The sequence below is a fragment of the Nymphaea colorata genome, chromosome 2, assembly GCF_008831285.2.
Source record: "Nymphaea colorata isolate Beijing-Zhang1983 chromosome 2, ASM883128v2, whole genome shotgun sequence".
NCBI classification, from domain to species: Eukaryota; Viridiplantae; Streptophyta; class Magnoliopsida; order Nymphaeales; family Nymphaeaceae; genus Nymphaea; species Nymphaea colorata.
Genome location: NC_045139.1, coordinates 35,307,047 through 35,364,693, shown reverse-complemented (window position 1 = coordinate 35,364,693; position 57,647 = coordinate 35,307,047). Strand labels below are relative to the sequence as shown.

At 37.9% G+C, this 57,647-nt stretch overlaps 3 protein-coding genes and 1 long non-coding RNA gene across 13 annotated transcripts; 2 read left to right on the top strand and 2 right to left on the bottom strand.

Annotated features, from left to right (window-relative positions):
- Positions 1-5,642: 5,642 nt before the first annotated feature.
- Positions 5,643-7,090, top strand: LOC116248488 (CASP-like protein 1F1). Its single transcript, XM_031621296.2, has 3 exons — positions 5,643-5,927; positions 6,111-6,228; positions 6,603-7,090. Exons 1-3 carry the CDS (start codon positions 5,728-5,730, stop codon positions 6,831-6,833), a joined length of 549 nt encoding a protein of 182 aa, XP_031477156.1. The 5' UTR covers positions 5,643-5,727; the 3' UTR covers positions 6,834-7,090.
- A 5,715-nt stretch (positions 7,091-12,805) lies between these two features.
- Positions 12,806-22,525, bottom strand: LOC116247105 (uncharacterized). 3 transcript variants are annotated; one of them, XM_050075789.1, is made up of 12 exons: positions 22,379-22,525; positions 21,584-21,862; positions 21,322-21,396; positions 18,991-19,049; positions 18,233-18,368; positions 17,762-17,858; positions 17,566-17,632; positions 16,845-16,943; positions 16,242-16,331; positions 15,912-16,066; positions 15,709-15,810; positions 12,806-13,158 (listed from the first exon to the last, which is right to left on the bottom strand). In XM_050075789.1, the coding sequence occupies exons 2-12, from the start codon at positions 21,825-21,827 to the stop codon at positions 12,972-12,974; spliced, it is 1,311 nt and encodes a 436-aa protein (XP_049931746.1). In that variant the 5' UTR covers positions 21,828-21,862; positions 22,379-22,525; the 3' UTR covers positions 12,806-12,971. The 3 variants fall into 3 exon arrangements, with proteins under 3 accessions (XP_049931746.1, XP_031474927.1, XP_031474925.1); XM_031619067.2 differs by having other exon boundaries at positions 22,295-22,385; XM_031619065.2 differs by lacking the exon at positions 22,379-22,525 and adding an exon at positions 22,185-22,275.
- An 8,388-nt stretch (positions 22,526-30,913) lies between these two features.
- On the bottom strand, positions 30,914-36,067 carry LOC116249338 (zinc finger protein CONSTANS-LIKE 14-like). The gene is made up of 5 exons (XM_031622587.2): positions 34,979-36,067; positions 34,526-34,831; positions 33,561-33,791; positions 31,606-31,877; positions 30,914-31,395 (listed from the first exon to the last, which is right to left on the bottom strand). Exons 1-5 carry the CDS (start codon positions 35,474-35,476, stop codon positions 31,272-31,274), a joined length of 1,431 nt encoding a protein of 476 aa, XP_031478447.1. The 5' UTR covers positions 35,477-36,067; the 3' UTR covers positions 30,914-31,271.
- Positions 36,068-45,636: 9,569 nt separating this feature from the next.
- LOC126409848 (uncharacterized) lies at positions 45,637-52,164 on the top strand. Of its 8 annotated transcripts, none has more exons than XR_007572673.1 (5): positions 45,637-45,953; positions 50,672-50,741; positions 51,052-51,298; positions 51,378-51,609; positions 51,692-52,164. It is a non-coding gene; the product is annotated as an uncharacterized LOC126409848 (long non-coding RNA). The 8 variants fall into 8 exon arrangements; XR_007572671.1 differs by lacking the exon at positions 50,672-50,741 and having other exon boundaries at positions 45,639-45,953; positions 51,692-51,855; positions 51,951-52,164; XR_007572676.1 differs by lacking the exons at positions 45,637-45,953; positions 50,672-50,741 and adding exons at positions 46,491-48,368; positions 48,454-48,539.
- The last annotated feature ends 5,483 nt before the right edge of the window (positions 52,165-57,647 follow it).

Below are 57,647 nucleotides of genomic sequence, written 5' to 3'. Positions count from 1 at the left end.
AGTTGAGCTCAAACCTCTTCTATGGAGCTCGATTCAAGTTCAAGCCGAGCCCAACTCGAGCACGAGCTTTTGAGTCATACTTTTGCCCCTCTAATTGATTCTAAGAGGTCTGTTATTGTTGGATAAAGCTAATAAGGATTTTTTTTTAGTTCTTATAAGAGTGTGATATTTTAGAATCTCTTGAGATGGATAAGGAAATAGTAAGTTAAAGATCCATCAAATTAGAACTTTTAGAAATATGATTAGAGTAACTGTCTTCAGTGAGCAGAATGAGTATTTCTACTTACCACCCAACAAAAGAGCTAAATTCTCTACCCTTCCCCTCATTCCCAGAGCTGTTTTTGTGCTTTGGGAACTGTCTTCGGTGAGGCGGAGGAGTATTTCTACTTACCACCCAACAAAAGAGCCAAAGCCTCCATATTTCCCCCCTTTCTTTTGGGTAGCATATCTTCTTTCCCTGTCTCGGCATGATGTCCTTGCTATGCTTCATATTCATATTGGTGCTCCTTGTCAGAGGAAGTTGACACTTCATGTGCTCGAAATATAGACATACCACCTACCAGTCCCTACCCGATCAATTGCACCAACTTTCTTGGAGATGCAGAGTAATTGCGTATCATGATAAGGTAAACAAATTTTTTATGTAATTGTTATTTGACAAAGATGAAAGCAGAAAGCTGTTCATATATGTGACTTGGAGATTAAGCAAATGGACGCCGTAAACATCACAATGGCAACAAATTCTAATTGGCACCGTTATGGGGCAGAGGGACAGGAGAGGGATGGGCTCTCAAGGGCCAAATTGTTAGGGGTTTGGATGACATACAAAACCAGGGTAGTTTGAGTGTCAAATCAAATTCAAAAAGCTGGTTTAATGGATTAAACTAAACGTTGAAGAAATGCCCGTTTTTTATGAGAACAGGATTTCGAAAACCAACTTCTTGTTTACATGTTATATAAATGTTTATGAAATATGTAAATTTATTCAATATTAAGGCTGCATAAATTTATTACGAATTGTCTCGACAAAGTAATTAACCATTCATAATATAAATGATCTTTTCAAATTGTGACTCAAAACTAGCAAAAGTAATCTTAAACGAGCAAAATAATTAATGGGTGTGTGTAATATATATATATATAATCATCTGTCCATGCAGATGTTTCACATGCAGCTCGATGCAAATACATTACATTGTGTATGTAAGACATGCAGAAGCATTGGGCAGCATGTGTCAGAGATAGATGAATAGCCTGATAGTTGTTTTTTTCACTTTATCAAAACTCAAGTACAAGAGATGTCGGCCTCATTTTTAAAATAGTGTATAAGGCAACACCACAAAATGATAAAAATTACAATAATATCTTTGCAAATTTTCGCAGAAATTATGAAAGCCCATTAAGTTGGGATCAGGCTCCACACTCCAACAGTAAAATGACCAATGTAGATGCATAAAAAAACTTATCAAAGACGAGGCCTATTAAACTGGGATTAATCTCCACACTCTAACAGTAAAAATGACACAATATAGATGCACAAAAAACTTTTCAAAGACGAATATAACATGACAGCGGTCAATTTACCAAATCCGCATGAGCAAAAAAGTTGTAGAAAACCAATACATGAGGACCGGTCTAAGAACAAAATAGCAAATTTTTACTGTTTCATGAACCTGCTTTAAAAAACTTGGGCTATATTCACAAAACACTGTATTGGATTGGTGCATAAATCTACCACAACTTTCATGTATGTTTATGGGACAATAACAATTTGTTATAGTTGTCAAACAACCCCTCAAAGATGAAAAAAATCAATGTTATATATATATAAAAAAAAAAGATCAAAAGTTCAGACTGGCTTTTAACAAATTCTTTTTTCATTCATACATATTTGGACAATCCAACATCATCTACAAGATTAAATTTGCATGAACACCGTGTTGGTGGTACATACATGTGCAGAATGTGCTACATTGAAAGTTATACATTTAAAAATTAAAAATCTATTGCTAAAAGCACCATGAACTGTCCCCTGCATTATAAGCTGTCACTAGTTACTGTGTTGCAATTGTCCACTGTGATGAATTTAGTAATGAATATGTAAATTTTAGCCTTTGGGTCCGGCAGAATTGAAGAATTGCCCATTTTTCTCAACAGGTGGGTAGTTGAGAAGGGTCCATGCTTTGAATCAAGAGAAAAAAAAAACTCCAGACAGCCTAATTGCCTCAAAAATGAGCCCAAACGTAAGAAGGAATTGAAATGAAGAGGAAGAAAAATCTGGCCGGTGGCTTAACCAGAAAAGCAAAGTAGGGTTTGGGCGGCACAGCCCGCAAGTAACAACATCAATCCGGTCATCCCTGACAAGCGGCTTTTAGTGGGGAAGTCCACCACCGGCAGTGGCCCAGGCGCCCCCGGATTTCCATCTAAACTAGGTTCTGGCGTTCCCAGATACCAGAACGGTGCAGTTTTCCCATGTCAGCCAAACAGCCACCTGAGTTTCTGTCCCCCATCGGCGCTCAGTCATGTCCTATCGGTCAATTTTGTTCGGCATCCGCCAGGGCATAAGAAATGTGCCGTAGAGTGCATAATCCTGATAAATGCAAACGAACAACGAAGTGCATGTTTTTTTCTTTCTTGATTTCTTGACAGGTACCCCAAGCTGCCCCCCATGGGACGCATGCGATGCCAAATCAATCTTCCCCATGCTCCAATGAAATGCTGATCACTCATGTATTTGATCTCTAGTTCTCTTCTCTACCACCTCCTTCTAACTAAACCACACGCAACGAAATCTCAATGAAAATTATCACGCAAAGTAATCTCAATGAAACTTATCTTTATTCAGTACCATTAGAACTATTTCAGTTTTTTGTTTTTTTTTAGGACGAATGAAAGAGACCTTCTGCCTTCCCCTTATCTTTAGTGTTAGGGTTCACAGCATGTTTCAAAACCCTTAAATAGCTCAATAGAAAACAAACACATTGGAACGTGACAATAACCACGAGTATTTTAACCTATACCCCTTTAACGAGTATTTTAACCTATACCCCTTTAAATGGACTGTCTTACTTGGTAGTATGCCATCCTTCCTGGGACCTTAGAACTAGGACCTTAGAACTATTTCATTCATGGACCCAATGAAAGTTAAGATTGGTTTTTTGAAACAAGTGGACCATATAAAATCGGCAAAAACGTGCCTAAAGTTTCATCTTTCTTTGCATACACATAGTACGTGCTTTTTCTATACTTTAAGCAAGGTAATATATAATTACAAATAATTTTTAAAAGGCGACTTTAATTTACCACCTTCTAAGCCCTAGTTAAGCATGAGAAATGGTAAGGAAACATATACTTATACTTAAAGTTCATCCAACTCTTTCAGGTGAACAGGAGGGAGCCTACTACTTGAGTAAGAGGCCAATGCCTCACTCCTTTCTTGTACCCCTAAGGTTCTGAGTTGTTTTGGGACCGGAGTGGTCTTATAATATGCCTTTCAACTCGAGTGTTAGTATACATTATTTGTAAAATAATCAGAAGTTGATGACATTTTGTATGGATTTTCAATGAAATTTGACAAAGATCAACAACTTGAAGTGTGATTTTCTGTTTTTTTAACTTCCACTCACCAAATTTTGACATTTTTAAAGTGGCGATCTTTAAAACCTTACAAAATTCTATTACGGTCTGCCTAGTTGGATTATATAAAAATACTCCCTACCTAACTTATCATGAGCACATTCTGTCCCAAATTATACGTCCCCATAGCAGTCATACACCATAACTGTCAAACAGCGGGAAAAATACTCTTACGTTCTAGTCTCTATTATCCATTAAGTGTCCGCTCAACCAACATAACCAGTCGGTTAGGTTAGGGGCATGTGAAGGATGTGTCCTTGATTTAATGTAAGTTTTTAGTTTAATTTTTGTGGGCGCTATGCTTCTGTGTCTTAAGTGGTAGATCATGGTACCTAAGTTCAAAAATACATCATTACCATTGTTGACGTCAACATAGCCCATAATTCGGCTATAATTCTCGAGGTAAGGTGAACTTGTTTTTGGAAAGGAGGGGAGGAGAGAGGTGCATTTAAGCTTTCTACCGTGCAGTGGGTTATCAGCTTTTTTGTCCACTCATCCACTCTCAACCAATGGCAGAGCCACACATAGGCTGCTGTGGCCGGTTGCCCACACCAGCTTCTCAATTTTCTTTTACTTTTACATTAAGATCTTTAATATTTACTTTATTATACATGTAAGTGCCCTTTCAAGTATGAAAACACATGAATCAGTGCCCCTCCAAAAAAATTTTTTGGCTCCGCTAGTGCTCTCAAGCACGCGCATTTTGGATTGCCCAACCCAGCCAAGTGTTTTACGCTCAAACATCGGACATGTTATTTTTTATGTTTTATCAAAGAAAAGTAGGCAAACTATGTGGACGATCCAAGCCAGCTCGAGCTTGCCTAAGCTCAAAAAACTCGAGCTCGAGCTTGGCTCAAACTCGACTCAAGCTCCTTATAGCAAGCTCGAGCTCGGCTGGACTACACAAAATTGAGTTTGAACTCGACTCGTTCACCCATTTAACTCGTTTAGGCGTTAACTCGTTTACATTAACTCGTGTAAATGTTAACTCGTTTAACTCATGCGACTTGTAAAACCGGTTTTGACAATATTATATAGAGTACGGTTTTCGAGTCGAGTTCCTGAAAGTCGAACTCGACTCGTTTATCGTTTCGAATATCTTTGTAAGCTCGAACACGACTTGTTTATAAATGAGTCAAGCGTGAGCTGAGTTTTTTTGAGCGAATTCCAATCGAGCCCAAGTTGGCTCGGCTCGTTGTGCAGCCCTAACAGCCAAGTCAAATGCACGACTATCCCTGAATGTTGACTCTAAATCTTTTTTATAGTTCATGGGATATCAAATCTGCTTCCCTTCTGTGCCGACAAGATGAGAGAGAGAGGGAGAGAGAGAGAGAGAAAAGGAGGAAGAGGGAAGACTCAACACCCTATTCCTTAAACCACATTAATTTAAATACCTCTCAAGCCAATACTAACATCTCTCATGGCGTTAGTATAGCAGTGCCTCTGTGAATAGAATGGGGCGTGTGCCCATTTCATGCCGCCGGGCTGACTAATTGCGCTGCCTATCATTTGGAGAGAGGGAAAGAAAATCAGTAGGGATAAGGATATGGGTGAGACTTATAGTGGCATCTATGCTCTAAACCCTAAACCCTAATCCAATGAGAAGTAAACCAAGTTTGTCTGGATTAAGAAACACTTGGATTAAGAAACAAGAGTATAGATTTTGAATTCAGTTGACAAATTAGGCCTACTTTACAGCCGCAATGGTTTGGTTTCCCATCTAGACTTGGACCTCAGGAAAAAAGTGTACATGAACTCACCTAATTATCGCTTGCCACTCTGTCTTTTCCTTCACCCAGTTAGCCTAATAATACTCGGATTCCGGAGGTATCGAACAAAATTTGATTGCTTTTCCTTTTTTACTCCGAGACAAAAAAAAAAAAAAAATCGATATTAAAAAAGGAGAGGAAAAGTTGACACCTGCTTTTTGAATTTGGTAAGTTAGATGGCGTGCTTCCCCGTTTCCCCCTATAAATACGGCCATGGCGATGCCCTCACAGCACACCAACCACCACCACTCGCCCTCTCTCTCTCTCTCTCTCTCTCTCTCTCGTTATTTCTCATATTTCCGATCTTCTAGCTGCTCAGAAAATGGCAGTGAACGAAGCCAAAACCATCCAAGTAGAGGAATACCAAGCATCCAGAAACTTCCTTCTCTTTCAAATCTTGCTGAGACTTCTGGCAGGAGGTGCTGCACTTGCTGCTGTTATCATCATGGTCTCAAACAGGCAAATCAGCTATGTCTTTGGCATAGCTGTTGAGGCCAAATTCAGCTACTCTGAGTCGTTCAAGTACATAAAATCTGCTACCCAGATCACCATTTCTTATTTAGCACTTGTATTTTCTTGAGAATCATGTTGTTTCTTGACCAAAGTTCCCTTGCCAAAAGCTCTTTCAATCTTGAATCATGCATGCCATTGATTTGGTGGGTTTCAGCAAGAATGGTCTTCCTAACATTGCCTAATCCATGTCAGGTTCTTCGTGGCTGCGAATTCGCTCGCATTCGTGTACTCTCTCGTCTCTGTTTTCTTCATGGCGAGGTCTTCAAGCTCCAAATACAAGATTCTTTTTGCGTTATCTGTCTTGGACCTGGTAAGTTTTTTCATCTGTTTTTCTCTTTTGAAGATACTTTATTTTTAATTGCAGAGTAACGTAGGAACCACATTATCCGTTCACGAATCACGATCCCCATGTCATTTTACTTGAGCATTTTCCTTGGATATATATCAGTTCTTATGGGACTGTTCTGTTTTTTTCAAAAGCTTTATATGCATATATCAATTTATTACAATTGTAAATGTCCAGCTTATATATCTGTTCCTGAACATTTCTTCATAGAACTTCTTTAGTGATCCAAAAGTTTAAATTAACCACTTAATGTTCTGATTCCTTCACTGCCTCTGTTTTCGGTTCCCATTATTTGAGCTGATTACATATATGTGTATATATATATATGATTAATGCAGGCAACGACGGCTTTGCTTGCTTCGGGATGTTCAGCAGCAACTGCAGTTGCGTATATTGCGAAAAATGGCAACCAACATGCTGGTTGGCTTGCGATCTGCGACTACATGGACTCGTATTGCTCCAGAGGTGGCATTTCTTTGGCCTGTTCCTACGCTGCTTTCGTCGTCTTCTTCCTGCTTGCTGCCACTACCATGAAGGGCCCTAGGCAAACAACCGCGGCTTCTTACTAGCCAGCTTTCGACTTTCTCTTCCTCATGGCAGTAACGTTCATGATATAGTTCTAGCCGTCATCTGCTCTGTAATTCTCGCGTCTATAGTTCTATAGATACACTACCAACTTTAAGTTATTGGGTAGGAAGGCTTTTCGAGAGACCAGTTAAGAATTATCAGTTCAAAATCACCTCCTCTCCGTCCTTTTGTTGGTCAATATGTAGATGGAACACTTTCCTGTAAGTGGGCATTATAATGATTCTGGAATTAAATTTTTTGTTGCTGTTCTCTTGAAAGAACATGATCTGCCGCAACTGATTCTTGTGCATAGTGTTTCTAGAGAGAGAGAGAGAGAGAGAGAGAGAGAGAGAAGAGGGAGATGATGGCATCTCTGTTGTTACTGCCTGAGTGATGCGCTGAAGGATGCAATAACTCTGCAATTGATTGAGTGGGTCCTCGTTCAAACGCATGCTTTCAGCAGTCAGTATAATTGAGAGTACTGATCCGTTTGTTATTATCATGAGAAATCATAGGCTGAAGAATCGGAATACGATTCTTCATCCGGAGATATGATTTTCAAAAACTTGTCATTGTTGGTCAGAGATGTCCCACCTGTGATCGTCATCCAGATTCAAAACTTTAACTGTTTTGCGAGAAGATCGATCAAATTTCAACTGTTGATCACCAACCGGACGTTGGCTGTTCGCCATATTTTCGATATTCGACTTTTGCCCTTGATAGATGGAGGACCGAATCCCGATTGAAGAGCGAGAGATTAGGCTTTTCAATAAATTCAAAGATTAGACTGGTTGACCCCAAAGCTGTCCCGAATCTACTGATGAGCTGTGAATTTTGAAGATCACTATCAACCTGCCGTTTTCAACAGCAATCAGGCACCTGATCTTCTTTTCCCAGGAACTTTTCTTCAAAAATTCTCTTGGCTGCTATTCGTTTGTTTATTATAGACTCCCTCTTTCTTCCCAGGTAGATAAAGAGTTGCTCAACTAAAGCTGGTGTACCGCATGGATTAGGTCATCCCTATATTAACTGTTGGTCAAAGGAAGATTAATATAATTCTTTTAGGCCCCGTATTTTCTTTGCAAAGAAACAAAACAGAGAAAAAATTGCTCAATTAATATGGCAAGGATGCATCGTTACCATCACTGATGCCGACATAGCGTAAGACTCGAGAGGTAGGGGATTTTGTTTTTTTTGGGAGAGGGGGCCTTCGAGCTCTTTTTTTTGGCAGTGGTTGAAACATTTACGTAGGACCAGAGTTGCAGGAGATTTGTTTTTTTTGGGGGAAGGGAGGAACCTTTGAGCTCTCTTTCTGGTGGTGGGTCGTGAGCCTCTCACTCCTTGAAACATGGCAGGTGCAAGAATTTCTAGTGCCATCGAATAAATAAGAATCCTGAATCACATTTCTTTTCTTTCCATCTGATAGATTTTCTAGCGTCATCAAGCTAGATGCAAATGGTGAATTAAAGAGGAAGTGAGGAAAATGCATGCTTTCCTGTCTATTCAAGAGAGCGAGCAGAGATGTGTACCGGCTTAGACATGAAAATCGCGTAATCGGCCTTATTATTTTTTAAGATGAATCAGTTTCGTATCCGCTTGTTTTTGGAAGATGGTTGCACTATAACCACTAATTGTCTAATTTCTGTCTGTCATTCATCTATATAAGCTAGAAACTCGCTAATTGGATGTGATCACAGAATTGGAGAAGCGGATCAAGTTAATAGATGAAAGAAATGAATGTTAAAAAGTTTTGCTTAAACTTAGAAGAACTGTTTGGACGGCAAAAATGTTAGCATGAAAACTATATCTAGTGATGATAGTCCTTTGTAAAACACTTAATTTAAATTTAAAAAAAAAAAAATCTATCGGAATTGTATATCCTATTCATAAATATTTTGGGACTCAAGAGGTGAACACTTAAAAGTACCTCAAATTGGAAGGGGCATTTGCAGCTAATTGTTTCAGCATCAATCGTGCAGTTGCAGAGAAACATGGGGACTGGTGTGGGCGAACTTTGCTCTCACCAATTTATCAAAAGTTTCATTGGAAAATTTGAAAATGATACTTTGAAGACTTAAAAATTACATAAACTGCCCACTTCAAAGTAACTCGAGTGCCCTTCAGCCAAAATATATTCTGGCTCTCCTACTGCATTCATGTATATATTTAATCATGGTAACCCAGGCACTTTCTTTTAATATTTTTTGGAAAATCTTTAATGATTTAAAAATGAATTCCAAAGCACTAGAAATCTTTCCTAAACATTCCAAAAAAAATCATTAAAAAAATTAATATTTGATTAATAAATCAGATTGAAGTCGGATTTGATAAATGACATCTGATAGGATTCGGATTCGATATAAATATGCGATCGGATTTGGATTCGATATAACTATGCGATCGGATTCGGATTTGGGTCAATGCTCTTTCACTTTGAAAATCCGCCAGATTCTGTTCAAAATTCTCAAAATCATATTTAGATTCGGATTCAGATATGACTTTTTTTGTTTGTATTCAAATGTTCAATATCCAAAAAAGCATATATGATTAAGGGTATATCTAATTTGAATCTGAGCCGTTGACATCTACTAGGATGGCGATGGCCGGCTTCCTATTTAGCAATTAGAACTAATCCTGCCTTGATGCTTTCCATGTTAGGAATCAAGAACATCCTGTCTTTTAGAAAGTTAGGGGGCGGTAGGTTGCCACCACAAACAAACACCTGCGCCCCCACAACAACTTTCCATTGAACTCTGACACACAATTTATTTGCTAGCTCAGCTATTTCTGTAAATTAATCGATCAAAACTGAAAGCCCTTTCTTAACTTTTGAACAATTTTTGCATCAAAATAAAACATTTTCCTCCTTATAGAAAGTCTGAAGTTTGAAGCTTTTGTTACAGAAACTCAGAAACAAGTAATACACAGCGTGAACATTATACTCCCAAACCATAGGTGGATGAAATGGGTGGTCTGTTTCCTATCAGCGCCTCTTCAAAGGGGGGTGTACCTTAGGAACTACAAGGCTTGTCGTAGCCCTAAAGAGAGCTATAACACGTACTGATTGAAAGCTCATACCATAAAAAGAATTACAATAACGTAATCAACTTTTATGGAGGTAGTAGAGACATGCTTTGCTTTGAATTCCTTTCAATATTTGACCGCCTGAGTTACATGCCAAAAAGATGCCAAGTGAAGGAAACTCAAAATGAATCATAAATTTGTTCTTTTCTTCTTTAGCTGACGTTTGATTTCTTCGTATTAGAAATCTATGAATTTCATGTGGATCTGATGTGATATGTTTTTATTGGTGTGGAAAAGATCTAGGTAAAGTCCATAATTCATCAAACTAACGGTCTTAATTCAGTCTTTGAAACCCTCATTTTGGCTTTTTAGATCGATTTAAAGATCTAAATCTCGAGAATTTTAGATAAGGGCAATGAAACACCCCAGAGAAGAAGTTTCTCTTTTTTGCTTTCAAATTTTTTTAGTAGTGGGGAGACTTTAGGTGTAAACTTGTAACTTATGAGCTTTAATTTAGATCAAATACTCTCTCTCTCTCTCTCTCTCTTGATTCAACTTTTCTCTCAGGTGAAACATACTGGCTACATATTATTGAGGGGCTCCACCTTCTGCGGGCTGTCAAGGAGGAAGGGTGGTTGAAACTGGAGACTTGGGGCCCCAATCCACCGACTCAGGATGTTTCCATCTTACTAGCTCTTGTTCTACACATGCCCTTACACAGAGAAATGTTGGATTCTTCTTAGAATACAATCATTGATCGTTTATTTAGTAAGAGGCCGTGGGCCTAATCACACAAGGAATTGTTACGAACAAATTATTGGTGTTCCTTTATTGCGAAGTTTTTAAACCACGCACCTGGCGTTTGATTGCCTCTCACCTAGGCTGCATTTGTGTTTCAAAATCAGAAATCCATGAAATTAGAAGCAGACCTTCCTTCTCTGAACATCTCTTGCAAGAATAAACTGATGATCAATGTGGTTAGGGAACATAAGCGTCGTCAATATTAATGTCAATCTTTTACTATATCAACAAAGCATATCATGCCAGAACCGTGGATTTAAGAATCATAGATTTAAGATATGAAGTAACCAAACCCTCTATTAAAGCTTTTTTTTTTTTTTTCATGTTTGCTTGTGACAAACTATCTTCGGCTGCTTAAAACCCCCAAGGCTATACCCTCGTGCATCCCCCAAGGTTTTGATTTGCTTGATGGTCTGCAGTACATCATTGTGACAACGACTGTGAGATTTGAACCTTGAACTCTTTGAGTGTTAGCCACTTTGCTGCCCAACTATGCTTCTTTGAAATTATTATTAATGCATTAGTTAAGATTTAGGGGCCTAAGTGGGGGGCAATGAAATGAATGACCAAAATAGCCACTATATGTAGTCCAATTTTCATCATCATCAATTTTTTTAGCCAGTTTAACAACGGTCCTACATTTTTATCTCTATCAAATTTTAGGGATGTCAATATATCTCACTGAATCTTCCATCCAACCCATTAAAAAAAAATCAGATATGAAAAAAAATTAATAATCATTTAAGAAATCGGATCATATTCAGATTCAAGAAATGACATCTGATTGAATTCAAATTCAGATATAAATATACATAATCTTTGATCAGATTTAGATTTAGATCGGATTTAATTTTAAATAAGTATCTTAGGTCAATGCTCTTAAATTTTGAAATCAGCCAGATTCGATTCAAAAATCAGATTTGAATTGCAATATGAAAGTAAAAATCAGATTTCAGATTCAGATATGCCTTTTTTTTCATATTCCAACGTCCAAAAAAGCAGGTTAAAGGTATACCTAACTCAAATCAAATCCATTGACATCCTTACAAAATTTTGTTGACATCCCTACAAAGTTTAGTTGCTTTCTTTTCTTTTATTCATACCATGATTTGTCAATGAGATCTATGAGATCTTTTTATCAGTGTCAAAACGAACATTGGGCAAGCCAAATCCCGCGCCTAATAGGTCGGTCAGTCCTCTCCAAGTAGGAACAGAAAACCGACAAATAGTAAGAACAAACATTGTGGTCAACTCATCTCGCTTTTCTTTTTTAAAAAATGAATGCATTTTCTTATGTATTGCTGAGGTTAGGCAATATTTCGAATCATCGAAGCGTCAACTCTTTGTGCTGTAAAAAGGATGTCACTAACAAAAGCATGTCATGCACTTTAAAGAGTTGAGAGGTTAGGTGAAAGCTTCTACTTTAGGATAGATTAAGACTAATTTAAGAGTTTCTGCAACTATGGAGGCCATGTACTATTATACCATGACAACACAACCATTAATCATAAAATGCCAGCACACGTTTACTCAAAATATCGTGAGAAATTTGAGCAATTTATTCTTTTCAAGTTTTAGTCGGCAATAGATGGCAAAGTATTCGTTAAAAGACAAAGATAAATGAAATCTGACAACGAAAAATAACAATGCAAATTGAGTTTGGATTTTTGCCCCTCGATATTTGTCGGCGAGCATGCCTTATGATGATTTTCCAGTACCTTTTCGAAAATAAACTACAGAAATCACCTCGAAATATATAAAATATTAGACCAAAAAATCACGAACTTTTCAATGTCTAAATTGAACTTCGCTAACTGAAAAAGCTGAACATCATTCAGAAGCTTCATAATGTTCGTTCTACATCATTTTTATGATCTTTCTAAATTTTATAGTTTAAAACAACTCTGTCTTCATCCAGATAGTTGGATGTTTGAAAAGAAAAAGTTTAAAAATGGTTAAGGAAAAAAGTGACTCTTAACTACAGCTGAAGTAAAGGGCGCTTTCCAAAAACAAGCGATGCAAGACAAACCATTTAGGGGTGCTTCATCTCCAGCTTTTAACAGAGTCCATATATATATATATATATATATATATATATATATATATGTGCCACAATGATTACACCCATCAATGTCCTTCCGAGAGCAAGTTCATTAATTTTCGCACGACGAGAACAGCCATAAGTTCATTTGAAAACTGAATTCTACAGGAACAGTGCAGTCATAAGCAACAATTAACAAGTTACAGGTAAGCACAACACTCACCCATAATCGGCCTATCAATCAACAACACTGTACTGAAAGGATTCCTGTGATTTACACATCCTCCCGGGGAAATTCCATCTCCATCTCGTCCTCCGAATCCTTGAGGTGCTGTTTCAGTGTATGGACCCGAAGTTCGCATTTCTCATTTTCCCAAACGGGATCTGTTGTGGGAAGTTCATACTCATCCGGCTTCAGTGAGAGCTCAAACTCAGGTAGATCAGGCAGCTCTCGACTACTCCTGCGTCTCATGGAAACGAGTTTCAGATGAACCATAGGTCCATAATCGTTGACACAATAATCTATTGCAAGCATGGACATTGGACAGTGAAATAGATCAAATCTGAAACCCAATGCCCTAATTTAGAGAAACTTGAGCCTTTGGTCTGGCAAGAAAATAAATAAGCAGATCCAATCATTTTTCTTTTTTTCAAACTCACCTGAATTTCAATTGCTTCAAACGGCGTAGCATAGCTGATCCAACTGATGGACCAATAAAAGTTCAGTCACTATTCCTGTGGGCACTATTATTTTAGACTGCAAATGGTGAATGTGTGACACTATAGTTAACAGGTGTCTCATTCCTCACCTAAGTTTCGAAACAGTCATTAACCCCAAAAAGCAAGGTAAAAGATGAAGGGCTTTGGCTTCTTCATATTAACAATGAGAGTGATTATTCCCAATCTAGATCCGATAAAAACAAAGCACCAACAACGTGTTTGCAATACAAAGTTAGGGCAACATTAAATAGCAAGATGGAACCTCTAGAATGAAAATGTGATTTTTTTTTGGGACAACGATGGCCTCACCAAAAAAGGACTTTCTTTTTCCTCTGGTTTTTATTGAACAGTGGAGGGAAAAAAAGAACAAAGAAACGCTTCTCCTTCGTCCACCGAAGGCACACATGTATGTTGGCCTTCAGCTAGTCAACTGATCGTATTCCCCCAGCAGAACTGAGTGATCTAGGCCCATGGCCCACGAAGCAGAGAAGCTCAATTTACTGTCAGATTTTTCATATGCAAAACTAAAGACCATACTTTGTAGAGGAAAAAGATACCAAAGCCCGTCTCTTTTTCTTTTCACCCTCACCCTCAGAGTCCATAACTACCATGGAACTTGGGTGGGGAGCAGAACACCTGTCAACTAAAGTGTTGTACATTCACCATTTACAATCCAAAAAAATAGCACCTACAAAAATCAAATGACGACCAGACTTTCACCAACCCACCAATTTGACCAAGACCACGCCAATAAAATATTACTTTAAAATATTAAAAGAATCTTCTAAACTTTAGCCCCTTTAATATTAATTGCAAAAACATTGAAAAAGACAAAAACGGAGATAGCATAACACGTAGCACCCTTACTTTGAACTGGCCAATGCATATTGATTATTGATTTTCACAACAGTCTTCAGGACATTTGATGGCATAAGAATGGTTTGAAGAAAACAATTGTCACGTGATATCCAAAAGTTGTTGGACCAAATACAAGTTAAAGATTAAAACTTTGTAGCCGTGACCAGATTTTTGCACCTATACGACTGAACTTACTAGATTCTCTAAGGCCCACCATGCAAGGCAAATTTTGGGCGTGGAATGCAAACAAAGTGGGCATTCACCGCATGAATTTTATGAAATCCAGTTTTCCACCCCTATTTGGGACGAAGACCCTCCCATGCATTTCCATGTCCTTCGACTGTGCATGCAAAACATACTACAAGTACAGCCAGAGCTCTATTTCTGGCATTGCAGGAACAGCAATTTAACACTCACACTTTGTAGTTTGTTGGTTTCCATCCAAGGCACCAAAAGTAGGAACCGGGGAAATGTGGGTGCTTGGGCTTTCAATGGGATGGTTGGATGACATACTCTTCATGTTCAACCAGAACACTGTATCATTTTGTCATTACGACAAGGGTAGCCCCCATGGTCACCTTAATAAATCATCAAGGCCCATTATGCCCTCAGACTTCAGTTCATATATAGAACCCTTGAAATACCCACTAAGGGTGGACATAAAGAGCGCCCACATTTTAATAGGGTGCAAGTGGAGCTTATATGCTTAAAATGTCTACCTTATGAGCTCAAACACAAACAATCAAAGGCCCGATGAAGATCCATGAGTATCTATTCTAATATTTATGTGTAAATAAATGGTGGAGATACCCCAAAAAGGCTGAAGCCATCCCTCTTTCTCCCTGCCTTGGTGGTCAAGGGTTGCTTTGGGACCTAGGTGGAGAGCAAAATACTCATCAATTAGAATCATGCACATCCACTATTTGCAATCCAGCGGGATAGCACCTATAGGAATCAAACTGACGATCGGACTTCCATCAGCCTTCCAGTCCAACCAAATACGTTACACCCTCCTCTCTCCCCTCTTCCCACCCCATCCCAACCCACCCCCCAACCCCAAAAAAAAAAGCAATGTAAAACAAAAATAGTGTTAACCATGTCTTGGTCAGCTTATGTTTAAGTGTAACCACACACTGAAGCGTCCCACCCTAAGTGCATGTTGTATAAACCACTAGGTGGTCTAATCTTGTTTCAGTATTTATCCTTACCCTGATGCATTACCAAGTTTGAACCTTGAGTCTTGACTCTTGAGAATTTTCCTGTGGGTTATAGGCATTCTTAACTATCCAATGAACTTGGTAATACTTCTAGGTCGCCCTTACCAGATGGCCTGTGCCTTTGTGGCCATAAAGCCTCCTTTACAGGCAAAACGGCACTGGAAGATCAAAAGCTCCATTATAGCTCAAATAAAGGCTCAGATGGAGGAGGCTTACCCGTCAAAATCAAGGAGGTAGCCATACATCTGGGACTTTTTGAAGAGAGTTTCCGGAATTTTCAGCTGCAAATGTTTCATTGCACCCCATGCAGGAGGAACCCTGCAGAGAATACAGCGAATGAGAAAATGTAACCTTTATGATATGCATCCACAAAGCCACGGCCTTAAAGAATCTTTAGATAAACAGAGCAAAGGTGTAACCTCGTGACAGGCTTGGCAAGACAGAAAGTTAAGCATATTCTCTTGCAATCAGCAAGTAGTTCATCTGCAGCTAGAAGGCAACTGAGTGCATTCACGTGATCGATGTCAGCAGTACCTTTGTCAAGTAGCAGACCGTGGTAGTAATATGCTGCAGCCTATAGGCAGTAGTGTGTGCATGATTAGTATTTGCAATTTGCATAATCAAGAGTCTGGGGGCACCTAAGGTTATGTAAAATGAATGTCTACAAAACAAGCAAGCAAATAACTAGCTGAGTAATAGTTAAAATACATAGATGGGCATGTAGATAAAGAACCAATTTATGGCCATACCTTCGCTTCAAGATATTTCCATTTGACAAACAAAAGGTGCTTTTTTAAGCGCTGTTCACAATCACCATAACTTGACAAGCATAAATAAGCCTGTACAAAGACAATATTTATCAAAAAAAGAAACAAAAAAACAAGTTTGGTAAAGGAATGGAAATAATGCACTAATATGCAAAAGGAACTTTTAATTTATGGCTCACTGTCAACCAAGTCATGCTTCTCTAAGTTTGTCCTTGGCACGGTAAGCAAACATATAAAAGGGCATACAGCAGTTTTGAACTGAAGAATATGACATACTGACATCCGTGAAAAGCACAATCTGAAATCAATACACAGGACATTCACAAGGTACTGCTCTGAAACAGATTCGAAATACATGAACCTTTCACTTTAGCATAATCCAGGAGAATACCATGAACTGATGAAAGTTAATCTGAGCATTCAAGCAATTTATTAACATAATTCAATCACTGAAGGTTACTGGCTTGTGAAGGACAAATGAAAAGTGCCCCATCAAGAAATGAAGAGGAACCGTGTATCATGAAGAAGTATGTTTCAGAGGGTTCAAAAGCAAGTCAACCAGAAGAACTTTTATAGAGAAATAACCTGAGCGAAGTATGTCAGTTGTTCACATGCAAGCCTCCTCATTACTGACAGTGTTGCCTTTTCACTTTCAACAGCCAAACTAAGCTGAATCTCAATTGCCTGCAGTTAGACATGATTATAGTGGTCAGAGACTACCAATATCTGGTTTTGTTTCGTCAGATATTCTCCACATGCATGCATTTAGGTGGGCATATGTTTGTGTCTTCACACACACACACACACAGAGACAGAGAGAGAGAGAGAGAAAAGCACCAACCAAATAAGCATAAGAGAAAAGAGGACAGCCCATGGAGTCTAATAAGTTATACATAATAAAAGTACAAAAGCAGGTTTTCTAATCTTATCTGAGAGAAAAATGGGTACTTGTCACCAGTGTTCAAGCTTTCGGCTATATATTGCTTTAGAAAGTGTCCAACATAGCCACCTATTTACATATAACCATCTAAGTATCTAACCCTTTATATTCTGCACGTGCTTGCATGACACATCTTAAACTGCCACAAACACCTCCCTGGAGCACAGGCTTGAAATTTATAATCTTCAGTACATTATGAAATATGATCAGCAGAACTCTGTTCTATATGGAAACAATTCGAGTGATTTATACATCCTTTGTCTCCGTAACTTACTCATGCTTTTTGTTCAGTGTTTTGCTTCAAATATGTACCCAATAAATGCATAAGCTAAAAACACATGAAGATCATGTACAAGCTTGAATTACCTGGCCTAGTGCTTGGTGGGAGATGGCCTCCAACATGGTCTCTTCCAAGTCCTTGGGAAGCATTCTTCTATGAGATAGACATTGCAGATTGATAGAATTAAAAAAGAAAGAATGCCAAAGATGAAAACAATAACAAATTCAATGTAAAATTTCCAAAACAAGACGAACTAAATTCAGCTTCATAACATGTACATACTTGGCATCAGGTGTCAGATTAACCAATGCATGATGAACACCATATTCTAAATATCCAGCTGCTTTCAGCAGTAACTCAATAGCAGTCTTCATGCAATCTGAATACATGTATCAAACATTATGCAGTTAGTACTCAACATATAACTTTAGGGCATGTTTTGATTGGCCAAAAAACATTCAGGCTGCCTTAATCATGAAATGTTTTTCAGAATGTTCGGTACAACCACTTTACATACAGTTTATGAAGTAGACTGGAGAAGTTATCCAGAACTTCAATTTTGGTATTTGATTGAGTTTTGTATGGCCCAGAGATTATCTTCCTCTTGAATAACCTCTCCAGGCAATCAAGCATGTTGTCAGAAACAAAGTAGACTATGAATAAAAAGGTTGATGACATGGAAAATAATTGTCTACCATAGTTTCTTTTGCATGTGGCATACAGACAAACAAATTTACAGTCAACCAAACACACCTTCTGATACCTTCCTTCCATACGCATCACCTTGATCTTTTGGAATAAGCATCCGGTTTGCAGCTGACAATGATACCATCGCCATGATATGTAGAACTGACAACAACTCGTACCACGAATTTGCTATAGGTAGTCCCTTCACATGTGAAAGTCATGCTGTCAGAAACACACCCACACATGCACAGAGACAAAAACAAACACAGGTACAGACATATAAATATACATATATACCGCCACAAATATTTCCTTCTTTGGGGGGGGGGGGGGAAATGAGAAAGAAACATGATATTCAAAAAAATTAAAATGAAAGTATCATGCTTGTATTTGAAAAAAAATTGCATTAAAAATGGGTAATAAGCAAAAACGATAATTTTGTTATAATTTGAAAAAAAAAATGCCAAACTGAAAATATTGCACTTTTCCATGTTCCCAAGAAAAAGAATATATTTTAAATTTTGAGGTTTCTTTTAACATTATAATAACTATTTTTTATTTTTGTCAAATTTTCATAGGAAAATTGGTAGACACTTCACATTTTCATGAATTTTTTCATTATTTTTATACTTTTTTTTTTTTTTATTCCTGAGATCTTCTTGAGGAAAACAATCTCCTGATAAATGCCCGAGAAAAACTCCCTGATAAGAACCTGACAACACGACTTTTGTGACAATGGGGTGTGTGTGTGTGTGTATAAAATAAGCCAAAGGAAAAATAAATCTTGCCAAGTAGTGCTAAACTCAATCTCATGGTTCATTTACCATTCCACCCTCTTCTGGATTTCCCCAATCAAACTCCACCACGTCTTGAAGATGGTAATCTGAAAAGAAATTGACTAATTTTATGAACCAGAAAATGTTGCACACAAGTTCAGAAAAAAAAATAGGTCATCTAAAGCATTGACAATGCACTGTTAGGCCAGCTATAGTACTCCAAAGTCCAAATAACAAAAAAGTCGAAAAGAGAAAGAATAAAAAAACTAAACTAAATCGTTAGCTATGAGCTAGAACTTGTTGATCAAATTTAACTTTGTATTGCATTTATAACTGGAACAGTTACTAATTTTCCTACTCCAGGTCTTTGGCACCCTAAGCATCCTTCAATTTGCTACCTGCAAGTACAGACTGAAAATAGTGGATGGGCTTCCCTCGGTTTGTGTGGGAAAAATAATGTTGTCATGCAGAGAGATTATTGACCTGTATGAGTTTGGGGAAGGATTGAGGAGTACTAGGCTAATTTTTGTTTGGTTTAGAAAGTTTTGGGCCACTGTGTGCAAGTTTGCCAGTTTCTGCTTGACTATTAGATGTTCTGCATGTTCCTCTTTTGTTTCTTTTCTATCTAAGTTACATGGATACTGTGTGGGTATGAACATGGCTATTTCAAAATTTATGGACACAGCGTTACGGCAAAGTGTGTGTGTGCAAAATTCCACAAACAATATATAAAATTAATATAAAACAGGTGAGAAAATGCAAAACAGGTGAAAATTGAAAAATACATTTTGGATAATTATATGAAAAGGTAATATAAAAAAAAATAAATTAATATGAAAAATGCGAAAATAATATGTTTTCCTTAAGTTGTGTCCAAGTGTATCACCGTACCATGTCTGCATGTCGGCATGTTGACACAGGTACAGTGGCAACGTTGCCGCATCTGTGCCACTTAATTTTCTGTTCTTTCTGTAGATATCGATTTCTTTTGCAATAAAGCAAGGGAGCCTTCTCCCAACAATTTTCTTGAAATGTTTAACTGGGAGATCACAACCAAGAAGTAGTTTGAGCCGAGCAAAAATGAATTTTGCCAGTTGACTGGAACCTGTCATGGCCTTGGATTAGAGAAAGAATGAAGCTAAACTTGGGATGAGAAAACCAACCACTCCACTGATGTGTCTCGATTGAATGTCATCGACCTTGATGGGAACTTGCTTAGCTAAATTCAGAAGATGCTTAAAAGAAAAGATTTTATTTCTTTCCACTTGCTATGAGAACAACAGAGGAACAAGTTGGAAATCAGTGTGAAGTCTTAGTGGCTCAGTTAATTACTCATCACCACCTACAACAACATGTGGTTTATTAATTTTTTAAAATTATGGGTATACATTGTCAATTAATATCTGCATGCATAATGTTAAAAATGCATTCCATTGTTAAGAATTTATTCATTTCTAAAAGAATGTGATTTGATCAGATTCCTCGATGTTTTAGGAAAATCTTTTTGGAAGGCATCCTTCTGTTTGACATGATGTACCTTCTTGATCTCTTAATGTGGTCATACCTCAAAAGGCAGGTTCATGACAATGAAAGTCAGTTATGAGAAGTGCATTCACACACACCTAAAAACACACACACACACACACATATATATATATACCCATGACTATATGTGCAGCGGCTAAGAGCCTAGGACTAAAGTGAACTTCACCATGTCTACAGCCTCGTATGTAGTTTACAGATCTGAAAAATAAAATGGATCGTCGGATGTGAATGAATGAGAAATCGTATATTTACTATGTGATCCACTATTTTTTATAGTTCATATATATAATGAAGAGGAGTGGTCTCTCTAGCCAGAATACATGTATTCAGCACACGAGAGATGCCTTGGAAAATAAAATATTTTCATGATTTTTAAGCAACCTTTCATAGATATTCCACATTCAAGTATGAAATACAACTAGCTGCAAATTTTTCACTTAATATCATAGACTGCAGTAATTGGTAATGAACTTCCATTTCACTTCAGTTTTACAGATACGGCTACCATAGATTGATGCAGGGGTTTGCCCCCCTTAAATGCATGAACTGTTGGATCCATGCAAATATGCATGTTAATGCATCCCCCACAATTTATTTCATGTGGAAGCTTGTGTGCATGTCCACGAGTCAGAATATATTTGTTGCGAAGATTGTCAACAGTTAGCACATGGTGATCAGGAAAAGAGAAAAGGAGACCAAAAATTGCAAATACATCTAATCTTAGCAGCCAGAGGGCATTTAATCTACGAAACTAACAGCAAGGTGAATTTTTAGTTTGTGAAATTAAGAGGAGGTTCAGAATTTATTGCAACAAGGGAAACTTCCGGCCCTCACCTTTTTTAGTTAAGCCCGTAAGTACAGGCAAGTATTCTTCGAGAGCATCCTGAAGGCCCGTAATAGAAGACACATCTGTTTTTTACAAAGTAAGGACAACATAATTTAGCAAAATGCTAGAAAAAATGTTTTAGCAACATCAACTATAACCATTCAATCGTTGATGTGTTATCTGCATTGCCGAGTAGCATAGGAGGAGAAGCAATGCAAACGGACCAAGAATGAAGTTGGGATTTAACGAAGAGGAAGAAAGGAAACCGACCATCTTCGGTTGCAATATTCCCGGTAGGCGTTGAACAATTGAGGGACCATTTCTCTGACAGGGCAACAACCTTGGCTCGAAGTGCTGCTAATCTTTCGAGGAGGCCTTCTGACAAGGACCCTCTTAGTGGCCTTCTGAGATCAATTTCTTTAGGAACTCTTGTTGATGGCACAAAAACCACAATTTCACGTATAGGCACAGGTTTCTTCTTTCCAGTTGCATACCGGGAAGTAGTACACCCCATCTCTTGCAACAAACATGCGTTGCAAGAAAAGCATTCTGCCATAAGAAAATCATATCAATAATGAATTAGTGAGAAATTTAAGAAATAGACCAAAAATTCCCATCATCAATGAAACCAAACGAGGTGAGGCCACTCAACGATGACCAACAAGGAGCCAAACATGAAGCCCATGAAAGAGAGAAGTGATCGTGGAAGGTCATAACGTGAGTATCAAAAAGTATTCAGGTAGCAAGCATCTGTAGAAAGAGCAAATCCATAAGATGAACCAATCTTCAACTAGCCAATTCTTCCAGTTACAATTGTTACTCGAATCCAGCTATGTAACACGATGAAAATCAAGGAAAACACTGAACCAACCATCATTCAACTCGCAGGAAGACCCCAAACCAACAAAACCCATCAAAAACCGAAGTCAATCAGTAGATCAGCCAAGAAAAAAGCGCGAAAAGACTTCACAAAACACTTACAAGAGGACAAGAACTCAAATTTAAGCACCGAAATCCTTAAAAATATCAGCAACGGTAAACTATCAAAGGAAAGGGAGGGCTCACCGCGACGCGACGCTCCGGGAGAGACAAAGAGCGAAGGCTCCGAAGGCCATTAATGGCTGAGAGGGAGAGGGAGCAGAGGAGGGGGACAGCACGTGCCGAGAGGATGGCCGGCACGTGCGGTTGCATCGCCCAGGAAGATCGTCCGAGTTGCAGGATCTCTTCAAATTTTTTACATATTTTTTCGCGCGGAGTTCTCCCCTCGTTCACATGCAAAGCGGGAAAGACGAACTTACGTTATTACCCTCACGTATGGTGGCAAATTTACAGCCGAAGCGCAATCAAAACACCAAGTCATTACGGGGTCACCCTAAAATCAAGCCGATGATTTCTGGTCGACAAGATAAAAGAATTAACTCTCCAGAATTTTCAGAAATGTGGAAGCGAGGAAAGCCGTAGAGCCTTTTTCTTTTAATGCAACAAGGAGTCGTGCAATGTTTGATTGGTTGGGATGAGACGGATGACGTCATTCGAAAGAGATTAAATACGGGATGGAAAGGGTATAGGATATGTTGCCAGGGAAAAAGTCAAGTCAAGACAGTGGACGGGTCGAAGGGCGCGCCTGGACCCATGGATTGAGGCGCCCAATTGATGTGCGCCTGAGTCCAAGATTAGTTACTTAGCTATTTTATCGGTGATTTTAGGCCTCTACCACATGGCTGGGCATCGGGCTGGGCCGACGTTGAGTACTTGGTACCTGACCCAACTTAGTTTTCGATCAGGGTCTGTACGCATTCGGGCCGGGTAATTATAATAAATACACATATATATTTTAATAAATAAAATTATGAATAAATTATCTGGTCAAGTTTGATCAGTTGAGCCAGTCAAGCAGCCGATTTTGAGGCTTGGTTCGGGTTGAGTACCCGACAATCCATGGCCCGCTGCCCAGCCTTATTACACGTTACATTAGATTTTTGGGCTAAAAGCGTATTATTATAAAGTTCAATTGGTATCTATATGCAACTTTTGTAAAGTTATCCTTTAGGCGATATGACAGCTCACAGTGGTCTTTATGAGTTGTGCTTCTTCATTTTCAAATCTGATATAGACTTAAAACTATTTTCCTCTTATTAATATCAATTTAGGCTTTTTATTGATACCATGTTCTCCTCAACATTGTATCAATGAGAAACCTCAAGACATATATATACATGAAAGCTTTAAAATTTGTCTATATTCCAACATTACTTTTCAAATGAATTTTCTTAAATAAAATGTCAAAACGGAACACTTATTTTTATATTGATACCTCAGAGCAATTTTTTTCATTTACATATTAATGCATCTTAAAATTTTTAAATTTATTACTAGTGCCCCATAGCCAACATTTTTTTTGCTTCACCCCTTCTCACACAAGTAGCAACATCCTTTTCTTAGTGCAATGAATAAAAATGCAAGTGCTTGTTTTGGGTATCTATGATTCTATCTTGCGTGTTTAAAGCTACAATTTTTCACTGAGAAGCAACCATTTAAAAAAAATGATGGAATAAGAGGCATCAATATGTAAATAAATAAAATGATGGGAAAAAAAGGCTGTCATATTAGTGCATCTATTTGATACCCCTCCAACAAAGGTTGTCTGAGACAAAGCCCCACAAGAAATAACGTTCATATTTTTTGGATGCATGGTCTATAGGAATGCCGATAAACCCAATTCAGATCCAATATCCGACCGATTAATTGCTTTAAAAAAATCGAATTATGGAATAAAAAAATTCTGTATCCCTTAAGAAATTGGATGAATTCGAGAATTGCCATTCGTTTGGATTTGCATTCCATTTTATGCAAATATCATATCAGATTCAGATAAAATATAATTTTACATAAGAATTTTATATCAGTGTCTATAGCGCCATGTGAATTTGGCTTAAAAGCCGGATTCAGATTTGGATGTTAATATAAAAATGGGACTTAGTGTGTGAATTTGTATTCAGGTTTGGATGTAGTATAGATTTTTCTTCATTTATATTCTAATCTGAATTTAAGTCCGAATATATGACCATAAAAAAAAAAGGGATATGATAAAAAGTATATTCGATTTGCTGACAACCCCGATAGCCTAATTGATTCTAGTGCAGAAACAATATTTGAGAAAAAGAGCAAAAGATGCATTTTTATATACTTGGAAAGGGTTGATCATAAGGCCACGATGCAATTTTTGATGAAAGTTGCTATTGAAAGAGTTGACTAGACAAATTGCAGGTTATTCATGGTTTTCAAGATGAAGGGCGTCAATTCCAATTTCTCCTCTTTTTGTAAGACCTTGAGGAGTTCCCTTAAGAAAGAACTCGCAACTTGAAAAATGGAAAACGAGGTTGCTCACATTGAGGAAGGGTTTATCAAAAGTCCATGGCTTTTGTGCTGCAGGATTCTTAATGAACACCATGGTGACATTAATAACCCGGCCTCTTAAAAAGCTATGACCTTTATAGTGAATTTTATCACAGACCAACTTTTGCTTTTAAGCTGTGTTTGAATCCTCACATCTCCTTCTTTTAGTGAATTTTATCACAGACCAACTTTTGCTTTTAAGCTGTGTTTGAATCCCCACATCTCCTTCTTTTAATCCGACCTTAAATATGTGGTCTTTTAACATGTAGCATTGAGATGTATAAAATGAGGAAGAATCCTCACATCTCATTCTTTCAATCCGATCTTAAATCTTTGGTCTTTAACATGTAGCGTTGAGATGCTTAGTTTGTATAAAATGAGGGTCTCCCAAAGCACACCTTTTTACGCAATCTCCAACTCCAATATAAGACCTGAGGCTATCAAACATGACCTTATGGTTGTATAATCATTGAATTATGCAGTAGTGTCACAAAAAATGAATTTTTTTCAAAAAAAAAAGCCAAAAAATGCAATAAATTAAATTGTCATTTAAAACTAAAAAAGATGCGTTTAAAAAAACATTAAAAACAAAAAAAATGTGTTTTTTCATGTTTTTTTCACTTTTTCATTTTTTTTAATGCTAAACAGTTTTTTTTTATTTTTTTATCTTTTATTTGTTGCAAATCTACTTATCTTTTGATGTTTGTGTTATTAATTTTCCACTTATTTTATTTTTCTCCTATTTTTAGTTTTTAAAATTTTTTAAAAATTTGCCATATTTTTCTTGTTTTTTCAAGGTCGCCGCATTATAACCAAGAAAAACCTCGCCCTTTAAAACTCTGAAACATTATTTGTGACTAGTTATGAAGGAATGTGCAAAACAATGACGGAAATGTATCATGGACGTGACCTTATGCTCCATGCCCCTTCCCTCTTGAGTTCACAAAGCACATTTTGAGACCTTTTTGCGGTCCAAAAGAATAGTATACTGAGTCGTGACAATGATCATGTGTTTAATAACACGGATGCCCATTGGAATGGGCCGCCTTGCTACCTAGTTACACTATACCCCTCGAGGCAGTGCCTTAGTAATTGATCGACTAGTTGCAAAAAGAAGCTCTTGGTATACAGTGGGTTTACAATGTAAAAGAAGATTTTAATGAAAAGAAAACAACAAGAAATCCTGATTTGTTGTTGTAGGGGTTTGTTCAGAAATATGAAATAGACTTCTATGAAAATACTCTCACCAGCAGCAATAATAAGTTTTTAAACCATAGAATCATTTTAATGTGAGTAACATTCTAAATGATTATTTAAGCGAAGATGTCTATGTTGAGCAGACACAGAGAAGGTAAAGAAGACAAATATTTACATAAATTGAAATAGAAAACTTTTTTTTTAATGCATAAGTTGTCTTTTGTGCTATATTTTTTAACATATGAAGATGGTGAATTCCGTAGGAAAAGGCTTCACAGGAAAGATTCTTCTCACTGGTTCAGTTGAAGCAAATCTCTCAAACGGCTTATCATGAGAAATGGCCTATAAAACCACTCAATAATCCCATAAGAAAAAGACAGTTTTCACGAGAAAATGGCCATTTTCTCAGCAATATGTATGTGAAACAAATGCTTCGCCGATTTCCCATGGCTCCTTACATGGAAGTTTACTGTAGAGCTAGAACTTGAGTTCAAAATCCGCAGAAAGTTGCAGCTGCAGACAAACATGGAACTTTACTGCCGAGAGTTTTTGGATTCATTATAGAAGTTTAGTACCAGCATTACAGTTCCACCTAAACAAATGAAACTTTAATGGTAGGAGAAATATTTTGTCTGTCGATTTCTCAATGTTTAGAACAAAAGCTTTATGAAATCAAATAAAGGGGGTAATAAATGGCTGCTGAAAAGCAAACCTATTGCCTCCAGTTGCCTCGGCAGTGAGTTGGTTGAAGACTTCTAAAATGAAGGAGGTAAACGAGAATTTTATTCTTCGTCTTGAAGCCGAAGCAATACAAAGTTTCTCTCTTGCAGTCAATGGCGTCTACCTCAGAGGTCAGCAAATTCAAGCATATATTCAACAAATCTACATAACTTCATTTCGAAAAGAACAAACCTGGGAAGCCAATTGGTTCTTTGGCTCTGTGAATTAAAAAAAAACTTGATCCAATATTTGTCAATGTGTTAAATATACTGATTAAAAGAAGAAAAGTTGTTGTGGGTTCGGTTCAGATGTGAGAAATGCATATGAGCCCAACTCTGATCAGAAACCGATGGATTTCATATACATCAGCAGCAAGCCTGACTTGAACGCGCTCGAAAAAACCTGATTCATGCTCGATTCGTTTATAAACGAGCCGAATTCGAGCTTACAAAGATACTCGAAACGATAAACGAGTTGAGTTCGAGATTCAGGAACTCGATTCGTTTATACTCTACTTGACTTGCAAACCGGTACCTATATAATGTTGCCAAAATCGGTTTATCGGTTTTAACTTTTAGGGTAAAAACAAATTTTGATAAGTTGCACGAGTTAATTACATGAATTAATGCTTACACGAATTAAACGAGTTAATGCTTATACGAGTTAACGTTAAACCAACTAACATTTAAACAAGTTAAATGTTGGAACAGTTCAGCTCGATTTTGTATCTCAAGCTCTACCTTGCTATAAGGAGCTCGACTTGAATTTGAGCCAAGAGCTCGAGCTCAACTCCACTTGTGTGCAGCCTTAATTTAGCAGTCAGGCCAGTTGGTTTCGGATTCTTTTGGCTATCTGAGGACCGTTCGAATTTCGAGCCTCGGTATCATGGCCAATCAAAGACTTGGCTCGTTCTTTGTGGGTTTGCCTAGTCATGATTGAATTAGTATTTGGTGTTTGATTGAATTAGTATTTGGTGCTGGTCTCAATGCCAAATCCTGTGTTTTGTGAAACCAATAAGTTTTTAATTGTTTATGGATCGATTCCTCCTCGTCGAGACAAGATTTAGATCTGAATGATTACTATGAATTGAAATCCGAGGCACCCATGTGCGCGCCAGCGTTCGAATTATTGGGATCTGCGCACCAACATCATGGAAACCATTCTTCTTAGGAGTCATCTTTAATCTAAAAGAGAATTGGCATGTGTAAAAGCACGAGCATATTCTATGTAGTTTGAATATTTTGACATAATATTCTTAAAATATTTGGCTTTGACTTTGTTTTGTTTCTTTATATTTCATGTTAAACACATTTCATATTTTTGTATCGAGATCATGATATTTTTTGCGTTATTTTTTTTCAAATGAGTGTAAGGTGGAAAAAAATAGGTGGCTAATCTTCCCTTCAAATTTCCGTTATTTTTTTTTCAAATGAGTGTAAGGTAGAAAAAAATAGGTGGCTAATCTCCGTTTCAAATTTCAATAGTGTCAACTTCGTTTCAAATTTCAATAGTGTCAACTTCGTGGCTTGTTGTTCCCCAAGCACCCAAAGCAGGTCTGATATATGAAGGGATAGATGGATGAGTGGAGGTCTCAGTTAGGTGGTAGAATGAAATTATCATGCTACTCACTCAACTAAGATAAATGAGGAAAAAGAAGAACATAAAAACCTGATTTGATTTATTTATTCATTGATACATTTTTTATCCGGATGGAGACTGGGCCTCCAGACAAGAATTGACAAACTTTAGGTGGCCGCCATGAGAGAACCAATTTGGAGAAACTGGTCCCTGAGAAACAAGACCATGTTTGAAGGAAACAGCGACAACCTGTTTATATATCTGAATTGTGTGTTGCAGAAATGCAGAGGCCTATTAAAAGCATGTGGCAGGAAAGAGAAGCAAACTAAGCTAGAAATATCGAAGTTCTGGGAACAGGGGCATGTGTGGGCAATTGCCCACACAACCCAATACCCTTATTTACATATTGGTTAACCCTATGCTTACATATGAAATGCCCCTCAAATATATGGCGAGTGCCCACATCCAAATATCTCTGGCTCCGCCACTGTCTGGGAGGGATGGAAGGCTCCACCTCTGGTGGGTTAAACTGAATGTTGCAACTTTTGTATAAAGATCAATGGAAGATTGGTACTCATTAAGTGATGACAATGGTTGTTCTTGAAGGCTGGGTGATGTTCTGTTCAAGGAAATGCTGAGGCAAGAGGACGGCCATGTCGGGTTCCAGTTTTGCAGAAAACGAGTCCAGATGGTATAACCAACGGAATTCTCTAAGCATGTGTAAAAATACAATACAGGAACTTTGTGGGTTTTTACGGGGTATTTGGCAGCAATAACAGTGTCACTGTTTCTTCATGTATCTGCCCCAAATGTTAGGATAGAATCATGGATCTTTACAGCAGATACATGAAACAGTATAAGATGCATGATTTCTGCAATATTTTGTTCATAAGAAATACATCACGATAGACCATCGTCCATCAACCGGCTCATTAGCAGCCACATATGGTGAAAAATGGTGGAAGTGTAAACCTTGTGAGTAGATCTCAATCTCTACTTCCTGTAATTGTACAAAGCTGTCATTTAACAGGTAGGCTCTGTCTTACCCCAGCTTGCCGCTCCAAAGGAAAGAAAGAACTGACAAAATATGAGTACTGGATACTGTATCTGACAAATTGGCTATAGTATCGGAATTTGCCTTATTCTTGCTATAATGGATTCAATCTGAGCCCCGTATCTGATGTATTTATTATGCATCAGATATTGCCTAACCAGCCTTGGCATTAGATTTGAATTCAGGTATACAAAATGCAAAAGCAGACCTGAATTTTCACATGTAATTGGATAGAATGTCTACCAACATATTTAGTTCGTGAAGCAGGCTGTTGTGCACTTTGTCATGGTGCAATTCTCATGTCAGTTGCCACTCAAATATGCAAGCTGGGCAAAAGTTGTAAAACATGGTGTCCGGAGGATGACCCGTGGAAAGCAAATTCTGTGGGCTGGTGTGGACAGTTGCCTGCAGTAGCCACAACGTGGCTCCGCCACTGGCCGGGCCATTTCTGGCCCCAATAAATGTGCTCGTTATTGAACAGTCTTTGACCTTAGCTTGTACAACTTTGGTCCGGTCGAGCCGGGCCCATATGCCATTTAACATGGAGAAGCCATTGAACTGTTAATATCAGACCCAGCTTGCAACTTGCAGAATATTTTGGCAACCGATCCCATACTGTCCACCCTTACTCTGATTAAGTTGATTCTTTCTAGTGACCCTACCCATTTGATTCCTTTGTCTTGACACAAGAGAAGAGCTTTCTCTCTATCGACCTTACCCTCTAGATGCCTTTGTTTCTGTACAAAAAGGAGTTGCTCCTCATGGATCTCTGGTGTAGTTACTTGGCCTAGAAGTTTAATTTGATCTGTTTTAACTCTCTGTTTCTGTTTTCCGGAATTTTTTTTTCTCTTAACTCTTACATCTCATATTGCAGGCTGCTTTTTGTCGATCAACTATATTTGAGGCATAGCTTTTATTTTGGGATGATGTCAGAAACCATATAGATTTTTAATATGACCAAATGTAATGAAGATAAGTGCTTCAGCCACATCAGAGTGATCATCTGAGCAGGATAACTTTGTTGAATAAATTCTATCTTCTATTTTTGGATTTTTTGCAGTTGTTTGTCTCTTGTCCCATATCTTCTCCTGTACAAGTGATCCAATTACTTGCTGAGTATCAGCAACATGAAATGTTGGTGCAACTGTATCTCTCTGATCTAGATCCTGACGAAACGGATGGATAATATGATCCCTATTTCAAAACCAAGGAGGTCCGCACCATGAGTATGTGCTTAAGAAATCTTCATTATCTGAATGAGAATACTCTTCCTTTTGCAATGGATATGGTGCCTTAAAGCTAAACAAGTAGAAGTAATATATCAAATTTCTTCTTATAATAAGGCAAGCACACATTATGTAATATAATATATTTTCCTTCTTCTCTCTGACGATAAGTAACCTGGGGTCGGGTATGCACTTACCAGTTTACAGCAAGAGATACCTCAAGTATTGGACTCTGATTTTAGAGTTTAGATTAACTCCTCAACTGTGTATCTCTTGATTCGTTTGTGTTTCGGCATCATCAGCACTTGCCGCCATGTTTCGCATCGTTTATCAATTGTTGGGATCCTCCCGAAGTGCACCAATATGGTGAATCGGTGATACACAAAGAAACCATTTCTTTGGACCTGTTCTTGGTAGAAGACAGTCTCCTTCTTTAAGTTATATGTATATCAGGAATACCTCCAACCTAATTAACTCAAGTCTGTTTTGGCAGGAGCCAAGCATGTCAAGCTTTTAATTAATACCATAATGCCAGAAGGCTACATCATATAAGAATTATTCATTATTTTCTTGGGCCTTTAATAAACAGACCAGAACGTTTCGAAAAAATATGGAAGAAATTCCTCCAAAGTGCATCTTCATCCCAGTCAGACCAAGTTCGACGTCAACCAAGCCTGAGGCGGAAAGGAAGGGAGTTTTCTGATCTCTGATCTCAGCAGATGCGAGTAACCACAGAAAAGTCTGAAGGAATATGTAAGGCTTCTTGAAGGCACCAAATTTGAGCTCCTCAACTGGTTTCACTGGGTAACAGGACATTCATACCTTCATTTGCCTTCACAAAACGTCCTCTTACACGTTTACGTGTATCTGCCCTTGCCTTTCGAGATTCATATCGGATGTGTTTGTCATACCTGTGTACCACAATCCTAACAAAGTCAGATGACAAGCATATTTGAGGTGCAGATCAGATCAACTGAGATTGTATATTGTCAAACTAAAAGACAACCAGGACCATAGGTTTCGTAGTTGCTGCATCATCGTCAGTAAATTAACAAGCCTACCAAAGTGATACATGTGGTCCTCGGTGTGTGTGTGTGTGTCAGAGAGAGAGAGAAGCATGCCTTCTTGTTTTCTTCTTCTCCTTATAACGCTGCATGGCGTTGCCTCTGTTCTGGGCCAAGAGCTCAGTGTCAACTTTAGACGTTTTTAACAGATCGCCTCCACTTAGGATAGAAAGCTCAGGCATGCACCTCTCTTTGATGTCTTTACTATGCAGAGTTGGCTGTGAAAAGTTGCCTTCAGAAGACCCTACTGGGAGTAACATGCTGACCTCCGACTGCAAGTGGCTTTGTCTGCTGCCCGACGTAGGCAGCCATTTTGCACCAAAGTCAGCCTGTTGTGAACCATGCATGAAATTAGTCATCAGACATGCCACAGGACAACATTTTCAGCGAAGTTCAGTTTTGGTATTTCTAAAACGTCAAGATGTCAATAATTATATTAAGTATTGTTACTCTCTCCACAATGATCTGACCAGCTACCACCAAACATCAGCTAATCTCCCGCAAAACCAGAACAATGTTCCTAAACGAGAACAATAGACCAAGATATTGATTTTGGAAATATCTAATGAAAAACTCCAAGGACATTGCATGGAGACATCCAATCTAGCTATGGAGTTTTTCCATTTCTTCACTTTCCCCAGTAATAAATATCTAACTTGGTACCAATCCTTTGTGATCCTAGTATAATCATGGAAATGAGAGTACAAACATCTCAAGTACAATGCTGATCCGAACAGCTATACCAACCAGGTCGATAATCATTCATAGTTGGGCCCTATTACAAATCCAAAAAATAAGCACATGAGCTCAACACATTAGGCAGGTAAATTTTAGTTTATCATTACCCAAGTATATAGAGTAAATAGATGACAAGTTGCACAGCTATATCTCCCTTTTTTTCCCTTTTGCCCCCTTCCCAGTCCATTTGCTCTAGCAATTTGCCAAGTGCATAGACAAAAGTTTACTGCTTTGAGCTTTTCACCAAGATCAAATTTGCAGGGTTCAGATGGGATCAAGAGACAATATTGCTGTGCTTATTGTCTCTTTTCAGTGGACTAGCATCTGAACAACTAATCAAGGACCATTCAAGAGGGCCTGTTTCTCTTTTCTTCCGCTAGATATGTATTCACAAATTTTGAGCTTCTAAATAGAAATCCTTTAAGAAAGACGTATGACAAATTTAAAACAGAAACACATTTCTAATTATAAAACCGTTGAGTTCAGTCAGTTTGACTTTGACAGAATTACAAGCAGAAATGGGTATAATTAAGATATAGCATTAGCAGGTCAAACAAGGATCAACATTATCATACATAAACATTGAACAAATACAAACGAAATGGAAATCCCAGATGAATTTATTCTAAGGTCTCTATATTTGATTCTCCATGCCAGCAATAATAGCTTCTTGAGATGCATGAACTACACAGATTTTGCTTCCCTGAAAATACCAAAGTAAGAAGGAGACATCAACAGAATAAATTAATGTAGCCTCTGTTGTACGATCCAAAAGTGATTCATCTTTTGGAAAATAATCAAATAAATTCTGTCCTCTGTTTTTGAGAGATTTTCCTGATCTCAAGATCCTGTCTAAGACAAGCACAAAGGTGGCCTACAATCCCAGTAAGAGGGCATCTTCTGGAAAGAATCCAAGCCTGAAGACAACCATCACCATACTGTACATATTAGTCGCAGTGTGCCCCAAATCCTAACGTCCTTAAGTAGTGTTTTCTTCTAGACATATACACCCTAGCCCCAGAATTCCAGAAACTGATTTCTCTGTATAGCCAAAAACCAAAAGGGAAGACTAAAACAATAACAAAAAGTAGCAGTTCATTATTTAACTTTTGATATCAGTTCTAAATGCACTGTGTTGCTATCATAAAGGTAATGAGCTAAACCAATTTTGTAATGTTGGTACTTCATTCCAAATGCTAGCTAAAAGTAAAAAAGGATGCCAGACAACATTTATAACGACAAGAATGTTAATCAACATGGAAACAGAAACATACATTTTGTGAGGATATCTGTTGAATATCTGAGCAAGAAAAGCAATTGCCTGCTGAATGGCAATTAAAGTCAAACATGTCCTCTAAAATATTTCCTGTAGCCAAGGATGTTCCTCTTGTCAGTTCATTAAAGCTCTTGACCTTAGAATTCCTATTAGACGCACCAGATCCAATTTCTGTTGTACATCCTCCATTATCCGTGCATTCTCTGATATGGAAATCCCAAATCTGAACCTGCAAAGATATAAGAGACCAACTCAAAAAAATAAATTATGAAGAGGAAATAAATGAATTAGTTAACGGGCAGCTCTGTTGGGGCAAAAAACCACATTGGAAAACAACTACAAGCCTTTGCACCACCCACCAATCCATTAATAAATCTAGAGATGCCATAACATAGATTATGGCCATGAATGTGTTGTAGTCAAGCAAAAGAAAACGCAACAAGAAAGAAATGTTTCATTTTAATATTTCTTTTAGTCATAAAGGACCAAATAACATAAAGTGGGGCATAACCATCATGAATTATCAACGTCCAAAGAATCACACGATCTTCTCAAAGACACCATCGAGTTTGCTCTTAGAGGCGATGGCTTCCAACTGAGGAGGAAAAAAAGCTGAAAAGACAACATGACCTAGTCACGACCGCAGTATAGCATGTAGAGATGGAAGAAAAACAGAATCCTAGTTCGTTTTGAGTGACAGCTCCAAGTAAAACAACCTTATTTCTGACATCAGTTTGCAGTTTAATAACTGCGGAGTTAGAATAAAGCGATACTTCTGTCTCCCCTCCGCCTTGTAAGGCTTTTCCCGCGAATGATACAGAAAATCACTTGACACGCACGCAAAGACCATGAGATATGCTCCTCACACCACGTGACGTCACAAATGGGGGGAAGAAGGCTCAAGTCATTTCACGACAAAGAACTACTTCATGAAAAATCAACCACATGAGGGAAGAAAGAAACCTGATTATATTGATCTGAAGCACCAACATCCCAAAAAATGTCAAGTGGACAATTTCCACCTTCTTGAGGGAACATCATTCTCGCCGTATAAGGTGGCTGCTGGTCTGCATCAACCATTTGCTCTGACATTTGAGTATTGCAAGAATCCGGAACTTGGATAGATCCTGTCAGGTTGCTCTGGCTAGGGGTTGCAGGACTCATATCCCCAGCATGTTCAAAATTCTTCTCCATGATTTCTCTCTTGAGCAATTCGACAAGTTGGTTAAAGATTACTTGTTTTCGTTTCCCGCAGTTTGGATTCTGAACCTAGATTTACAGAAAAGAAGACAAACCCGTCAGTGCAAGTATGAGTTTTCTGACACGCAAAGCAAGCCAGTGTTAACTCAGAATTGCCCCATCAATATTCATTTCAAATATAAATCAGTGACTAATGAACCGAACGACTCCCACTACCTTCGAAGGAGAGCAGAATTCAGAAGAGGGGACGGTCACATCATGAAGGCTAAGAAAATCGAGGGCATTGTCGTTGTTGATCACATCTGAGCGGAACCAATCCAAATCTTCGCTGCCATTTCCCGAGTCTTCCAAGAGCAGGAAGGCCAACTTGTCCGAGAGATCGAATCCCCAGATCAGACCGAGATCCCGAGCCAAAGGGCAATCCGAGAAGCCTTCAATTGCCTGCCGGACATGATCAACGGAGGCCGCACAGCTCCCGTGGGCGTCCCAGTCGCAGTCTCGACAGAGCACCAAGCTCTCCGTAACGCACCGCACTGACGCCGCCTGCGAGCTGCAGTTGTCGCAGAGGTGGGAGCGCGAGTGCTTCCTGGAGAGTGGGTTCGCTGTGTGGACATGGCGGTCGCAGACCAAGCACAGCCTCGCGCAGTCCGCCCGGCAGAAAAGCACCGCGCCTTCCTCGTTACAATGGTCGCATACCACATTGGACTTCTCCATTCCTCAAACAACAACAGAAACAGGAAAAAAGAGAACCGATCTAACATGCAACTCGACCGACAAACGCGGAACTCTCACCAGACGAAGAGATCCCCCCTTTCATTGACAACGACAAACAACCACCACAACAAGTCACAACGAACGGATGGTAGCAGTAAAAACTACAGTCGGTCCAAGAGATAGCTCCAGTTCCACGCAGGCGCGTTCAAAGAAGAAGAAGAAAAAGAATTCCCAACCACAGAGAGCGAGAGAGGATCGAAAGAGTAGTTCCACAGAAACCAGAATCAGAGTGAGAAAGACCACTCCAATTATACAACAGCAGGAGGAGGAGGAGAAGAGGAAGCACGAAAACGGATCACTGTGCAAGTCCGACGAAGAGATACATTCGAAACCAAAGTACAAGAACCAATTTCATGAAAGAGGAAGAACGACAACAGAGGATGAAGGGGAAGACGAAGAAGAAGAAGAAAAGGAGAAACGCCTCAAACCTTAGAATCCCCAAAACTGCAGCTGCTACTACTACTTCCCTGGAATGATCTTCTTCTTCTATTTCCTCCGGTGTTCCGGTTCTCCCCCCACCCCTCCCGTTCTTCCTTCTCACCAATCTCATCCCCTCGGGTTTGAGTTTTAAACCGAAGGGGGTCGGGCCATTTAGTTACGGGCCCCACGTGGTTCTTCCGAAGAAATATCCTGCGCTTTTTGGCTGACGTGGCGATCCGCCCCCGCCGGGTATCTTCCCCCCGCACGACTCGGCCGCCGGTAATATTCCCATGAGAATCGTGCGTGCTTCGCCGTCTCCCCATTCTGCCCCCGCGCTTTTCCCGGAATGACGAGGCTCAGAAAAGGAGAAACTCAAAAGACAGAAAAAGGACACGGAAAGCAAACAAGGGGAAAAGTAAAAATCATCGGAAAATCTACGTGAAAATGACGGGTCGACGACAGACTTGGTGGTGCATCATTTCGAATATTAGCAAAGTTTGTAACATAAATGAAATGTCGTTTAATACATGTACTTTTAATTTAATTTCTATGAGCGTTATGTTTCGACTCAAGTCACCTTTATGGGACGAGTGTGATTTGCTCCTGTTACTTGGATCATATATTTTCTTCTTTAAATGAAAATGAAAACCACAAAAACGACATCAAAAATTATCGGCGCCCCCTTAGAAGTTAAGGTATAGAAAAGACACGATCCAAGTTCGTGTAGCTCAAATTTGATTCGTTTGAGTTTTTTAGCTCAAGAAGTAGTTATTTTTATTTTCAAACGATACTTTTAGTAAAACCCTTTAATTAATGCGACTTTTAAATTACGTCTGGCCTGGATACACTTCATCAGCATGCTCTTAATAATGTTTTATTTTTTCCATAAATTTTGGCCACATTAATCGATGTGAAATGCATGAAAGTATAAAAATTATATTTAAATTTTGACATTTTGCGTCATTTATAAATTGGGTTTGTGAAAAGAAAGAGTCATAAGCATAGGAGAAAAGGAAAGATAAAATGAGAGTCACGTTTGGCTATATATACGCAGACATGTACAAAAATAGCATTCTCTAAGTTTTGCTGTGGCTTAGAGTGGGCAAGGCTAAGCGACAATGTTTTTTTTTTTTTTTTTTTTTGCTTATTAGACTTTGAATATGTACCATTTATTTTTTTTTTTTGTTCGTTAAAACGATATTCTATAGATTTTTTATTTGTTAAAGATAAACTAAATAAATCGCATTTATTAAAGTATTCTAGTTATTTGATCACTTGATCAGAGCGGAAAACAAAGGGGAAACCAAAAACTTGATAGTGACTTAATTGGATCAAGTAGCTTACTTGGGCCCTAGGCAAGCTATAAAACTCAATTGTTTATTGTTAGCTAACCTTTTTTGCATTTAATGGGCGGAAACTAAGTCAAATGTTATACGTTCCTTGCTTACTAAGCAACAACCATGACACTTTTTTTTTTGCCTAAAATGCGTAGGACTTGTTCCAAGTTATCTCTCGTGTCATCAATTTGTGCTTATAATATTTTTTTAGATCATCTTCTTTATTTGTTGCCACATAAAGAAACTGAACTTTTCAAGCTTGTGATTCACGAGGCCATCTTCATAACTTCCACGTAGTTAAGACAATAATAATTTAAAAATTGAACATTTTTAAATGCTTACTGTTTTAAGTTAAAAGTTCTTTAATTAGCTACCTCTTCAAAGGTTGATTTGGCTGATACGGGCTCCATATTCCGCCTTAAATATCGGTTTTGTGAAAAATTTGGCCCCTGAGTCACTGTTTTTCATTTTAAATAACTTGTACTTTTCTTGACTATGTATTCAAAATTAATGCTTAAATAATTAGTTTAGTATGATAAAAAGTAATAATAAAAAATTTTAAAAAATTATGATGGGCGATATTCTGTAGTCATTAATGTAGGATTTCATGAACTGAGGCCCATCCTTCCCATTCAACTTGCAATAATATTTTTTTTTAAATCAAAACGTTTGTTTGTTTATTATGTCGACTTTCCCAAGTGCCAGGAGAGGACGGGCTGGCAAGAGTTGGGGCCTGCAATTAAATTTTTAAAGTTTTTTGTTTTTTTTTTCATGTGTTTCATTTTTATCGTGAAATTGGGATGAGATCACTTGTTGAATGAGTCTTCCAAACAACGTAAATTACATTGTCATAGTCTTGTACTTGTAATTTTTTTTTTTCTAAAATTTGAATAATTGTAATTAACTGTGAATAATAAATTGATATAAATGCTGTCCAGAAGCACATGTATGATCACTACAACAACTTCACTTAGGGAAAAAAAAAGTGTCAGTAAAAGGGAGGAAAGGTCGGTAAAAATTTTATTGATGTGACTTGTGCTACTGGCACAAACAGAAAGTTATGGTGAAATATACATGCATTGGTGAGGAGACATGTTTTCTTGACTGAATAGGTGAATAGGAGTCGAGCCCAGACCCAAGCACGGCTCCTCACTTAAAACCCAAGCTCAGCTTGGGCCTGACCCAATTAAATTTTAAAAATATATATTTTATTATTATTAAATAATATATATATATATATATAATTACTTAAGATAAAATATTATAATTATAAATAAAAATCAATAAAATATGCATTTAAAAAATTTTATCGGGCCGGTTCGGTGCCTTTTTTCGATTAATAAAACCAGACTCAAATTCAAATGCAGATTAGATTCAAATCCAAAGAAGTATAACATCAAATACATTCACTTGATATATTTCACTTTTTTTTTAAAACTTTTTACTTCAAGAAAACCACCTTCAACGTAAATTCCCAAAGCCATATCCTTGTACCTTCAAGATTTTAATTTGCTTCAAAGCTTGGATAGACCTACCGTACATCATTCAACTCAAGTGTTACACTTGCCAATGTTTGCAACATAAAACAGTAACATACCAAAACACGACAGCAATCACAAAATACTGAAATTTGAACTGGTTTTGTGAAAACCACAAAGCAAAGCAGGACAAAGATATAAATGTGCAAGTTATAGTATCAGAAATACCTGCATCCAATTCAAGAAAAGGCCTGCTGGAGGTAGCCCCCCTACCAATTTACATCCAATTCAAATTTGTTGATTGTTTAACTATTTTATTTACTGAAAATGTCAGTAAACGTGTTCTTTCACGCGTTAACCAGTACCTATATTTTGTAGTGGAATCTAAATTCAGATGATAATCAAGTTCATGTATTGGAATAGAATACCCTGAGGGGTTGTAGTACACTGGACGGCAAGGTGGTCCACTTCAAAGAGGTATGAGGTTCAAATCTATTGATCATTGTCACTATCCAGCACACAATCCACTAAGCTCTCTGAACGTTGAGGGTGATGGGCACAGAAGGAAGGCAGTTGCCTCTCTTTGGAATAATGAAAAAGAACTTTATTCGATCTGCTTGGACCTCTAATACGATGAGACCATAATATGCATGTTATAAAGTACTTAAGTTAGCATATAAAGAACTTGAGGCCTTTTTTAATTGCTCAAATAACAAGTTTGAAAAGCTGATACGTTTGCACCATGCAATAACTGTTCAAGCCCAACTTAAAAAAGGTCACGGATATATTCTCCCGGTTTAATGCATGCATAACGTGTATGGTTTTCTTAGATTTTTCAGTCGAAGATACAAAATTTTCGCATTGGAAAAGTTTTTCAACAAACAAGTTATGTGTGTCAGACCCACCGTGCCCACCAAAGGAAGGAAGAAAACATTTTGGTAACTTATTAAAAAGAAATGCCTTTCATAGTCTTTTTTTATTTTATTTATTTTTAATTTTATCTTTACAAAATATTTTCTTTTTTTAGTGTGAACTAAGGGTATTTAAGTCATTAACCATACTGATCCACATAAAATGATGCATATAACCAGGTTTGATACCCTTTAGCCCGCGACAGTTATAATTAACATAATATGTACATCCATATGTATATAAACACAAACATATATGCATATAGATACAGACTCTCTCTCTCTCTCTTTTCTCTCTTGTGGTGTACAGTTCAGACATTAAAACCTGCTCTCTTGGTGTACAGTTTGGGCCCGAACATACAACCTGCTTTCGAGGAAGATGAGCTGTTAAAGATCTTCACTATTTGGCACAAGGCCTGTGTTCTTATGCCCGAACATGCTTTATTAATTTGGGGAGGAGAAGAAGGCAAATGAAACTAATTTTTTGCTTGTCACCTTCCATGCCAATAACTTGGGACAAATGGGCAGATCCAACTTCTAAAGCGACATCTCAACTATAAAATCTGGATAAAAAAGAAGAAGAAAACTTGATAAGTATATGATTCTTTTGAAATGAGAAAGTCTCTCAGCTAAAAGAGGTGGTTTCCCCAGGTAAATTCAAATTAAAGAAAAATTGTTTTCAATGTGAAGAGGTTTTGTGTTTCGCCTATAGGTAGAGTCAAAAAATTGTAGTTGAGGGGTACTAGTTATAAAATTTTAAAGCGACATCGCACCAATATGTAAATGATTAAAAATTTCTTGAAATATCAATATGAAAATAAGATTTTTTTTTTGGTGGGTCTGTGTGGGCAATTGCCCACAACGTGCCTGCACCTGCACCTGCATCCGCCACTGGTTTGGCCTGAACAGCCGACCACATCCCTATTCTGTGGCTCAGTTAGGACCTGCAAACACGAACTAAAGAGCTTACTTTGGTTCGTATTTGTAGGGTCCCAAAAACAAAAAAACAAGATTAAACAAAAAATCCAATCCAAGCGATCCGAAAAAAGTCAGATATAGAAAAAAAATATTAATATCCGATTAATAAATCGAATCGGATTCAGATTTAATAAATGACATGCTATCCGATTCAGAATCGGATTCGGATTCTTTTTTAGACAAATATCCTATATCTAATGCTATTACATTTTGCAATCTGGCAAAAATCTGGTTCAAAATTCAGATTCGGATAAGATTCAAACTGTAAAATCGGATTTCAGATATAACTTTTCATTATTCGTATTCGAATCTGAATATCTGAATATCCGAGAAAAAACAGATATGATTAAGGGTATATCTGTTCTGAATCCGATCCGTTGACATCCCTACCCATGAACATTATACTCATAGCCTAGTATAAGATTAAGGTACATGCTTCTATACCAAAGTCTCGATACTGCCGTAGACCCTGAAGGCAAGGGCAAGGGGAAGGATTTGACTCTCATGAGGAGGTACCAGAGGGTGAAACTATTTTTCTCGAGATAATCTTTTTTTTTTTTTTTTCCATACAAGTCTAGATGTTTTATCACTTCCAATATCTCAATCAATCTAAGGCCTCCTAAGATTGATTCTAGATATCCAACCAGTATGTAACAAGTTCGTTTCCACATCTCAATAATTAAAAAGCTTTCAACATCTGTTGAGTTGTCCAAACATCCTGATTTCACTAACGAGCACAGATTTGCTTTTCCCTTTGTAAGTCCTTGTGATAATTTGGAGGCCGAATTCAAAACCTGGATTTTAGCACTTGAACACATTGTCCAGGCAATCAAACATGGCTTGACTAACAAGAGTCGGAAGAGTTAGCTAGCTTTTTGCCTTTTCCCTTTGGAACAGTCCATTTGATAGAGAAAGAAATTATTGGCCCCAAAGAGGAGGCAATGGAGCCCAATGATGAAATTGAAATAGCTAATTTCTCTGTCAAAGTTAGTGCATCATGATCTTTCTGTTCTCAAGCCATCTCTTGACAAAAGTTCCCTACATTTAGCATAAGAAAGCCAAACTTCTCATATCAAAGGAGACTTTTCTCTGATAATGAAAGAAACCGCCTGTATGGACCCATTGCTCATTGTGAATCATATTCCTAGATATAAAGTTGCCGATTATCCACGAGAAGCCGTGATAGTCATTTTCATGAGCTTACGCCCACAAATACATGACTTGATGTTTTCTAAACTTTTTTAAAAATATCATTGAATTTAAACACCTTAAAAAGGTCGTCCCTCCCTCTTGGAGGCGACCCGGGCCTGCCCAACACTCGAAACCCGAGCTTGGGCCCGTTTTGACCATTAAAACTTGGGCTCGAGCTCGGCTCGATTAAATTAAAATATATATTTTTTAATATAATATATAAATATAATTAATTGTAATAAAATATTAATATTTATATATAAAAATTAATAAAATAAATATTAAAAACTTATTGAACTCACCCGAGTTTATCAAGCCCAACCGAACCTGAACCCGAGTTGAGCTAGATACCCACCGGCGGCCCGGCCCATTGCCGGGCCTTACTACCACCCTCCTCCCCTCCCCATCAGGCTACCAACCAGCAAGGGGAGCGCCGAAGGTTGCCGACGGGCAAGGAAGCTGTCACCTCCCTCTTCCTCAGCTAAGGGGACACTGAGAATGTTTTTTTATTTTTTTAATGTAAATAAGTGTTGGCCGTCAAATAGGATGTATGCGTGATTAAATACACATTGTCTAATACAGTGCATCGGGTGAGCTTCATTAAATATATATTGTCTAATAGAATGTATGCCGTAAGAGGTTAGAGAAATTCTTCATTCAAATGTTTGAAAATTTAAATACTATATATATATATATATATATAAATTTAAATAAGCAAGCTAGCTCCATGGTCGGATAATTATTTTTTATTTTATGTTATTAAAAGCTATTGCAAAAGTGTACTTGCGATGTCCAATTACTCGAATGTGGCGATGGAACACACTTGTTGCGATAGTTTTTAGCTATACAAAAGAGGAAAAAAACCATTTGACCACAAAGGTAGCTGAATGGTTTCAATTTTCCTCTCTCTCTCTCTCTATATATATATATATATATATATATATATATATATATTCATTCAGTCTTTACATACTTTTTAGTTTAATCAATCAAGAGGCCATATTAACATAGTTGGACAAATGATAGGAAGATCTCTTCACTTAAGAAACCGGAACACGGTTGTCTGAAAAAGAACAAGCAAACGCTCGCCAGCTATCTTACCAACTAGCTTGGTCTCAATGGTCGAAGAAAAACTTAAAACTCATAACAGTAAAGAGATCCATTGCACTCGCTCATGCAAACGGATCCATTGCACATGGAAAGGTGTTGTCCCTCTCCTGAAGTGCCTTTTTTCCACCTTCCCAGATCTCGATCACGCTTTCTTGTCTTCGATGGGGAGCCACAGTGATGGGGACGGAAAGCCATCGTCGTCCTTAAATGGCTTCCGGATGACAAAAGGTTTTAAAAGGTGAAAAGAGCAACTGTAAAGCCCATCCTCTTCACTGGGGTTGTCCCATCGAACAAAAGTAAAGAAATACGTTTTCTTGTGGGAGCCAACCTTTTAGCCATCAATTTCACAAAAAGATTCAAATTATTTGCTTTCTTAGGTTTCAATCGCTTAATTTGAGATGCTTAATTAAAGAAAAGCAATGCCATGGTCCTTTCGGGTGGCCGGGGTTTTCCATTGTTTAGGAAAATGACGTAGCTCCTACTCAATCCTTTATTCTCTTTACATAATGGTCTTATTTTCGGTGTCTTGGGTTTTCTTGCCCTCACCGTGCTTCAACTTGAGTGTAGTGCTTCCTTTCACTTTTGGTTAGTACTCTAAGATTCGAAACAAAGACTAATCGCCTTTGCAGATGTTCCCAGCATTTGCATAGACCCAACTTTCTACACCTCGCTTGTTTTCATTTTCACCATCTTTGCAACACTTATCGGACTTCGGACTTTTAGAGGTCGTTTGGCATCAGTGACACCTTGTTGACTTCTGGCAACCTTATAAAACTCTTTATAATCTAATGGATGCGGGATGTTATCAGATGTCTAAAAATTTAAAACCTATCATTGAAAGCATCATAAACGGTTGTTAAAAACACCACAAACTATCACTAATCCTCCTTCATTGATTGTTTCTTACTTGTTGATTTTTAATTGTTAGCCATATGATAGCATCCTGCATATGACATATTCGAATCTCTCTATATATATCCTACCATCATCTCACATAAGGGTCTTATTTAAATCTCCATGTAAATACTGCCACAATCTTAATTCCCACGTAATGGTCTTTTACCTTTTTCAAATATGTGTCTTGAAGGGTCTCATGTTAAACACTCTGCTAAACTTGTCTAAGTCATTAATACGACATGACCACTTGTCTAAGTCTCTTGAAATTATTTACGGGCCTCGAAAGTACACCCATATTAATGATCAACCAATTAAATGAGGTTCTTATACTGCAAAATGAGAAGTTTAAACACATTTTCTAAGTTTCTTGAAATTATTTATGGGCCTCCAAGGGGAAAAAACTTAAAAGTTCCTCACAAAAAAGCCCCCACCTAGAAATTTAGAAACATGAATCTCCTTTCTAGGATTAAGGGATGAAGGATGAGCCTACAAGAGAAAACTTGAAAAAGGAAAAGTGTAGCCTGCACCCTTTCTTTTTCATCTTTTGGCAGCGTTTGGTTATCTTAAATTTTCACCAACAATATAAACAAGAATACTAACATAGTGTGTCACGAATTATCTCATAAATTGGGCCATATACACTGCATTCTAGTGTTTCATGAATCTGTCTTAGTCTTCAATGTAGTATTTATTCAATCAAAGGCAGATTCATAGAACATTGGGCCAGTCAGTATTCATGTATTATTATTTTGACATGTTCAATTGAATGATCGGCACAAGCCATTCACAATCAATGCAATGAAGAGAAATCAAGATGCCATTAAAAACAGTTTAAGTTAGCAGACCATTGTGGGTGCATTTGTTTAGTCAGTGGGTTTACAAACCAAGGCAATGACACTTGTGACGTGTTTGATGCTTGTGAGCATACATGAACTAGAAGTGTGGAGTTGTTCGGGGACGCAAATGTGTCGTTGATTTACGCGTGGATTTTTTGTCTCAAGGGATTGTACAAAATCATCCTAGTTTGCCAAATCTCATCCTTCAGATTTGAGTAGTACCCACAATTTAAGCACAATCTAATGAAGTATGAAACAAATGAGTATGATGATATAAATAACACTATGCATACAAAAAAATATCAGTTAGAGAAATACATCAAGAATGGAAGCACAATTTTGATGCATTTCCCAAATCACTCAGCACATCAAACATGAGACTTGGGACAGCACAATTACCCATTCTTATGCCCCAAAAAAACCATAGTTGGCTGACTCTCCAAGTTGGGCTTGGGAATTGCCCGAGTCAGCTCAGATGGCTAGAAAACTTGGCCACGAGTCAAGGTTGGCCTGGCTCGCCCATGACTCCGCCCTAACTCCGCCATGACTCCTTTGACTTGTCCGATTCACATTATTTTAAAACTCGAATGAGTCGACGAGACAAGTCAACTCATTGGCCCCGTGACCCGGTCATCCGCCGATCTGAGTTAGAGTTACAAGCTTGCCAACTATGCAAAAAAAACACTATTTCCACATTTTGAATTCTGGGTGCACATGAGGAGCATTTCATTGTTATGTGCTGCTGAGAGCTGAATTTGGATCTGACGAGTAACTGGATCTGACTAATAAGAGTCAGATTTGAATCCGATACTAACAGGAAAAAGTTGTCGAATCAGTGATTTAACTAAATTACAACCTATGTTAACATCTGATTGGACCTGTTGAGGTTCGGGCCTCGCCGGAGTCCGATAAAAATTGGATTTGGTTCTATACAGATCCAGACACGGACGTTGACGAGAGCCGTTTTTCTTGTATCACGGCGCCGCCCGTCCACGCTGCGGATGCAGCCATGTATATAGAGTTCCGGGAGGGAGATCGGGTCGTTAGGAGAGAAAATGTGGAGGGGGCAACCCGTTGCTTCCTTGTGCATTGTCACCCTACTTGTCTCCCTCTTCGTCGGACTTGTATCAGGATCTTTTTCTGACTCTCCGTTCCTGATCGTGCTCCAGAAAATCGATCTCTCCAGGCTTAAATCCGGCGTCGAGCGGCTCTCCGTCTCTATCGATCCCTACAACCAGTGATCCGCGTAACCTTCTGGAGTACTTCTTTTAAGTCCCAGCTTGGTTTTAACATTTGTGGTTACAAAATGGTGAATTGGGGTTTCCCGGAAGGTTTCAAGTTTGCTTGATCGCTGTTTTGCTTATTTGATTTAGTGTCTGATGCTTAATTTAGTTTGTTGCTTTCGTTCATGGATATTATGCGTTTGCTGGACTTTTCTGGGCTTAATTCGGAGGGATCTATCCCGAAAATTTATGTCTCATTATCCTTATTTTTCCTCTTCTTTTTTCCCGAAATTATGTGATATTAGTAATCAAATGATGTTTAGGGGTGTCCTTTCTCCCGTAGAAATGATTCAATGATTTGGTAAAATTTCTATACTTCTGTTGTGTCATGCATGGGACGTCGTAATTGGTAGAAAAAGGCAGTTTGACTTGACTTTCGTGGAGAAAGTTTTTCCTTGAGATTATATTCTGCTAATTTAATGACGGTTTTGTATCTTAGGTGGCCCTTGTGTGTTCGAATGTCTTATTTTTATCCAGCCCAGCTTCTGTCCCGATATCTCTGGTATCTATATTATCAAATTATATTAAGCATTTATAGATGCATAATGTCGGGTGTCTGCATTATCAAATTATATGGATGCATAATGTATTTATGCTTTTACAATGTTGGTATTTTAAGGCAAATTTATGTGTATTTGTACGTTAAGTTCTTCTCCATGTTGTTGGTATATATGTTCTGAGTCTTAAGTGGAGCCAGATTTTCTAAGTTAGATTTTGCTTACTAATACCATATCTATGGGAGATAACTGCCAGTCCCTCTCTTTCTCTCTCTCTCTCTCTCTCTCTCATGAGCCTTTCCCTTTGACTTGCATATCTGGCTCTGTATGAATATGAACATATATAGCAGACATAGAGAAATAGAGAAACTTATCTGTTCAACGTTTCTTGTTAAGTCACACAGATGCAGGTATGGGTTCGGGGATGAGTTTGGAGACACCGGTACAGGCATCGTAACTTTCAAAAATGTGGTTACAGGGGTACAATAATATAGTATATCTATGTACGTATGAAAAATACCACAAAAAGTTCAAAATGGGAACAACCTTTAAACAAACGAATAATATAAACAAAAATAGTATATGTTAATGACCCCTAACTCGTAAAAACAAAATGAAAATTGAATTACAAAAAAACTAGTTCAAGTAAAAATAAGTCGTTTGGCTTAGTTTTGATCGAAAAAGTACTCAAGTGTGTCCAAGCACTTGATTTGCTGCATGGATATTGTGACACGGGCACAAGGACCTTATTGAAGAACCCATGTAGCTTAGTTTTCTCCCAAAATTCACTTATTGGTACCATATCTATGAGGGATAAGTGCCCACCTTTCTCTCTCTTTCTTTGGCACTTATGACTTATAGATACGCATATGCTATTTGGTAGGCAAAGTCTAAGAGAAAGGCTGGAGAGAGAGAGAGAGAGTGAGTTGTACAAAGGTAAAAGTATCACGTTGAAGAAATGAAAGTTTGAAAGCTAATATTTTAAAGTAAGAGAGCTAAGCACTTTTAAGCGAAAGAAAATAAAATAGCTTAAGAAGGAAAGATGAGCACTTTCAAATGAAATAAAATAACAACTTAGAAAAGAAAATTAACAACTTTCCTTTTCTCTTTCTCCCTTCTTTCGTTGTGAGATGCACAAAGGATCCAAGTAGGTTGGCAGTGAGAAGCATAACAGATTGCTTTTCTATGCATAAGAACAATGGAGGCCCAAATTAGGATTATCCACTTTATACTCTTTCTATTATTTTTAATTTTTTTTTTTTTAATTTTTTCTTCTTCTTGTGGGATGAACACTTCCACATTTTATCCCACAATCCCCTGCTGAAACTGAAAGGTCTGAGGTTAGGGTGGTTATTTAGGATGGAAACTGCTAGAGAATAAGACCCCATAGTCCCATACTATTCTTGCACAAGGAATCACACTAGCAAATGGGGACCATGCACCCCCTACCATACGTTGTTCAGCTCAGTGAAAGGATCCCAGTTAAGTGTCCTGGGATTTCCATTTACAGTTTAATTGGAAAGATTGGCCAAAAATGACCAATGACTTCCCTGAATGTGGCATCTGTTGCGTCTAATCAGATTATGTCTCACAAGAAGGAAAGAAACAGCCTTCAAGCACTCCCACTATCCATCTACCCTAGTTCATATCTGTGATTCAACTGCGATCAACTTTTCGTTCATTGCATATCACTGATGCATTTATCAGGCATGACTGATTCAGGGTAGAGGAGATCAGTCTATTCATCATAGACATCGGTTATATGCCTGATAAATGCATCAGTGATATACCATGAACGAAAAGTCGATCAGTTGGGGCACTCATACCTTCTTGCTTCCAGGTCACTGAAACAACTTTCCTCTTACCTCATCTTCTAAGGCATGGAATTTAAAGGGTAAAATTTGATCCTCTTTCTCTTCTTTTGGAATCATAGAGCAGACCTGTTCTTACCCAACTAACCAAGCCTTTTCTCATTGTAGGACCAAGGAATTCTAATAAAATGTAAGACATATGTCTCTCAAATAAGGCAGCTGATACAGTTAGCAGTGAACTTTTCCCTTGAAAGGTAGCTGGTTTCTCATCTTACATATCTGCCATATGATAACTTGGAAAGACATGAGCCAACATTTAGCAAACCATTTATCTTTGAATTTCTTCTCTCCTCGTTACTGGAGTTGTTGCACAATAAAGGAGTGAGTTTTTCTTTTATGCTGGAATGACTGACCTATCCAACTCCAAGTGATGGAGAAACATATTCAGTTAAAAAGAGATCTGTCATGCTCTCCACATTGGCCCTGCAGAGGCTGCAGGGCTAAGCTATATGCCCCAGCAGTTGGATTCCCTCCTAAGTAGAAGCTTCTCTTCACGTTTAAGACCACTTAAAGGCAAAGGACCTCCGTGAGCAACTTCTCCTTATCTATTTTTTCCCCTAGTGACAAAAGCATAATAGTTTCAAGTACTTGTTTTCCATTAACTTGATATTCCTGTTTGGAGAGCAAGGGATAGGTTCAATGCCTTGATAAATCACATGGGTGTGTATACGGGGCTGGGTGTGGGTACAGTGATATGGGTTTGGATATCACAATTTTAGAAGATAAGAGTATAGGGTACAACAAGGATAAACATTAACACACTCACACATAATATATATATGATCCAGAAAACTTGAAGCAAAATAATTCATAAGTTCATATAAATGTATCAAAGGACATAGTTCCTAAGTGGTTCACGTGGCATGTTCAACACAGATGTGCAAATGAGCTAGCCAAGGAGTTGCTTGAATGTTTGAGGGATAAAATAAAAGGTTGTTGCCTGAAAGGTTCATATGTGCTAAAGTAGCACAAAATCAAACATTCATGTCAATAACTAAAAGTAACATGAAAATAATAGTGGTCAAGCAAAAACGTCAGAAAAGCATGAAAAATCTCTTCTTTTCTGGTGGAAGGTTCTTCAGTTTGCATTTCACCAAACTGTTACTTTTGTTTGGCAATTAAGATGACTCATTTTATGCACTCTCAAACACTGTGATCTTACTGGGTTATGCTACTAGTCTTTCTTCACTTGATACTGACTTTTAGATGTACAACCATACCAGGCACTTCTATTTTGACCTATAGGCACATGTTTAGGTCCCCAGACATCCTTACTTTGTCAGAAAGCTTTGGTCAGTAACATATGTGTAGCTTATGGTCCTATGGCAACATGTGCACCCATGGGGGGTTTTTACGCTCGTGACACGTTTAAAGATAAAGGACCAAAGGAGAATGGTTGGTACTTGGTAGTAAGGAGTTATGCGTCACATCCTAATACATTGTACTGTTTCCTGTTCCAGATGTACAATTCAGTAAAGTTTTTGATGAAGGTCCAGATCTGGTCGGAAACGTTCTATCAAAGGAATTTCTAAGGCAAATGCATCTAGAAAAGTTAATCTAACTGCTGAATGTTTTTATCCAACACTGTTAAGCAAGCAATCTGTCTGTTCTTCTCACATTCCTGAAGCACTATACCTGCATACCTTCACTTTTTCTACACCTGCACCTTCTCAACCTTCTGTCCTGAAGGATGCAAGTGGGCTTCTAGGCGATCCACAAGTCCACGATCTGGCCAAACTGCTAATATGGAACTTCAGAATTGCCAAGTCTGCAACCAGATCCAAGTCCCCTGCATAAATCACAGTTTCTTTCCTTATGCTTTACCTTCTTTTTGGATTGTTTTCGTTAATGTTTTCATTTTGAGAAAAGTCCCTTAGAAATTATTGCTTGGACTACTTGTTAATTTCCTTAGAGTAAGAAACACATTACATACACACACACATGCATGCACAAATGCGCACACACTTTTAATGTTTTGGTATCAATCAAAGACATGCATAAGATTTCAATCTTGGTAAAAGCACACCCAAGTTTTTGCACTGTTATGTGTTAACCAAATGCACATTTAATCAGATTAACGTTGGTTGTTTAAATGCAAGATAAGTCCACGAGCCAAAATGACTGAAATACTTCTCAAATTAGACTTATTTCTTTGTGTTGTTTCGGATTCAAATATTTCTTATTTTCTTCTCTCAACTTTTGTACCCCTATAGTAATTCAATGATGCTTGTACATCATATATCATCCACAGTTCAAAGTTAAACAGGTAGATTTTAATCTTTTTTTTTTTACCTCATAAAGCCTTAATCGTTTGTATGGTGAACAGGTACTTTTACCACCCAGTTAACAGCGAACTTTATATTTGGACCTTTTGGTTAACCACAGAAAAATCCTATGTATGTTTATCTTTTGATTATGGTGAAACCTTGGGTGTATTTGTTAAAATTTTTCCTTTCCTTTAACTTGTGAACAGATGCACTTTCCAAAATTATTCAGGTCCATGAGCGTGATCCAATCATCCAACTTATCCTCCAATCTTGTGAATATCAACATACCATTTTAAGACGTTTAGTTTATTGTAGCTATCCTTTTTTGGAGGAGAGTTATTGAAAATTTGAAACTAATTCAGATTACCTGATATCTGAATTCATCATTATTTTCGTGTTTGTCTGTACTCTGCTTGACTTACTATTTTGACAATTGCAGGACTGCATATGATGTAAGTCTTGATGATGACACTTGGACAAAAGACTTATTTGATGTTGTCGTGGGTAGATCTTCCAAATCCTGGGAACAGCTCAATGCGTAAGTTCTTTTGTGATAAACATTCTTCTGAGATTGTGTTTGTATGCTGTCTCTCACTGCTTCATACTAGAATCGAAAGGCAAAGGTGTTTTCTATGGTGCTCCAGCAGTGGTTAAATTCTGGGTGCCTTCAAAGGCAGTTCTACAGGGTATGCTTTGGTTCCCCTTAGGAGCACCTTGTGTGAGTTTTTTTCCAATTATCTGACTCAAACTGAATTTGGTTTCTAGGAAGCCTATTCAACTGCCATTGAGCCTTTGGATATCCTTGCAGAGCAACTTCCAGAGCAGAAGTTTAAATGGGTATGATTCTTTTTAACTGAGCTAGCTACTTGGTTTGAATTTTACCCTTGTTTTAATGTCTCTGTTTTGTGGCATATATGACGCTAATTTTGTTCTTAACCGTCATGTTTCCTTCGGTCAATCTTTATTTGCTGGAACAACTGAAATTTCTCAGGCCAAGGTGAGAATGGTAATGCTATATTCCTTTGAGAAGGTCAATGTTCAGTATGTGCGTCTCATGCTTGGCAATTTCTTTCGTGCAGGTACTGTTAGCTGAGTACGGGTCGCTTGTGTCAGTACTCTTGATTGTTGGGTTGTCTGGTTATGTGAAGAATGAGCCCATCGAGATCCGGTGCAGTGAAATCAAGTAAGAAAAGCGTTGAAAGCAGTTGTTGAGGTTATCTCGATGGCTTCCCTGGTCATTTCTGTAAGTGCTAATGTGAAATTATCATATTATGATAGACCATGGTTAGTCTATGACCTCTGAATCTTCTGTGCTTTGTTAATTTTGGTCACCACAAGGGAGATGGAAGGAACAAAAAGATACTAGCTGACCAAAAGGTTGCTTAGGAGCAAAATTTTTTTCCATGTTTTTCTTGACGCCTCGAGGATTCTTTAGATTTGTTCCATATATACGGCCCAGAACTGCGGGGACTGCTTATGAACTTGAAATATGTGCCAAATTGATTCTACCAATAAAAGAATGTTAAGCTGGTGGGCCCAGGTTGGATCTGCAGTTCTTAATTGCCAAAACTACTCGTTGGAGGAAGCAACTTGCTTGAATTTAAATCGTTTAGTGCGTCTTTGAGAGCAAATCATTTTAAGTGTGGATTTAATGTGGCACGACTTTGTTGATGCGGCCAGAGATCATCACCAAATCGACAACCCCTGGTCAAGAAAACCTAGAACCTTACTAAAGTCCGATACTTGAGGTCCCCATTTTGCTGTTTTACACGGCCAAAAGATCTGATCTAACGTGAAGAGAGAAGGGTCTGGTTTGAATTAAATTTATGGGTATCTGCATTTGAGCATCCTGAGACCATAGTAGAATACAGGTGATCACGCAACCCCTTGAAGGCCGTCAGAAATTTTTTTCTTTTAAATTAGAAAACTTAATTTAATTGATCGAGAGCCTGGTTCACTTGGCTAGAAAGTTGAACTTGTGGCTTCAAGGTGAATGGGAAGGGTTTGAAATCAGCCATGTCTCATATTTATACTAAAAGAGGACAACTTTTTTCTTCCTTTTTTTCCCTTAAAAAAAAAGGCCAAGGATAAAAAACCTCTCATCTGCTGCTAGCCCCTTCGTTTCGTGAAATTCTTGACAGGTGCTATTTTTTACACTGTTGCATCTTCTTGATGGCCTTTCAATATTCCATTAAAAACAAGAAAAAAAAGGTGGATAGTTTTTTCAGTATTACAAGAGAAAACTTTAATAACTTTTAGCAGCCATTGCTACGGGATTGGTGTGGGAGGCGCTGTTTATCTTTGCTTGAAAAGGAAAACAAGAGGTGATTTGTTGGTCCAGGGAACAAGCAAATCCCACCAGCAGTCCATGCATTTATCCAAATGAGGCAAAGTTCAGTTTCATAGTTAAACCGTAAGATCATTGTGGCTGCGGGAACAATTAAAAATGTGACGTTCTCAATACGACAATTAAGAACAAAGGTAATGTTTTTTGAGACAAAGTAATGAAGTATGGAGTGGCTATGTATGTGGCAATCAATTTTCATTGTGCTCTGCTTGTGCTAAGGTGCCAAACTGATTGCATTGAGGAGCATAGTGTATGTAGCTGGTCGGACTGGTGGGCTTATGAGGGCCCGGTTGTTGGTTCGATTCTTATAGGTGCTACTCCTTGTGGGTGCTACTCATTTGGACTGCAAGCAATGGTAGTGTGACGCTCTAGTTGACAGCTGTACCACAAGGTCACTCCTGTCTCTAAGTAGCCCTAGACTCCGAAAACATAAAAGGAAGGAAGGCTTCAGCCCTTTTTGGGGTGGCTTCTGCTCACCCGAAAGTACCAAACTGTAGAGCACCCACTCAACTTGGTCTTTCCAAATTCCTTATGGCATCAGATCAGCAAGCACTCTTGGAGATATCCATCCATGGCTGCCAAAAATGAGCAGTCTATTGGACGTACCGTCGCTCCCTCTTATGGTTGACTGTGTGATGCATGCGTCTGATGCAATTGCAATTCAATTAAAAGTCTTTTGAACTTTGGAGCCCAGAGTACATGGCGCCATCAGCGGATTGAGGAGATATAAGGCTCCATTTTCCAAAATATCATTCATGGTTAAACCTTGTTGTTGGTAGCCCAGCCTAAGGCAACCATGTTTGTCACCATTTGTAGAAATAATTTCACCCCTAGAAGGGGGGGAAAAAGCCTTTGAAGATGAAACCAAGAACACAAATCGGATCTGCCAGTGCCCTTTTCCACCACAGACAATTGTTCGTGAAATTGAGGCATATGATACAACATAAAGAGGCGGATTAATAAGGTTAGCTCATCAGAACTTGAAGTTCAAGGAACCAATAATTAGAAAGGAATTTAAGAAAGGGAGAGCGAAGATCACAAAAGAAAGAACTTCATGCATGAGGAAGAGTACAAACAAAACCAATTCCAAGCCAGCCCGTAGTTGCAACAAAACCAATTTCAAGCCCAGCCAGTAGTTGAAAGCATTCTCGAACCAGAAGCAAAATCAAGTCCATTAACGGGAACCACAAAGCTGGAACTCATGCTCTGAGATCGGAATACCTCGAGTAAAAGTTATGGCCTGCCTCGGAAAAAGATCAAGTACTGTATATACGGAGAACTTCTACCTAGTCAACCTTAACGAGGATCATGATGAGAAACCTCTTAAGTTCATCCATTTGATCGCCTATAGTGGCGGCGGAGCCAGAAATTGCCAGCTAGGAGGCGCTAATACTTCAATAAAATTTTAAAGGGAAAACCTAGGAATGTCAATGGATCAGAACCAAATCAGATGTATTCTTAACCATATTGTTTTTTGGATATTTATGTGTTGAGATTCAAATTCGAATTTTAATGCAAACGAAGAAATGTCATACCGATTCTGAAATCTAGTTTTGCAATTTGAATCCTAATTTTGAATGAATATGGCTCATATTCAAAATGTATGGGTGTTGGTAGGATATTTGATTAAAGCTAAATTCAATCCACATCTGAATCCATATGGCATATTTATGTATATTTAAATCCGAATCCGATCGAGTGTCACTATTTAAATCTGAATCTGATTCCATTTTTTGATCAGATATTAAATCATTTTTCCGTATCCATTTTTTTGGAATGGTTTGGTCGGTTCTTCGATCCAAATTGGATATATTAACACCTTTAAGGTAACCGATGTATAAATAAATAAAATGTTCATGTGGTACTAATGCATAAATAAACAATCTATTTGGGCTGGTGTGGGCAGTAGCCCACATAAGCCTAAATATGCCTCCACTGCGACTAAAGATTCCCAAATTAATGAAGGTGTTCCTGCCTCATACCCACTGAATTAGGTTTCCCTAAGTTAATCAACTGTTTCTCTAGTCTAGACGGCAAGAAGGATGAGGCTTGAACTGGTTTGGAGGACCCAGCCCTACTCAGCTTCGGTAGTTTAATAACAGTGGGATTGTTAACTTATTAAGCAATCTTGCTATCACATTCATGAGGATGCAACCATCATTATCTGTCTTCACGATCTCAAACAAAGAGGAAAGCATGCACCGAGAGGTCAATGTGCAATAAAATGAAAGAGCCGATCACTCATACTCATGCACTATAAATTTTTCGTAAAAGGGAGGTCGAATTATAGTTTCAAAATTTTGACAATGACTGAAATATAATTCTTTTTCAAAATTTTTAGGTAGAATAAATGAATATTTTAAAACTTTACATATAAATTTACATGTCTCGTGATCGTCATTATCAATTTTAGCAAGTCTTTCAAGGGCTTCTAAATATGACTCGAAGTGAGTAATTTTGTCATGCTGGTAAAGCCTGGCGCTGCGGATTGTATGTCAGTGAAAAGGCCCCATCAACTCCCCATGAATTGATCAAGAAGGCTTGGCTTCTTTAAATCCAAATGATCAATATAGGTGCCCAACTGCCCATGATGGATTAATTTTTGATAAGCAACAAAGGCAATATACTAGAATGTCGGAATCCTCCAAAAATGTTATACAATGGAGATAACTAGAAAAGAGCAGAATAGTAGATGAAGAAAGAAGCAACATAATGATAAAACCACAAACAAAAGGGGTCGTTTGGTGTTATTAATATATTCTACGTCTTTACTTCCAAAATTATAGTAAATTTATAAAACATTTTAAAAAGTTGCGATCGATATATAAAACAATAACATACTATTACTATTACCAAATAGCCAAAAAAGGTCACAGTTAGAGGGGATTAGAGAGACTCACAAGTTTCAAGTATTTTGTTAGAGGAAGGAAATGTCACATTGTTTCAAGGGCACCAATCCTTCTCAAGTGAAAGACAGTTTCTTAAATAAATATTATCAATATTGCCACGAGATAGTAGGTCATAACAACGATCATCAAACATATTAATCAATGCCACATTCATGAATGAAAGTTACTCTTGACTGATGTTCCGGAAGCGCAAGTTAATGACCAAGAAGAACAGGTTTAGGGAGCTGTTCATCCTTGTGAGTTGCAATGTCCTCAAGTAGTTATACTTCAGACCAACAAAATACTCTTTATTTCCAGTGTTAGATCGAATTGGTGCATACCCCTGTAGGGGTGGAGCAAAAAAATTTTCATAAAGAGGGCCAAATTAAAGTTAAAATATTATTTTTCAAAATTTTATATAAAAAAAGTTGAGGTGGAGTACTTCATACCAACAAAATACTCTTTATTTCCAGTGTTAGTGTTAGATCGAAGTGGTGCATGCCTAGGGGTATGGGGTGGAGCAAAAAGTTTTTCATGAAGAGGGCCAAATTAAAGTTAAAATATTATTTTTCAAAATTTTTATATAAAAAAATTTGAGGTGGAGCCAGAGTCCATGCAAGCCCTACTTGACTCCGCTCGTGTGCATAAGATAAATATGCACGCAAGATAAAAAGAAGTGGGGTGGAGATATTTTATAAATTTTGTATGAAGTGCATAACTTTTTTACTTTTTAACATTTTCATAATCCTCTTTTTTGTCTTTCTAAAAGTCTCGTTATTTACTTTATCGAGGCATTTTCATCATTATGCGCAGGAACCAGCTTCGGTATACAAAATACACAACTAAAGAGTTTCCAACAATTATAGTCTAACAAATAATGAGAGAACACACTCAAGATCCTTCAATCCTAAGCATCTCCAATAACAAGGAGTGCACATTTAAAGAGCCTTCATCTCATGACAAAGTCGTCGTTCATAAACCGCCAGATCTCCGTAGCCATGGCTTGTCAATGTCGCGAGCTTCCTTGGCATCCAGCGAATGGACAATGAATCAATGATCAAGTCCTTGAAAAATATTCTAAGCTCCCCAAAATGCTAACACAATGAAGCCAACTATAGGCTTCACCTTTCTACACCAAAAAGGACGGTATGAGCTTGCATTTGGGGCCCTACGCACAGTCACAAGTATGTTTATGACATCAAATTTTATGAACCACATCTTATGCAATAGCCTCTGCAATACAATTATTTTTATGCCCAGGAAACTAAAAGAAGATTTCGTAGGATTCTCTTAAACTATTAATGCACTCAAAAACCCAATTTACCTCTTGGATGTACTCCCAAGAAGAGTCATGATGGTCAAGTATTGAAGATGGTCTGGATCGAAGCAGGCTGTGTGTTTGGTTCATAAGGGTCCATTTGGTAATAAAATACTCTATAGTTGTTTCATGAATATATTAAAAAAATATGATAGAATTGACACTAATTTTTAAGACTTATTCATGAAACAGTTACAAATGTTCCTTTTGTTAGACATGCCCTAAAAATGGTCTTAACTAAAATGTCCCCAAGGTGCTGCACAATGAGTCAAACTAACTTGGGCTCAACTTGAACTCGTTTGAAAAAACTCGCTTGTGCGAGTTTGAGCTTACAACGATACTCAAGACGATAAACAAGCCAAGTTTGAGTTTCAGGGACTCGATTCACAAACCGGTACTATATATAATATTGCGAAAACCAGTTCACCAAATCATAGGGTCTTAATTTTTAGGGTAAAAACAAATTTTCACAAGTTGCATGA

Excerpts from the sequence above, each read along its gene's own strand:
- LOC116248488 (XM_031621296.2), top strand. The coding sequence starts at position 5,728 with ATGGCAGTGAACGAAGCCAAAACCATCCAAGTAGAGGAATACCAAGCA. Across the intron at positions 5,928-6,110 it reads AGCTACTCTGAGTCGTTCAA|GTTCTTCGTGGCTGCGAATT; the intron begins GTACATAAAATC and ends AATCCATGTCAG. Across the intron at positions 6,229-6,602 it reads CGTTATCTGTCTTGGACCTG|GCAACGACGGCTTTGCTTGC; the intron begins GTAAGTTTTTTC and ends TGATTAATGCAG.
- LOC116247105 (XM_031619065.2), bottom strand. The coding sequence starts at position 22,227 with ATGGGTTTTGTTGGTTTGGGGTCTTCCTGCGAGTTGAATGATG. Across the intron at positions 21,397-21,583 it reads GAATATTGCAACCGAAGATG|ATGTGTCTTCTATTACGGGC; the intron begins GTCGGTTTCCTT and ends TGTAAAAAACAG. Across the intron at positions 17,633-17,761 it reads AATCTGACACCTGATGCCAA|AAGAATGCTTCCCAAGGACT; the intron begins GTATGTACATGT and ends TCTATCTCATAG.
- LOC116249338 (XM_031622587.2), bottom strand. The coding sequence starts at position 35,476 with ATGGAGAAGTCCAATGTGGTATGCGACCATTGTAACGAGGAAGGCGCG. Across the intron at positions 34,832-34,978 it reads AATTCTGCTCTCCTTCGAAG|GTTCAGAATCCAAACTGCGG; the intron begins GTAGTGGGAGTC and ends CTGTAAATCTAG. Across the intron at positions 31,396-31,605 it reads GAGAAGAAGAAAACAAGAAG|GTATGACAAACACATCCGAT; the intron begins GCATGCTTCTCT and ends TGTGGTACACAG.